The 71,585-nt window shown below is 45.5% G+C and overlaps 3 protein-coding genes across 7 annotated transcripts; 2 read left to right on the forward strand and 1 right to left on the reverse strand.

Moving 5' to 3' along the window:
- The first annotated feature begins 7,119 nt into the window (after positions 1–7,119).
- On the forward strand, positions 7,120–10,531 carry LOC123104473 (ribosomal RNA processing protein 36 homolog). Of its 3 annotated transcripts, none has more exons than XM_044526330.1 (9): positions 7,120–7,348; positions 7,433–7,632; positions 7,732–7,798; positions 8,497–8,549; positions 8,806–8,860; positions 8,959–9,033; positions 9,768–9,885; positions 9,966–10,012; positions 10,103–10,531. In XM_044526330.1, exons 1-9 carry the CDS (start codon positions 7,229–7,231, stop codon positions 10,202–10,204), a joined length of 837 nt encoding a protein of 278 aa, XP_044382265.1. In that variant the 5' UTR covers positions 7,120–7,228; the 3' UTR covers positions 10,205–10,531. The 3 variants fall into 3 exon arrangements, with proteins under 3 accessions (XP_044382265.1, XP_044382264.1, XP_044382263.1); XM_044526329.1 differs by having other exon boundaries at positions 7,131–7,348; positions 7,430–7,632; XM_044526328.1 differs by having other exon boundaries at positions 7,140–7,632.
- Positions 10,532–28,351: 17,820 nt separating this feature from the next.
- On the forward strand, positions 28,352–30,911 carry LOC123104474 (F-box protein PP2-A13). Its single transcript, XM_044526331.1, has 3 exons — positions 28,352–29,109; positions 29,508–29,626; positions 30,260–30,911. The coding sequence occupies exons 1-3, from the start codon at positions 28,795–28,797 to the stop codon at positions 30,687–30,689; spliced, it is 864 nt and encodes a 287-aa protein (XP_044382266.1). The 5' UTR covers positions 28,352–28,794; the 3' UTR covers positions 30,690–30,911.
- Positions 30,912–32,671: 1,760 nt separating this feature from the next.
- Positions 32,672–35,480, reverse strand: LOC123104476 (E3 ubiquitin-protein ligase BIG BROTHER). 3 transcript variants are annotated; one of them, XM_044526334.1, is made up of 7 exons: positions 35,244–35,439; positions 34,493–34,648; positions 34,303–34,367; positions 34,113–34,157; positions 33,715–33,839; positions 33,522–33,630; positions 32,672–33,163 (listed from the first exon to the last, which is right to left on the reverse strand). In XM_044526334.1, exons 2-7 carry the CDS (start codon positions 34,626–34,628, stop codon positions 33,128–33,130), a joined length of 516 nt encoding a protein of 171 aa, XP_044382269.1. In that variant the 5' UTR covers positions 34,629–34,648; positions 35,244–35,439; the 3' UTR covers positions 32,672–33,127. The 3 variants fall into 3 exon arrangements, with proteins under 3 accessions (XP_044382269.1, XP_044382268.1, XP_044382267.1); XM_044526333.1 differs by having other exon boundaries at positions 33,522–33,839; positions 34,493–34,664; positions 35,244–35,480; XM_044526332.1 differs by having other exon boundaries at positions 33,522–33,839; positions 35,244–35,440.
- Positions 35,481–71,585: the final 36,105 nt, after the last annotated feature.

The following is a 71,585-nucleotide window of genomic DNA, read 5'->3' on the forward strand; positions in this document are numbered from 1 at the left end:
GAGAAGGGGATATCACTCTCTAATAAGTGCCAATTTTCCATGTCTCTTCCCAAATAAAGCTGGGGTTGCACTTGCACCATTTGATCTGTCGGTTGCCTGCGCCACTCTCTCCCTGGCATCTTCGTTTCTTCTTCTTCTTTTTGATTGTACCACCATCTTGCCTTTCCACACACCCATGATAGATCGACTCTTTGTCCGTTTCACCCATAACCCCTCCTCGGAAAGAAGCATTCGACCTGTTCAGTGACGTGAGGGTTCACCCAATGGAAATCTAAATCTGTCCGTTAGTATTCGGAGATGGTGATCAGGACAAGGAGATGAGTTAAGGTCACTTGCATGGCACTTGGTCCGCCAAGAAATTAAGAGAGCTAACGAACAAGCTTCAGCCTTTGCACCAGCACGCTTAATTAAAGGGGGGGAAAGAAATAAAACACCACCGGTAGTATCATCTTCCCTTTTCACATCCTCCCCATGATAATAGCTTAACTCTTTGTCCGTTTTCTCCAGAAAAAAAAAACTAGGAAATATACATTCAACTTTCCTCCATTTAAAAAAAAAATATATGTCCTTCAGTACTTGGAGACGATAATCAGGACAAAAAGATGAGTTATAAATGTCACTTGTGTTGGATTATGGATGGGCTTAGGCCCATATAAGACACTAATCCCTGGTTAATTTTGAGGCCCACGTATGAGATGGCAGGTGGTGGAAAGTTTAGTCTCACCTTGCTAGTTGAGAAGAGTTGAGACCCCTTTATAAGGGTTGCTCTACCATTTGCCATTGGGAGCTTGGGAAGAGGAGTGGTACACGCGGGCTCCTCCTCCGCCGCCGCCCGCCTCGCCACGACGCGCGCGCCGCGGGTTGCGGGAATGAGCCGAAGCTTATTTTTGCCGCTCAAAAATGAATTAATTAATCAGGGATTAATTAACGAGTCGCTAAAATGTGGGTCACTGTCCAAGACGTTGGACGGTGGGCTGACTTGCGTTGCCGGGATTCGTCGACTCCCTTGCCGGGAGTGCGACCCTTACCGGGAACAACGACTCCCTTGCCGGGAGTGGGCCGACTCGGTCGTGGGCCTCGTCAAGGCCCACGACTTTCTTCCTTACGGACTATATAAGAAGGCTCTGACCAGTGAAGTAACCTAGTTCGGTTCACTCGCTCCCTCTCGTGTGACCTAGCCGTCATCTACTGTTCCTCACTCTGTGCTGCCTCCGGCGATCCCATCCCGACGACCGCGTGCACGGCTGGTCGGGAGAGCAGGTGCCTCCGGAACCCTGTCGTTCGAGATCCTGCCCGGAAGAACGGCAATAAGGTTTTTGGGAAGCGTCTCGACGCGACTGCTCCCGATCTGTCCCCAACTCTGTTCGCTTCTGCTTCCACTACTTCCTCTGCATCGACACCATGACGGACGACGCCGCCGCTAAGAAGAAGGCCACGGACGACGCCGAAGTTGCTGCTGCAGCCGCCGCGTTGGCCTGGCCAACCGGAGGGTATGATTTGTTCATCCCTCGTTTACTCGTACTTATGCTAGCCGTATATGTGCTGCTCATAGAAGGTTCGATTCTATGTTCCGCACGTGCTAGTATGCTTAGGTATCGCTATAAGATGCATACATTTTATGCCATGCTTATTGTTAACTCGTGGATAAGTCTAATCGGAAAAGTGCTAATATTTCCAACATCTTTTGCATGGCGCTTGATCATGCTGCATCAGCCAAGAAACCAAGAGAGCTAACGAACAAGCTTCAGCCGTGTACCAACACGCTTAATTATTAAAATAAGAAAAGAAATACAGTTTTGCTAAAGCATATTTACATGTGCTCTAAGTATTGCACATTTAAGTCTTATATCATTAATCTTACGTCAAGATTCGTGCAAGCATTTTTTTTGTCTTTTTTCTTTTTTCTTTAAATTCGATTGAGTCACTCAGATGTGCAACAATTAGGCACACATAGATGTGCCCTAGACGACCAATGAAATAAAACACCACTAGCTAGTAGCTAGAATTGAATAGCACCACGCTGCAAACCCTTGTCGACAAGTATACAAGTATACACATGCTTGCAAGCTTGAGCAAACCTAGAGAGGCACACGAAAAAGATGCACGGATGACGGGCAGAGTACTTGACGGGCTTAATCGCCTGTCATTGTTAATCTGTTGGCAAGCACACGACTTGTCTCCGCACTTAAAGGAGGCCATCAAACGCCCATAAACAGGCTGTCAGCATTAACTGAGGTCTTGCAGGTTGGCATTCAAGCCGGCCTCCATTTAGCCGCCCAGGATCGTTCGGACAAGCCGATTAAGCCGTGCTGGATTGGATGGACCTGGCCACTCTGATGCAGACGCAGTGTCGTAGTGTCAGTGTGTGCCACTGCACGTATCGTCGAGTAGTTTTCAGCTGTCCGACGCGACATCTTCAACAGAAGTACGGAGCAAATGGAGGTTTCTGGGGAGGCAGAAGGAAACAGCCGGGTGATTAGCCGTTTGCTGGTGCCATCAGTCTCTTCAGTTGGCCCGTCGGTGGCAGCAAGCACGGCAACTTGGCCCTTGGTTGGAATCGCTCGGGCGCAGGGATGTGTCTGGTGCGACTGTCGTCGTCGCCGCGACGTGCGTGCCGTGTATCGACAAGATAGAGTCTCGGCGGTGTGCGTCGTGAGGAGAGCAACTGCTCAACTTCTTCTTCGGTCGAATCTCGCTTTCTGATGGCCGGTTATCGTCAAATCTTTTTCGGTCGGAGGTCAGCAAAACGACGCCGGGGGAGATTTCTGCGTGGTGATGACGCTTAAACAAGAACGACTAGGATTCAGATCACTCAACGGTATCTTTTTTCTTTTGCGAATGAAGCTCTTGATTTATATTAAAAACCTTCAACAATGCAAGACATGTCAGAAAACACAAGGAAATCAAAACCATGTTTTCAGAGAGGCAAACAATGGGCGGGGCAACATCACCCAGAATCCCCGATACCCAAGGGCCAGTCTTCCGTCGTTGAAGCTGTTGGTTGCCCGCAAGACCACCAGTCCACCACCACAAGTAGCAGGAAGAAGAACAACATTACGTGGTCCGCAACACGAAGACACACGAAGTGCACGCCCAGGACCAAAGGACCCGAGACAGCATAGACACTATTGTTTATGCTTTCCTCTATAGAAGTTTGTGAGCCCTGAAGAGCAAGGTTTTGCAGCATACGGTAAGTATTTTACTCTGTAGAAACCTATATATCAATCTGATGGTTCCCATGACTACATGCAATTATCACCCAATGCACACAATTAGAGAACTTCTTCTTAGTTTTTAACTTAGATAGTGAGATTGTCAGACTCACTAACCTTCCTAGTTATAATAATTAGCGAATAGTGTGGTTGGAGTTGATGATTGTAAGAAATTAAATAAAACGGTTCAGATTTTAAGAACAATAAAGGGTATGATTGAGGTTGTGATTATTCCTCCTATAAAAGGAGCTAGTCTACCGCCTTCCTGGATGATCTACCTCGCGTGGTGATTATTCATGGGCCTCGTTTGTCCACGAACTCGCCACGGCACGTAAGCTAGACACAGATGCAAAGAAGAAGGGATGGGGATGTCGTTTTAGCCTGTAGGGAACGACACGATCTCGAAGCACGGTGCTTCTGAGCGGAAGTTTTCTTCGTCTCGAAGATCACCGCCGCCTCGATTTGTCTGAGGGTTTGTGCCTTTCTGCCCAACACGAACCCGTGGAAGCAGGTAGATGACGGGTTCAGACGAGGACATGGAGATTCTCATCTTCGCCGATGTGTCGGGGAAGATCGTGTTAACCCCGCTGCCCCCGTCCATGAGAACCCGGGGGAGGTGATGCGTCTCCAACATATCTATAATTTATAAAGTATTCATGCCATGTTTACAACAATTTTATATGGTTTTGGTATGATTTGAATGGAAATAATCCGGACTGACGCTGTTTTCAGCAGAACTACTGTGGTGTTGTTTTTTGTGCAGAAATCAAAATTCTCCAAATGCAGCGATTTTTTTATGATTTTGTTGGAAGAAAAGAGGCACTAGAAACTTTGTGGGAGGGCCAGAAGAGCCACGAGGGCCCCACAAGACACCAGGGCGCGCCAGGGGGGTCTGGCTCGTCCTGATGGGTTGTGGTCACCTCGAGGCCCATCTTAGCGTGAGACACAGGCAAAAAATCCTATAAATACAGGAACCCCCAAAAATGACCCTAAATCAGAAGTTCGGCCGCTGCAAGCCTCTATAGCCACGAAAAACCAATCTAGACCCCGTTCCGGCACCCTGCCGAAGGGGAAATCGTCACTGGTGGCCATCTTCATCATTCCGGCGGCCACCACGATGAGGAGGGAGTAGTCCACCCTCGGGGCTGAGGGTTTGTACCAGTAGCTATGTGTTTAATCTCCCCTTTCTCTCTCTCTCTCTCTCTCTCGTGTTCTTAATTTGACATGATCTTAATGTATCATGAGCTTTGTTAATATAGTTGAATCATATGTTGTTTTCTCCTCTCTATCTTGTTGTGATGAATTGAGTTTCCCTTTAAAATTTTGTTCTTATCGGATTGAATACTTTATAGATTTGAGAACAGTTAATGTATGTCTTATTATGAATACCCGTGGTGACAATGGGGTATCATATGTGTGTTTTGACACTCAACTCACGCATTCCCGAGGTGACATTGGGGCAATCTATGCATAGGGTTGATGCACGTTCTCGTCCTTGTTTCTCCGGTAGAAATCTTGGGGCATTCTTTGAGATTCTTTGTGTTGGTTGAGTATTATGAATCTAAAATTGTTTGAAGCATACGGTATAATCAACTCACGGATAATCGCGGTGACATTGGAGTATCTAATGACATTAGAGTTGGTTGATGTGTATCATATGGTGTTATTTTAGTACGAACTCTTAAATAGATTGACCGGAAAGGATAACTTGGTGTTATTTTAGTACGAACTCTTGGATCAAAAATGATAACTTTGAGGTGTTTTCGTACCCTACAAACAATTTCTTCTTATTTTCTGCGCTAGATAAAAACTTTGGGGTGATTCTTCATGGTACGTTGAGGGTGGTTATATGATTCAATTATATTAGCATTGTTGAGAGATTGCACTAGCAAAAGTACAGACCCTATGCCTCATTTTCAAGCATTGCAATACTGTTTGTGCTCCGTTTTGTTAATTGCTACCTTGCTGTTTTTATTGCTCCTATTACAAAAATCAATATCTACTATCATTACTACACTTGTACTACCATCTCTTCGCCAAACTAGTCCACCTATACAATTTAATATTGTATTTGTTGTGTTGGCGACACATGAGACTTTTTGTTATTTGGTTGCAAGGTTGTTTGAGAGTGACCATCTTCATCATACGCCTCCCACGGATTAATAAAACTTAGTTCATCCACTTGAGGGGAATTTGCTAGTGTCCTACAAAACTTTGCGCGTGGAGGCCCAACATGAGTTTACAAGAACAAGTTGTGTAGTAGACATCAGGAGGCGGAAGCAGTCGACGATCAAATCTACAATCGGGGTGAAGTTCCCTAGATGAGAGACATGGGTCGGGTGGTCGGTGCGCTCGAATATGATGGAGTCGAACCAATCCAAGAATTCCATAGACTCGGGCGCAGTCGCATAGACCGCATGACGCGTGAGATTCTGGGCCTGAGTATGGCATAATATATGAAGTCATGCTTGGGTCCTTTGAATTATCTTGGCTTTATGGGATTTTTTGTCTTGGCATGAGTGCTTTGTTGATGATGAAGGCTCTTGTCGAGGAGAACCGCACCCTTGCTGCTCAGGTTGCTGCCCTGCAGAAGCAACTTGATGGCCAACATTAAGATGCCTAGGGATTGCAACATGTTCGTGATGGCGCCATTTGTAACTGTTATCCTAATTCTTGCACTTTTATGCATGTCTCAGGTAATTGGGGTTCTTGTTCCTAAATCTGTTGTCCTTTCCTTATAGCCCCCAAGCAGGCCAACGCAATTCATCATGACCTGGATGAGGCCACAAAGCCGCCCACAGAAGCGGAGGAGGCCATGCGCATTACCAAGGGCGAGCTGGGTAGCTTGGTGGTTGCAAAGCATGAGCTCGAGACCTTCCTGCTAAAGGATTAGGAGGAATGTCTCACCCTTTGCGGCAAACTATAAGGGAGCAAAGAGCGGCAAAGTGTCCTTGGTAACGAGCTCCAGACTCTGAAGAAGAAGCTCGATCAGCAGACCTCCTTGCTCGGGAGCACAAAGGGAAGGTCTGCTGCCTCCAGAAGGCGAATAATGATGTGTCCTTGCAGCTGAGTGGGGCGCGGTAGTACTACCGGGAGAAGGAGCATGATGTGTCCTTTTCATCCCTCCTAGCAGGCGCATGACGCTATGCGGAACATGTTGTCGGATTTTTTTAGCAGTAGCAATGTAGCATACACAAATGGATCAGGAGAAACCCGAGACCTCATTTACAACGCCTTTGGCACCCATTAGCGTCTTAGCCGTCACGCATGTGGCTACTTGGTCTTGACCTTTGTCTTTGACAATTCATCGTTAATTATTGATTGTTTCCCCGTTTAAATAACCCACGATTTTCTTTAAAGGGAATCACGGATTTGAATAAAGATTATGAATTTGAGAAATGTTCATGAATTTGGAAAAATTTCACGAGATTCGAAAAAAATCATGAATTGGGAAAAAGTGCACAAATTTTTATAAAGTTCATGAATTTGAAAATAACTTCATGAATTTAAAAAAACCCATAAATTTGAATTGTTTTAAAAATATTCGAAGCATTTAGGAAGTTCCCGAATTTTTAAAAAATATTTGCGGATTTTTAAAATGTTCACAAATTGGGGGGAAAGTACCGATTTAGAAATTGCTTGCAAATTTGGAAAAAGTTCGTGGTTTGATAATGTTCACATAATTGATTTTTTTTTCTGTTTTACAAAAAATCCATGAGGAAATAAAATAAAAATTCATACAATTTAAAATTTTAAGAAGTAAACGAAAAACGAAAAAACCCAGACAAAAACCATCTAAAAAACCAGAGGAAAACCACCACATGGAAAACCAGTGGGAAAGCCTACATGCGCCGGCCCATATAGCAATATTTGGGTTGCAGTGGCGCGTGAAGCGTGAAACCCAACAACAATATTTGGGCTGCTTGGACGGGTACTCGTGTTCCGGCCAGACCCTAAAACACGTTAGACGAACACTGAGACCTGCCGCCGCCGCCGAAGCCACGCCGGCCGCCTCCATGAAAGGCCGCAGCAGCCACCGCGGGACCGCTCCCACCTCCGCCGCGGCCTCGACTTCCAGCAAGCGCGACCCCGAAGACGAGCCCGTCTCAGACTCCGAGGAATCGGTCGACGAGGAGGTAAAAGCCCAAGCCCTCGCGTTTTCCTTAACCGCCGCGCGGATCCGCGGAACCCTCACCGGCGGTGCGTTTGATCCGCAGCAGGATGTCTCCTCGTCGTTGGGGTCGGAGTCGGAGTCGGAGAACGACCAGTTAGCGGAGCGGGAGCGGAAGCTGGAGCGCGTGCTCGCCGACGTGCCCTTCGGCGAGCTGCAGCGCGCGCGTGCTGACGGGTCGCTCGCGGCGCGGGGTGTTTCTGCTGCCGCCGCGGCCCAGAAGAAGGCTCGCAGGGAGAGCAGGAAGAGGTCCGGTTCCACGCCGTGCCAGTTCCTGGTTAGGATTATTAGCCAATTTGGGGAATTGAATGAATGCTTGTGCTGATGTGTTCATGTGGTTTTCAACAGGCCCATGGAGATTAGCACGAATGTGCGGCCGCCTAGACTCAGGGAGGTGATTCAGGTTCCCAAGAAGGTCAGTTGCTTGTGACATTCAGTTCATATTTAGCGTGTTGCCGGGAGGGATAGAGTTTGATTCTATTGGATTGGTAGTATTTGGTATATTCGTAGTGCACAAGTATAGGATAAGAACACCCATAGTTCAATTAGAGCCTTTGTGAGTTCAGTCTGTCCATGTTATTGTCACATATTGACATTGGGCATGTCTTGCTGCTTCAGTTACATACGCTATTCTCCTCAATTAAATAGCTTGAGAATGCTGATTTAAGTTTCCGTGAATCGATTGACATTATGCGCAGCGAGGTTTACTTTTGTTCGACTTGACTTCTGTCCCAGTTTTGTTGTTTGACCCTCTGGTACATTGTTGGAAAATGGAATCATATTCCACAGGGTTCCTTCCCTGTTGCTTAATCCAACTAAATGTTCTTTAGATCAATAATAATAATAATCTAGACAAAAACTACTTTAAATCTGTCGTTAGGTATCTTAATCTATTTTCATTTTTTGTTGATTTGCTTGGGTTTTAAATCTAGTTTAACCATACTGAAAGTGATTCAATACGCAAACTTTCCCTATCATATTGAGCTTATCTTGAGGATGTTTATTTACACACTGCACTGTTGGGTGTAACTGTAGTATACCTTGATCTTTAGTGAGACAGTGACTGTACCATGTAATATATCTCGTTGTATTTACTGCATTACTTTTCTGTAGGTTGTAAGGGATCCAAGATTTGAACCTGTATATGGAGCTGTTGATAAAGAAGGGTAAGAGTTTAACATACTTGTATCATCCATTGCATGCCATTATTTGTCTTGTACCATTTCTAAACACATGATTGTGTGCCCTTTAGATAAACATGTTCTATTTTAATCCTGCCAAAATAAGGTGGGCAAACTTTCATTCATTTCCATTCTCATGTCTCTTAAATCCTCTATCGTTTCTCAATCTGCATTAAGTAGTTTAGATACCGTTTTTGACTGTACCGTGTTTGACAGTTTGTTCTAATTTGTTGGCATTCAGGTTCAGGAAAAGATACAATTTCTTATTCGATCATGATCTGCCTGCAGAAAAAGAGGTATTTTTATGCCTCTGCCTGTGCAATCCCATCTCATGGATCATTATTTTGAAAAAAATTAAATGTGTATCCTGCACTGTCTTAATGTGCCTCTCCAGAAACTCCAAAAGTCGATTAAGAAATTGAAGGATCCTAATGCCATTGAAGAAGCAAAGAATCAAATCACCTGGATTGTAAGTATTTTATACTTGCTCACAAGTTGACATTTTGTAATAGGTTTTGACATGTTTTGCTATTAATGTTATTTTGTTGTGCTTGGCGTTGAATCTTTCAAATATCTAGGCAGGTCATTCTGCTGAGTGCTATTATCATAAAAATATGTACAGAATTGTATTTGAACTTTTTAATATTTGACGACATTGAACTTCAGCCTCTTTGTGAAACATAACAGCAACTAAGTAGACATGGCACGCTATGTGCGTGATTTAGATTTATTTTTCAAGCTGTCACATGTCAACTATTTATATTTTATACACAAACTCACGAAGGATGAGCACATATCAAATTCGGACGTTTCCAGTCGGAGATGAGGCATGGGCATTGTATTATCAGAAATAGTATTACCTCCGTCCCAAATTAGTTGTCTTAGATTTGTCTAGATATGGATTTACCTAACACTAAAACATGTCTAGATACATCTGTATCTAGACAAATCTAAGACAACTAATTCGGGACAGAGGGAGTACAAAACTAGATGTATTTATCCAATAACACATGGTTGCTGCAATTTGATATTATGCTAGAGGGCATACAGTAGGAGATGCTTCTTTAATCTTATTTGACTGTTACACTTGTATTTTTTAGAACAAATATAAGTTGTTTGATGGTTTCAGAACTGGGTTCCTCGTATTGAGCAAGTTATCAGGTCTTTGTTGGTTGGTTGATGGAACATGTTCTTATTCTGCAGGATAAGCAGTTGAGGTCTAATCCTCAGAAGAACGTTGAATCAGAAATTCTGCGTGGACATATTAAGAAAGAGAGGGAAGCAGCAAAGGCCGGAAAACGACCATATTATCTGAAGAAATGTTTGTTCCCCACTCCCCTTCCCTCCTCTCTCACACGTCTATCTACATATCTAAAGATTTTTCTTTTGTTTCTTGACCAGCTGAAATTCGTGAAAGGAAGTTGATGGACAAGTACAATGAGCTCAAGGTAAGGTACCCAGGGTTCAATTGACTGCTAATTTTCCACACTTATGAGCATCCCTGGCCTTACACTTCAATTTACGCTGACCATTTACAGGAGACGGGAAAGCTTGATTCCTTTATGGAGAAGCGACGCAAGAAGAATGCATCCAAAGATCATCGCTTCATGCCATACCGAAGGGATGGGGGTGGTGCATAACAATGCCCCTACAGCCGCTTTTGGGGTGATTCTGGCTAGCCTATCCTCTGCTCACAGAGTTGTTGTAGCAGCGCTCTCTACTATCCTGTTGTTGCCCTAGTGTCCCAGATATTTATCAGCAACCGCGAGTTGAAGCTAACCCATGGACCATATATTTATTGTTGAGCTCTGGTTGCTGGCAGCAACAAGCAATTGTAAACCCAAACCATGGAGATAATATTTTGTTTCATCTACTGCTTCAATTGATGCCAGTCTTTCTGTGTAATCAAGGAGTAAAGTACACTTGCTTGTTGCAACTGAACAATATATTCCTTTTGTTAGTTTCCTTGATTGATGACATACAGCTGGAAGCACCAACTGTCAAACACTTTGGCAGTGATAATTGCCGCCACGACGCCCCGTTGCAGATTGCCCAACACATGGATACAGATAACTTTATCTATGGGAGAACTCAACTCATTTTATATCATGATGATATGCTGACTAGCAACAGTTGGCTGAACTCCCATTACCTTCTGATCATAATGAATCCGTCCGGCCAATATGGATCAAGCTGACGGACAATTGAGATGGATAACTAGAAGCTGCTTAATCATTCAGGCTAGCTACTGTGCTAGATTTGGTCTGGTTGGAAATGCGCTGCATAGATGGACGTTGCTATATCAGACTACCGGACGCATGCTCCATGGTAAGTACGGTGGCTGTTGTCTCTTATGACACTACTCCATCTGTTCATAAATATAATTCTTTTTAGAGATTTTAATATGGACTATATACAGATGTACATAAACGTAGTTTAGAGTGTAGATTCGCTCATTTTGCTCTGTATGTAGTCCATATTAAAATCTTTAAAAAGACTTGTACAATATTTAAGAACGGAGGGAGTAGATCCTATCCAGCATCTATGCATCCATGCCAAACCTGATTGCATTATTCAGAAAGCAACCCATTCACTAGAACGACACACAAAATTGATAGGTCAAAGTGATGATTTGCAGTTAGGAGTCTAGTAGGAGGTAAGAAGGAAAACATCCACCAAATTCCTTCTGTTTTCATGCATGTATAGAGGTAAGAAAAAAGGAGGGGTTCCTTCATTTTCCACGGGACCTAGTTGCGCGACGGCGACGTGTCCTGGATCCTCGCGGAAAGTTCCATGAACGCTTCAATCATCCACGTCGCTATCCTCTTTCATCGTTTGATGCAGTGCGTGTACCACGAGCTTAGTGCAGACGTTGATGGCTTTGGTCGGAGAGCGACATGGTTTCTTCAGTGTAGGTCACTTGAAGGCGAGGAAAGGCCAAAGTAAAAACACGATTGGTTGGATGGAACGTAACCACACCTGGTTCTGGTTGCTTGATAGCTTCTTCACGGGGCCGGCCAACAGAGGATCGTAAAGCTAACAATTCTATCGCCGTGACAGATAATAAGAATAAAAACCTCCCTCTTGGTGTCCCTTTGTTAGCTAGGCCGGGCATCTTTCAAATTAATATTGTGAAATTCTGCAATCCACAAACCACCCCAACCGACAGTCAGAATTTTTTTGAATATGCCCGTAAGTTTATTGGAGACTTGAGCAAAACTCAGATCGGAGAAGAATATGGTCCTGTCGATTTTGTTTCTGACGGAAGGCGTGGCACGATTGTGTGTCACGTGTACTTTCGGCGCCTTTCTTCTTTTTCTCGAGTCCCGTGTTAGGATCCTGGAAATAGAGGGAATGATGATAGCTCGAAAAGTGTTTGCTACGTTGAGTTGTGCAACGCTGGAAAGTTCGGCTCCATGTGACAGCTTGGTTTATCCAGGGAAAACAACAGTGAATCTACTCTTTAACTTAGCGAAATTCATATTTCTTGAGTTCTTAAAAATTGCGAGAAAAGGGATAGAAACACCATCCATCATAGTAAAGTGCAGGAAACAAAAAGGTACAATATAGCTACGATCTAATGGGCTCACAACATGATAAGACACAACGATAAATTGAAATAACATGTCACTAGGTGATCGCAAATAGCCTACACCTAAGGAATGGGTGGCTAACCTCAAGGCAACAACCAAATGTTGTAGTGTCCTAGGGTTCCAATGTGAGTTCTCACTCCATGTTATATACTCTGTTCACCCCTATTGGAGAGAATTGACCACATGGGCCAGGAGATGTTCGAATACTGAAGCCCAATTACTGTCCAACACTCCGCTTTAAGATGTGTGATAAATATCTACCGTTCCCATTTTGACACAAGCTCGATTGCAATCCTTGACAGCCAAACCCTTTGTTGGATAATCATCAACCTTTTGCCATGCACTCACATAGTTGACCTTGATGATTCTAGCATCCAACTTCTCTTTAATAAAAAAATTTATCGATCTCAATGTGCTTTGTCCTATCATGTTGGACTAGATTATTTGCTATGCAAATTGTTGACTTGTTATGACACCATAAGTTCAAGTGTCTTGCCTTTAACACCTCCAGCTCACTCAAAAAGTTTCTTACCCATAGCATCCCACTTAATCCTTAACACGTGGCTTTATACTCCCCTTCTGTAGTTGACCTTGATACTATTATTTTTTTCGCTTCTCCATGATACCAAGTTCCCTCCAACGAATACACAATAACATGAAGTTGACCTTCTATCATCCAAACAACTTGCCCAATCAACATCACTATAACTGTCAACTGTTAGATCCATTTGCTTTAAACCATAGCCCTTTTTTTTGGAGTTCCTTTTATATTTTTGTGATAAAATTTCAATATATTCATGTTCAATCAAGGCGGTACAAAGAATAACAGAGGTAATAAAAATTACAATCATGTTCGTGGACCACCTAGCGACGACTACAAGCACTAAAACGAGCCGAAGGCGCGCCCCATCATCGCCTCTCCCTCACTGGAACCGGGCAATCCTTATTGTAGTAGACAGTCGGGAAGTCATCGTAATAAGGCCCCATAGGACCAGTGCACCAGAGCAGCAGCCATCGCCGATGAAGAAAGTCGTAGATCAGAAGGGTCAAACCTATAAACACTCAAATGAAGACGAACGAAGACCAGATCCAAACAGATCCGCCGAAGGCCAGTACCGACGGAATCCCGCGAGATCCGACAGAGACACATCTCCACACGCCCTACGACGATGCTAGATGCACCATCGGGACGGGGATAGAACGTGAGAGACATTATCCCTACTAGGGACATCGCCACCGCCACACAACCCAACCAAGACGTTGAGTCTAACAAGAACGAGAACATCGTCCCTCCCGCCGGTGGTGGGCCAAGATCCTCTACACCTCCATGGCCGAGAGACCATCGGAAATGAGGCGGACCCGGTCAGCATCACTATTACTGACAACTGTTAGATCCATTTGCTTTAACCCATAGCCCTTTTTCTGGAGTTCCTTTTAAACATCTTAGGATTTGGGACATCATCCATATGTACACTTCTTGGTTCATGCATGTATATGCTTAGAGCATTACTAGTAGAGCCCTCAAACCCTCAAACCCCTAAAAACAACTGCTTTTTTACAGTTTTCGTCGAAAAAAAGCCGTAGACTAGAACCCCTTAACCCTCAAACCCTCAAATTTTTTTAAAGGTCCAACCCTCAAACCCTCTCCCAATCCTCAAAAGTAAGGGTTGGGGAGCAAAACCTACCCCAACCCTCATTTGGCGGTTATCCTCGCGCGGGAGGGAAAAATCCCCCCAACTCCCGCGCCCACGCCCTCGACCGCCGCTGCTAGTCGCCCCCGTCGCCTGCGGCCGCCCCGTCGACCTCCCGTCATGGGGAATATTCCGTTATAAGGGTTGGGTTTGAGGGTTCTAATCTTTGCCCCTGTTTTTCAACCCGTAAAAGTGCACAAAAAGATCATTTTTGGACCCTTAAAACGCTAGTGAGGGTTTGAGGGTTTGAGGGTTCTACTAGTAATGCTCTTACTATCCTAAATTGAGCTCTTATTTTGTGATCCTGGTCAATGGGTGTTGGAGCTGCATGGCATTCCATCATCCCATATCACTGAGGAGGTCTAAGTTATACTTGCGTTGTGATAGAACTATTCCCTTCTTTGATCTTTTCACCTCTATCCCAAGAAAGTATCTAAGTTGACCAATATTTTTTACTTCAAATGCTTTGCTTAAACAACTCTTAACCTTTGTTATTTCTACTGTATCATATCCTGTGATTATTATAGCATCCATGTAGACTGCTAGAATCGTGATCTTCTGATTTGAGTATCTATTGAATATAGTGTGGTCTCCACTACACTGGCCATATCCTATTTCACACACAGCTCTTCTAAATTTGTCAAACCAAGCTCTAGGGGGACTGTTTTAAGCCCCATGGATACAATATTTTGTTTCATCTACTGCTTTAATTTAATCAATGTCACTCTTTCAGTGTGACCAAGGAGTAAAGTACACTTGCTTGTTGCAACTGAACTGCCCATTTCCACAGTAATTAAGAAACGAGTGTCCTCATCTCATGTCTGTCTTAATTAGACTAACATCTCTTTTGTTCCTTTCGCTGCTGACATACAGCTGGAAGCACCAACTGTCAAACACTTGGCGATGGCCCTGATACTCGCCACCACGACACCCGTTGCTGATCGTTCCGGCACGTGGAAACAGATAATTTTGACAATCGCTCCGAAGAACTCATTCATTCATATGATGAAATGCTGAGTGGAGTAGTAACTTAACAGTTGGCCGAACTCCCTTTTGGTTTTAACGAATCAGTCCGGCCAGCAAGCTGACGCAGACAACTCAGATAACTAGTAGTAGAACTCTAGAAGTGGCCCAATCATGCAGGCTAGATCATTCAGTCTACTGGAGTTTTCTGATAGTGTAGTACTTACAGTACTACATAGATGTCAGATCAGGTCTCACCAGACGCATGCTTGAAGCATAGGCGTTACAGTAGATAGGTAGGTGGCTGTTGTCTGCATGACACTAGATCCTATCCAGAATCTATGCAAAACCGCTGCTTGACTTGATTGCATTAGTTGGAAACCAAGCTCACCCGCTATAATAACACAAAAAAGATGATAGGTTAATGTGAGGATTTGCAGCTGGGGGCATCAAGAACTAGCCTTGTTTCCTGTAGCGGAAAATGAGATGAGATCCATCTACTAGTGGTTTCCACGAGACGTAATTGCGCGACGGCGAGATAGTTGGGCTTGCTACCATGTACGTCGTCATCGGCTTTATTGTTTGATGCGATGTTACGTATGTTCCACGAGATTAAGCAAACGCTGCTGACTTTGGGTCGCAAAGCGAGATGTTTTCTATGTGCTCTGCCTCCGTCACTTGAAGGCAAGAGGCACCGCGCGATTAGGTTGGGACGTAGTACGAATACGTGCACCTGTTCTTGAGGCAAGGTTTCTCAACCTTTTTCCTAGTAAAACTTTCCAGATGGTCATCAGGTTCTTGCTGTCGCTTTGCCAGGTAGGCAGGCATATGTAGATTGTTTCTGGCATCATGGAAGGTGGAAACACAGGGAATGGAATGATGATGTTTATGGCTATTTAGCTTCACTGTATCTCAGTTGAGTAGACGTGAACTATATACGCTTGGTAGTTGCAACAGAACTACACTTTAGTGATTTAAACGTTCGTATATTTCTGTACAGAGGGAGTACTAATTAATAGCAAGGGTTGTGCGCATCACAATGATGTAGAGTCCGGGGCTCCAACCTGTTTCTTGAAAAGGAAAAAGAAATCAGTGTATGTCTTGAACTAACATCTCTCTTGTTCATTTCATTGCTGACATACAACTGGAAGGGAAGCACTACCAAGTGTCAAAACACTCGGCGAGAGCCCGCCCAACCACGCCCCTTGCAGACCACTGCAACACATTGAAACGGATAGCCTTAAGCCCGTTCATTTTTTATCATGAAACGTCGAGTAGCAACAGCCGGTGCAAATTGACGCGGACAGCTCAGATATGAACGCAGCACACCAATGAGTAACCAAGCAGTTGCCAATCATGCACGCAGACTAGTAGAGTAGTGGTACTAGATTCGTGCAGCCGAACTTGGATGTCAGATCCGATCACCAGATGCCTGCCTGAAGCACAGATGTCCTTGGAGTAGTAGGTAAGGTGGCTGTTGCCATGTCTGCATGACACTAGCTAGTTCTTATCCAGAACTGCAGAATCTGTGTGCCGAAACCGCTGCTGGATTGCACTGTTTAGAAGTTAAGCAACTCGTCCACTAGGACGGCTATTAATCCATTCCATGGCATAGTCAAACAACTTGCAGTCAGCATCATGATAAACAATGACATGAGAGGGAAAAACTGGCATTAATTCCTCCATACAGAGGGAAAAGGATGGCCATCTAGAGGCAAAATATCCTGGTTTCTCATGCAACTTTTCATGAACGCTTTTAACGTGCGTCGATATCGGATTTATTATCTGATGCAAGCTGCCCCCAAAAGTAACAGTATATACGCGAGTACCACGCATACCCTATTCACTTTTGTTGGAAAGGGAAATATGTTTCTTTTCATTTTTTTTATATATTAGATGTTCCATGAACTAGTAAGCGACGGGTACCCACCCCAAGTCGCTCGCGTCGCCTCCAGGGGGCCACTCGAGCGAACCCTAGCCGCCGCTGCCCCTACCCTCCTTCCCCTACATCCCTGCCGTCGCCGGAGGAGGCCGGCGGGCGAAGCTCGCTCGACGGACAGCATATGACAGGCTTTCCTCCTCTCTCCGTGAGGGGGGGGGGGGGGGTCTTTGGACGAGACGCGACGGGGCGCCCGGCATGGAGGCGGAGTTGGCAGGATGGGGCGGCGGACCGATGGGATTTCGGCAGCGGCTGAACCACCACGGCTGCGGGGCAGCATGGGGGTGGCTATGACGGCTGGCGGCGGCGGATCTGGGGTTCAGATCGGTTCTTCTCCGGGTGGTGCGGGCTCGGGCGCCGGCCGGGGGCCCTGAGCGATGGTGGGTGCGTGCCTAGGTTTCCCTCCTTCATCGGTGTGGTTGGGGGCGGCCGGAGGTGTCCGTGTGGTGCCGACAACTTTTGGAGTCGGCTCTGTCCGACGGCCGGCATGCGCGGGAGTGGAAAATCTGGCAGGCCACGGCCCGCTGTGAATCCCGGAAGCGTCATCTCAGACTTGATCTGCTCTAGCTCGTGCTAGCTCCAATACCTGGCAACTACATTTTCTCGGTGCTGGCTAGATGGATCTAGAGGGTGAGCATGGATCCACAGAAACTCCAGGCCGGCGACGGCCTCACTAAAGTCGACGCCCCGCAGCGCCGATTACCTTCCTGGAGCCTTTGGTGCGGATCATGTACCTCTCACCTCCTTCATGAGCGCAGGCGAAAACCTCTGTTCCTCTGCTATGGGCGATGACATCACCTGGATGTTGTGTCCCTTCCTGATGGCGTCGACCGAGGACTGCTCATGGTGGTGGAGTTGTTGGTAGTGCGGAGTCGGTGCGAGATGGCCTGTAGGTGGAGCGGCGTAGCATCTACCGTATCGACGACAGTGGGTTTGGGCGGCATGGTGCAGCAGAGTCTCGGCGTCGCATGTGTCTAGATGGACGGGCGCAGGGTGATGGCGCTGTTTGATATCATGGTAACATCGACGACAGATGGGCCTGGCAAGATATTTGCAATGATCACTCCTGAAAATGGGACAGTGGAAGTTGGCGGCGGCGTATCCTAGAGCGTGTGCATGCAGTGCACGTTGTGAGGCGCCTAGACCGGTTGGTACTCTCGGCTTGCAAGGCGGGCGGCTTCTTAAGGCCACTGGATTTGATGGTGTCTATTGATGCGATCAGTGCACATCTTTATATGTGTAGTTTTTTTTGCAAGTGATATACATATAGGTATAGCGATCTTGTTCACCTTGAAGGTGGATTTGGGTTAATCTTTGTACTACTTACTTTTATCAGCTTTTAATGAATAAATTAATAAAGATGATTGCACACATTATTTTGAAGCAGAGGCTGGGGTAATTTTTCTTTTATTGTTTATATACCCTACGTTACTTGAAGGAAATGAGAGGCCAAGGGCATGATTGCTTTGTTGGAAATACACCTGGTCGCTCGATTGCTTCTCGGGCGGCGCTTCCGAGCCTTTTTCTAGAACCCTACACACGATGTTGATGATGGAAGCCACCAGAGGATCTTAAAACTGACAATTCTGTCGCTGTTGGATATAAAGACACCAACTTTTTTCTTAGACAAACAAGATACCAACTTTTTTGCCGTGGCTTTGCCAGCTAGGCGGGCATATATCTGTAGATTGTTTCTGACGGAAGGCATAGAAAAATTGTGTGTGCCATGTACTTTCGGCGCCGTCCTCCTTTTCTCTTCTTTTTCGCCTGAAAGTCCCGTGTGAAGTATCCAGGAAGTAGAGGGAATGATAACTGCAAAAGAACGGATCTGCAGCTGCAAAAGAATGATAACTGCCCAACTCTGAAAACTTTCAGCTCCAAGACCAAGAGACATCAGACTTAGCCAAGGAAAATGCTCAACGGGAACTAGGTTCATGTGAATCTACGTTTTCAAATTTAGCGAGAATCATAATTTTAAGTTTTGAAAATATGTTAAAGAAAAACCCAACAAATGTAGGTATCAAGTAAAAACTTACCGTGTATTTTTTCTTTCAAAAACGAGGATAAGCATGCGGTCTTTGCATTATCCATTGCACACAACTAAATTTATCGTACCACAAATTTTGAAATGTAATACGCACTCGTATCTTTTATTATCAACAATATGACTTTATTAACTAAGCGAAGATTTTACATCAATTTGGAGAAAATGAAAAGGAAATGATCAGCAAACAACAATCCTACCCCCGGTCATTCCTTTCCTCTGCCCCCGCGACCTAGGCAAAGTGGCGGCCGATCTATTGCTTCCCTAGCGAGACTACGCCACCCTCTCCCTTTGCCTGTCGCTCCAACAAGAGGGGGTGCAGGGACCCTAGTGCTTCCGAAAGGACATCTAGCCCCTAATGAGGGTTTTGATGTTAATGGCCCTATGTATAGATGACCAACTATTTTCCAGAGTGCTTACACAGGATACACACCCTTCAAAATGAAACATAAAGTTGATCGAAGCCCCCCCCCAATGAAAGAATAAAATAAGTCGTGATGTGATTTTTCTACCGGTGATTTCTCGTTTTGAGGCATAGGCATACCAAATTATTAAGAGGGGATACACCATTGATCGAACTGTGGGAATGGATGAACCAACTCAAAGCCAAAATCACCCACACCCTACGCGAGAGAAAGCCCCTTAAATATGCCCATCACTTTACTCTATGGCGAGCGTCGGAGGTGCCTTAGACACCCCGAGCGGCCTTTGAGCCTACATGTTTGTTTCTGTCCCCGTGTCGGACACTCCGAAGTGTCTCAGAGCCTCTGGCCTCTCGACCCTCCAAGTGACCTCCGGGGTACCTTTGACCGAAAACATAACTCTCTATTTTCACTCGGACGTACATCAGAACCGGGTCGGAACCTCCGAAAGGCCGACCCTTCTAAGCGTCTCGGAGCCTCTGAGATTTCTAGGTAGTGGCATAACGTGTAGATTTAAGCAAGACATATATATATAGGCTCCTTCTTCCCCCCGAGGAAGGTGACGACTCCAACACTCTCTCCACCATTTTTTAACATAAAAAATCTTGAGATATCCATCCCTGGCCTTCCATTCAACCAATAATTTTAGGGAGAGGAAGACACGACCTTGATCTACAATCCCATAAAAGAAAAAGTCAAGTTCATTGTTCCCCACAAGATCTTTCGCGAGTTTTGTTACTCTTGTGTTTGGCACATGTGGAAGGATCAGGAGGTCAACTAGAGGGGGGGGGGGTGAATAAGAGTACAAAGTTGTAGCTTTAACTTCCAATTTTAGGGGTAATGTAGATAAAGTAAGTTATCTAGATATGAAATCTACGGTGAGAACAACATATATGACAAGCAAGCTCATAAACTAGATAAGCAAGAGCAACATGCTAGCTAGCCATCAAACACAATTGAAGGTGCAAAAAAGGATTAATCACGCAAGTCGGAGATGCGGATGTATCCCGAAGTTCACACTCTTGGGGGAGTGCCAATCCCGGTTGGAAAGGTGTGAAATACAAAGCTCCTAAATGCTATCAAGTGGCTCACCTAGTCTCCCTTCTGAAAGAATCGAGAGGTCGACAAAAGGGGGGTGAATAGGAGACTACAAAATTTATGCTTAACTTCGGGATGAAGTAAGTTCTCTAGATATGCAACTAGGTGAGAACAACCTATATGGAAATCAAGCTCAAGGCAACATATGCTAGGCAATAATCCAATTAGCAAGCCAACAAGCATATAAAGCAAGTGAAGGTACGAGAAAGGATTAACACAAATGACTTGAGGACTCGGATTTTATCCAGAAGTTCACACTCTTTGGGGAGTGTTAATCTCCGTTGGAGCGATACCAAAACCAAAGATCCGGAGAGCCACCAAGTGGTCACTGTATTCTCCCTTTGAGTCACCCCAAAGGATGAGCCTCAAATCACTTGTGGTTGGTCTTGAATGCGACCACCACACCTTTACAAACTTTCTGGCGCACACATAAGCAAGGAAGTTTTCGGGGATGACCTCTACCACATAGGACCCAAGCTCCAAGAGTAACAAGTGTTGATGAAGAAATCGAGAGGGGAACACAAATTGGTTTGGTGAAAGTGTACATAAGATCTTACTCTCTCTATCCCCAAGTAATCGACAAATCTGGGTGGAGGAATAGAGAGTATTGAGAAAATTAAGGTGTAGCAATGGTGATAGGCTCACAAGACATTAGTGTTAGGGATGGAGGTAGAAGGAGACTTATATAGTCTTACCAAAGATCTAGCCGATAGCTACTTGGAGACCACATGCACACATGCTTAAGGCCTTGTGTGAACGGTACAAGCCCATGTGCAGGGGTTACAACAACAACAACAACAACAACAACAAGTTGGGGTAGGCTAGAGGTGAAACCCATAAGATCTCGCAACCAACTCATGGATTTGGCACATGGATAGCAAGCTTCCACGCACCCCTGTCCGTAGCTAGCTCTTTGGTGATACTCCAATCCTTCAGGTCTCTCTTAACGGACTCCTCCCATGTCAAATTCGGTCTACCCCGCCCTCTCTTGACATTCTCCGCACGCTTTAGCCGTCCTCTATGCACTGAAGCTTCTGGAGGCCTGCGCCTAATATGCCCAAATCATCTCAGACGATGTTGGACAAGCTTCTCTTCAATTGGTGCTACCCCAACTCTATCTCGTATATCATCATTCCGGACTCGACCCTTCCTCGTGTGGCCACACATCCATCTCAACATACGCATCTCCGTCACACCTAACTGTTGAACATGTCGCTTTTTAGTCGGCCAACACTCAGCGCCATACAACATTGCGGGTCGAACGCCGTCTTATAGAACTTGCCTTTTAGCTTTTGTGGCACTCTCTTGTCACAGAGAATGCCAGAAGCTTGGCGCCACTTCATCCATCCGGCTTTGATTTGATGGTTCACATCTTCATCAATACCCCCATCCTCCTGCAGCATTGACCCCAAATACCGATAGGTGTCCTTCTGAGGTACCACCTGGCCATCAAGGCTAACCTCCTCCTCACACCTAGTAGTACTGAAACCGCACATCATGTACTCGGTTTTAGTCCTACCAAGCCTAAACCCTTTCGATTCCAAGGTTTGTCTCCATAACTCTAACTTCCTATTTACCCCCGTCCGACTATCGTCAACTAGCACCACATCATCCGCAAAGAGCATACACCATGGGATATCTCCTTGTATATCCCTTGTGACCTCATCCATCACCAATGCAAAAAGATAAGGGCTCAAAGCTGACCCGTGATGCAGTCCTATCTTAATCGGGAAGTCATCAGTGTCGTCATCACTTGTTCGAACACTTGTCACAACATTATCGTACATGTCCTTGATGAGGGTAATGTACTTTGCTAGGACTTTGTGTTTCTCCAAGGCCCGCCACATGACATTCCGCGATATATTATCATAGGCCTTCTCCAAGTCAATGAACACCATATGTAAGTCCTTCTTTTGCTCCCTATATCTCTCCATAAGTTGTCGTACCAAGAAAATGGCTTCCATGGTCGACCTACCAGGCATGAAACCAAACCGTTTTTTGGTCACGCTTGTCATTCTTCTTAAGCGGTGCTCAATAACTCTCTCCCATAGCTTCATTGTATGGCTCATCAACTTAATTCCACGGTAATTAGTACAGAACTGAACATCCCCCTTGTTCTTGAAGATTGCTACTAATATACTCCGTCTCCATTCTTCTGGCATCTTGTTTGCCCGAAAAATGAGGTTGAAAAGCTTAGTTAGCCATACTATCGCTATGTCCCCGAGACCTTTCCACACATCAATGGGGATACAATCTGGGCCCATCGCCTTGCCTCCCTTCATCCTTTTTAAAGCCTCCTTGACCTCAGACTCCTGGATTCACCGCACAAAACGCATGCTGGTCTCATCAAAGGAGTCATCCAGTTCAATGGTAGAACTCTCATTCTCCCCATTGAACAACTTGTCAAAGTACTCCCGCCATCTATGCTTAATCTCCTCGTCCTTCACCAAGAGTTGGCCTGCCCCGTCCTTGATGCATTTGACTTGGCCAATATCCCTCGTCTTCCTCTCTCGGATCTTGGCCATCTTATAGATCTTCCTTTCGCCTTCCTTTGTGCCTAACCGTTGGTAGAGGTCCTCATACGCCCGACCCCTTGCTTCACCAACAGCTCGCTTTGCGGCCTTCTTCGCCATCTTGTACTTCTCTATGTTGTCTGCACTCCTATCCAGGTATAGGCGTCTGAAGCAATCTTTCTTCTCTCTAATCGCCTTCTGGACTGTTGGAAATATGCCCTAGAGGCAATAATAAATTGATTATTATTATATTTCCTTGTTCATGATAATCGTTTATTATCCATGCTAGAATTGTATTGATAGGAAACTCAGATACATGTGTGGATACATAGACAACACCATGTCCCTAGTAAGCCTCTAGTTGACTAGCTCGTTGATCAATAGATGGTTACGGTTTCCTGACCATGGACATTGGATGTCGTTGATAACGGGATCACATCATTGGGAGAATGATGTGATGGACAAGACCCAATCCTAAGCCTAGCACAAAGATCGTGTAGTTCGTATGCTAAAGCTTTTCTAATGTCAAGTATCATTTCCTTAGACCATGAGATTGTGCAACTCCCGGATACCGTAGGAATACTTTGGGTGTGCCAAATGTCACAAGGTAACTGGGTGGCTATAAAGGTACACTACAGGTATCTCCGAAAGTGTCTGTTGGGTTGGCACGAATCGAGACTGGGATTTGTCACTCCGTGTAAACGGAGAGGTATCTCTGGGCCCACTCGGTAGGACATCATCATAATGTGCACAATGTGATCAAGGAGTTGATCACGGGATGATGTGTTACGGAACGAGTACAAGAGACTTGCCGGTAACGAGATTGAACAAGGTATCGGGATACCGACGATCGAATCTCGGGCAAGTACAATCCGATAGACAAAGGGAATTGTATACGGGATTGATCGAATCCTCGACATCGTGGTTCATCCGATGAGATCATCGTGGAACATGTGGGAACCAACATGGGTATCCAGATCCCGCTATTGGTTATTGACCGGAGAACGTCTCGGTCATGTCTGCATGGTTCCCGAACCCGTAGGGTCTACACACTTAAGGTTCGATGACGCTAGGATTATAAGGAATAGATATACGTGGTTATAGAATGTTGTTCGGAGTCTTGGATGAGATCCCGGACGTCACGAGGAGTTTCGGAATGGCCCAGAGGTAAATATTTATATATGGGAAGTCCTGTTTTGGTCACCGGAAAAGTTTTGGGTTTTACCGGTAGTGTACCGGGACCACCGGAGGGGTCCGGGGGTCCACCAAGTGGGGCCACCAGCCCCGGAGGGCTGCATGGGCCAAGTGTGGGAGGGGACCAGCCCCAGGTGGGCTGGTGCGCCCCCCCACCAAGGCCCAAGGCGCCTCCAAGAGGGAAGGGGGGCAAACCCTAGGGCAGATGGGCCCTAAGGCCCACCCCAGGTGCGCCTCCCCCTCTCCCCCTTGTGGCCGCCACCCAGATGGGATCTGGGGGGCTTCCGCCACCCCTAGGGAGGGAACCCTAGGTGGGGGCGATCCCCTCCCCTCCCCCTATATATACTTGAGGTTTGGGCTGCCCAAGACACACGAGTTCCTCTCCTTCTTGGTGCAGCCCTACCCCTCTCCCTCCTCGTCTCTTGCGATGCTTGGCGAAGCCCTGCTGGAGTACCATGCTCCTCCACCACCACCACGCCGTTGTGCTGCTGCTGGATGGAGTCTTCCTCAACCTCTCCCTCTCTCCTTGCTGGATCAAGGCATGGGAGACGTCGTCGGGCTGTACGTGTGTTGAACGCGGAGGTGCCGTCCGTTCGGCACTAGGATCTCCGGTGATTTGGATCACGACGAGTACGACTCCTTCAACCCTGTTCTCTTGAACGCTTCTGCATAGTGATCTACAAGGGTATGTAGATGCACTCTCCTTCCCCTCGTTGATGGTTTCTCCATAGATAGATCTTGGTGACACGTAGGAAAATTTTGAATTTCTGCTATGTTCCCCAACATGGACATCATCATTCCACCATCAGGTATCCTTATCTTCGCTTCTCCTTCCCCTGGACACTCCAAACTCCACCAAGGCCACCTTATGAATGCAAGTCACCATTTTCATCCACACATTGTTCGCATCCCCTCCTTCCTCCCAAGGGCCCTCCTTAATGACCCTCTCCTTGAACGCTTGAGCTACCTCCCCCTTGAGCTTCCACCACTTCGTTCTAGCGACTTTGGCACGCTTATCCCGCTGGACACGAATCCGAAAGCGGAAGTCAACAACCACCAGCTTATGTTGGGGTACAACACTCTCTCCAGGTATCACCTTACATTCTAGGCACGCACACCTATCTTCTCTTCTCGAGAGGATGAAATCAATCTGGCTAGAGTGTTGGCCACTACTAAAAGTTACTAGATGTGATTCTCTCTTTCTAAAGAGGGTGTTAGCTACAATCATGTTGTAGGCTAGAGCAAAGCTTAAGACATCTTCTCCTTCTTGATTCCTGATGCCATATCCAAAACCCCCATGCGCCCCTTCAAAACCTGTGTTAGATGTACCCACGTGGCCATTGAGGTCTCCTCCTAAGAAGAGCTTCTCACCAATCGGTACACTCCTAACCATGTCTTCCAGGCCTTTCCAGAACTCCCTCTTGGTGTTCTCATTGTGGCCTACTTACGGGGATACGCGCTGATAACATTGAGAACCAAGTCCTCAACTACCAGCTTGACCAGGATAATCCGGTCCCCACGTCTCTTGACGTCTACCACTCCATACTTGAGGCTCTTGTTGATCAAGATGCCTACGACATTTCTGTTTGCAGCCGTCCCCGTGTACCATAGCTTGAAGCCGGTATCCTCCACCTCCTTCGCCTTCTGTCCTCTCCATTTGGTTTCTTGGACGCAAAGGATATCAACACCTCTCCTCACCGCTGCATCAACTATCTCCCGGAGCTTCCCTGTCAGAGACCCTACGTTCCAGCTACTTAAGCGAATCCTCCTAGGCTCGGCTAGCTTCCTTACCCTTCGCACTCGTCGAGTCAAATGCGAAGACCCTTGCTCATTTTCCTCTACATCCGGGCGCCGATGTAGCGCGCCACTAAGGATGCGACGACCCGATCCTCGCTCACTTGCCACCGTATCCGGATCAAGATACGATGCACCACCTGGGGGGTGACGGCCCGGCCCTTGCCCATTTTCCACCACACCCGGATTCCGACATGGCGCGTCGCTGGGAGGGTTACGCCCCAACGAATATCTTTTGGGTTTCATCTCCATAAGAGTGGCTGAGTTTTTACGTTGGCTTGCCAAGCCTATGACAACCCTCCTCCTTTACCCGGGCTTGGGACCGGCTATGTTGAGACAACATAGGCGGAGTTAAGCCCATGTGCAGGGGTTGTCCAGAAGATTTTCCACCTACCCCATGTGCACTAGGGTCAGAAGGCCCGTGTACATACGGTGTCTAGAGAGTTTTGCCTAGACCTCATGTGCACGGGGTAGCCAGCCAAGGGCCACATCTTAGGTTGGACTTGGCAATTTGGCGGTGGATAAACTTAGGTACACTAGTGTATATGGTTTGCAAGTTCCTCATATCTCATCCAAGTATCTTGACCCTCTTTAGAATGTGGTTAGTGACACTAATGACTTAAAGAAACCAAAAATAAATTTCAAGTTGTCGGAGAACCAGACAATTTCTTTTTAGAAGTGAGGTGGGGGGAAACCATCCTCTTTAAAATAACCCTCGAGGGACCAATCGCCTGAGATAAATTGTAGCAACCGTCATTAGTGTCACTAACCACATTATTATCACACCAAAACATCATTTAAGGATAAATGCACTTTCAACCTCCTCTTTTTTGCTGAACTGTTGACAATACGGCTAGAGCATGGCAAAAGATATAAACAATGAATAAGGCCATGCAACTATATTTATATAAGGAGCTCCCCCTCCATCTGTGCATGTATAGATATTGCTTGAAATGCAATACACACACAACAAGATGCCCCCTATATCAATATACAAATGCAATGAATACGAGTTAAGATCATGGTCTAATAAACTCATTGCATAAAGGCTTGACATGTGGTCAACAACACAACAAGGCGGTGCAAGGATGACATGCAAGAGGTGTAGCGAGAGAGCATAATAAGTGAGACAATGAGCATAGAGATATGACATGATATGAGCACACAGATAAATAACTGAGCATAGCATATCCAGTCACAACATAACAATAGCAATACCACATAGTCTTACACAAACATAAATAGTATCTCTCACACCACAATATAAATAAATAAAAGTAAGTAGCACAAGTCACATAAATACCAATAAAGAAGAGCAAGGCTTGAGATCTCCCAAATGCAGACGCTCCTAAATATAACAACCCCTAGCATCAAAACGCCAAATATGAAAAAAGTGATGCTAGAGTAATCCTAGACACATGAAGGGTCACTCACAACATCATCCTAATCATCGTCAAGGCGCCAACACGCCAAAGGATTATCAAACTATGTGGGAACACATCCTTTGATCATGGAGAACCTTCATGCACTGTACCAAATATGCCTTCTTAATGTGTTTATAGAACTTGACCCTATTGGTATCCTCATTTTGACTCCTAGGATAGGTTAGCACATCTTGAACAAACTGTCGACGATCTTGAACAAAGACTTCTTCTCATGCCTGGTGAAGCTAGCTGGAGCAGACACTTCTGGAGCATTAGGAGTACGGGCAGCCAAGGAGCAACCTATGTGTAGGTGGCCATATCCTTTGGTATATGGGGTTGTGCCCCTTCTTGGGAGGAGAACCCTCGAGTTGACATGATACATGAGGACTGGAGGAACGATTGTGCTTGGACAACGAGGTGCGGTAAGACGCAATAGCAGCCCGTGGACAGATAATCTCGATCAATGCGTGAATAAATGATGCATAGATGCATGAGTGCCGCATAAGCACACATTGTGGAATCTCATGAAATATGAAGTAAAGCACATCCACCTTCTTCTTGTCTTGTGCATAGACAAAGAAATCGATAGTGGTACTTCTCGTCAGATGAGAATCTCCAGCTTTAAAAGCTAGAGTGTACAAGAGATGAAGCATAAAGTGGCATACACATGTATCAAGTCGGTCCAAATATGCGGGATTGGCCTTAGTTTTGGTTGAGTTCAGGATGTCGGGGCTGTTGTCCGGACATCCGTAAACCTTCCCAACTTTGCTTTTGGATTACGAAAATCGAGACATGTAGAGCAGCCTGCGGCCGTTTGATGCACGGCGTTGGACGTCACAAAATGTTCAGATCGCGAGGCCCGGATATTTAACGGACGGTGGTAGAGATACCCCGAGAAAGTAGACCTTTTGCTTTGCTCGACAGTAACAATTCAGGCACACGATAGCAGTCAGTCGATTTCAACGGTCAGTAGGCGACGGACAGCGACTCGCACCGAGGGCGCGAGGGGCGGCAGGCAAGCACGGAACCACCTCGCGACACGCGGCTCCCACCACAGAGAGAGCACCGAGAGCCAAAGCGGAAAAAAGGGAGAAATCTTGTGCACCGCCCCCCTCCCCCTCCCCCCATGGGCAAGAACAAAACCAACTTTCCTTTGCGGCTGCCCACGGTCGTCTTCCACAACCTCCACTCCCTTCGCGCAGCCGCTACCCAGCTTCCGCTCCCTGCCTCAGCACCAGCCTAACCCGGCAGACGCCAAGGTCAAGCAACCGAGCGCATAAAGCAAGCTCAGGAGCCAGAACCTTCCTCGATCGACCAGCCACAGTCGGGCGGAACAAGAATCAGGGCGACGACGCCGGGGGTTCTCCGCTTTCCGACGGCAAGCGAGGTGGCAGTGGCACCGGAGGGATGGGCCTTTCGGCGGTGAGGCGTAACACGCCGCTCTTCTCCAAGTCGCCGGCGTCCCTGCTGCTGCTCTCCAAGCTGCTCACCCTCTACTGTTGAGCTCCCGGCGGGCGGCTGTTCCCTTCTTCTCGGTCGAGCGAGTCATCCATCCATGGGCGCCGTGGGGTCGTCCGCGAGCCGGGGCGGGGGCACGGCGCTGGGGGACCTGCCGGAGAACTGCGTCGCCGAGGTGATGCTCAGGCTGAACCCGACGGAGATCTGCGGGATGGCGCGGCTCAGCCGCACCTTCCGCGCCGCCGCGTCCGGGGACGCCGTCTGGGAGGCCAAGCTGCCGCGCAACTACGCGCGCCTCCTCGCCGCCGCCGCCGGAGACGAGGAGGCCGCCGCGTTGGAGGCGGAGGCCATCCCCAAGAAGGAGGTGTACGCGCGGCTCTCCCGCCGCAACTCCCTCGACGGCGGCACCAAGGTGTGTACTTTGTCCCATCTTTGCGGTGAACATCGCCACTGTATCTGTTAAAAATATTGAAAATTTCCCCGCAATTTCTTTTAAAAATTTATGACAAAACCTTGTGCAAATCAGTATGCCTGCAAATTAATAGAACTGCGGGGATTTGAGTTTTGTTTGGGGGTATTGTTTGTGTTAATAAAGGTGCAGCAATATGAGTTTATTTTGGGGTGAAGTTTGTGTTACTAAAGTGCAGGAATTTGAGTTTAAAATAAGGTTTACGGAGAAGTCTGATTAGTTTCAACGCCGATTTTGAAGATGAACTTGTTTGATTAATTTGTTCTGTTTTCCTTGAATTACTGTTTGCTAATTTGTTATTGCTACTGCAAATGAAATTCAGTATCTGGTTCATTGTGCAGGAGTTCTGGCTCGACAAGGCTGGTGGAGGCACCTGCATGACAATTTATTCGAGGGCGCTTTCGATAACAGGCATCGATGACAGGAGATACTGGAACTTCATTCCAAATGATGAATCAAGGTGCTTTCATCAAAACCAAATACAACAGCTTATAATGGGCCTCATTAATAGAAACTTCATGCCATGACTTCTTTCTTTTTTGTTTGTGGATGAGTATCTGAAGTTCTGAACTCCGGGTGCGTATCGCCGAAGCTGAGCAGCACTTCCCGCTATTCGTAGTGCTCACTTGTCGTATGTTATAGCCACTTAATAAGAACACCAAATAGTGCAAACTACATCAACTCTCCCTGTGTTCAACTCGTGTTACAAGTTGCAACTGACAGTTAGTTAGCTTGTCTTGATAATAAAAGCGAAAAGAAGGCGGGATTGTGAACAACACACTACTTCCACATGTCACCAACTAGGGGTGTGATTATCTGCAGTGGCCTCTGAAATGTATGCCAGTTGGGACATGATAAGCAGTAGTGGTTTCTGATGATGCATTGGTGCCTTTCATGTGAGATAATTGAGCATGTTTGCTTTGTTAATCATGCCTTTCATGTGAGATAATTGAGCATGTTTGCTTTACTGGCATACAACGACAACGCATATCCATTTCAAATACGGTACAAGTGTGTGTGGTTATAGAGCCACAATGTTCCAAACATTTGGCAGATAAGAGAAGTCCTGATAAGCATGTTGCTTTTTCTGCAGGTTCCGTTCGGTTGCTTATCTGTCGCAAATCTGGTGGTTTGAAGTCAGAGGGGAGGTTGAGTTCTGCTTCCCAGAAGGTACATACAGCCTGTTTTTCCGAATTCATCTAGGCAGGCCTTTCAAGCGGCTCGGTCGCCGGGTTTACAGTGCCGAGCACATCCATGGGTGGGACGTCAAGCCGGTGCGCTTCCAGCTATCGACTTCGGACGGGCAGCAGGCCCAGTCCAAGTGTTACCTAACTGATCCAGGTGTCTGGATCTATCATCATGTCGGCGATTTCGTCGTGAAGGACTCGAACGAGCCACTGAATATCCAGTTTGCAATGGTTCAGATAGATTGCACACACACAAAAGGAGGCCTGTGTATGGATTCAGTGGTTATAAAACCCAAATGCCTTGCGCGGAAAAAGGGAACTGGAAGTTATGAGTAGATTTAGTGAGCACATTAAGCTCGATATCTATAGAAACTATATGGTTTTGCTTACTTCCTCCGTCGTGTGCTTGCGGCTGTCGGTATTTTTTCAATCCTGTAATGTAAATGTAATTGGAGGGGTGAGTGATCTTTTATTTCCTCTTGTCCCTATAGGAGCATCAAGCATGTCACACCTTGTAAATTGTGAGTTTGTGACAGATCTACATGTTTGCCTTTGCTATGTTCTGTGGCACCTGATCCTTGTGTTCCAAACCTTGGTTGAATCAAATTCCCCTCAACTTCCTTTCTGGTCCAACAAATCAAACAACAATACAAGAAATGTTTCAAGGATTTGAAACTATACAAATCCTATATACTTAAATAGTTTATCTTCACTAACTCAATTATCTTAACATGCAATTATGTCAACTCAGTATGCCACCATGTATGTCCCATAAAATTTAATCCTGTTAACATGTAACTATGTCAACCCACCATGAGACTATGCAGGGAAAGGACCACCTTAGCATGCACCTTGCATGCTATTTATATTCGATTTTTTGTACAACAATAAAAATAATCAAATATAATAAACTATATGCACTTTTGTTTTAGTCCTCATACTAAAGTTTTGTACCGCCAATTTTCATAGAAATAACTGCATCGAATTCAAAGCAAAGAGGCCCTGAATAGCAAAACAAAAACACCGGTGGAAAATTGTTTGTTGGGGACATGTCATTCCTTTGGGGCGTGTGGGTGGGGATGGGGTGTGCTCATGACAACATAGCCATTGCACAAAGGACGGCCTGTTCTGGTGCTAAACACCTGTTGCTGACACTGAGGATGAGATCATGCGTGACAGCGAACCCAGATAAGATTTGTGATGTTGGTTGCATGACACCACACCCACACTTTACAACTTTATACAACCAACCAGAGAATGATTATTAATCAGGGAAAGAACACCTTAAACTTTCTAAAAGATGAGATGCCAACAAGAACATCTATCAGCACAGGAATCTACACCGGATTGGAGTGGATCAGTGTCAGCACTGGATCATGCTCCATGATTCATTATTAACTATTAATCAGTACCATTTGCAGTCGATCACCATTGTTTAAGCAACCAATGACACTGAGATCCAATGCTAATTCCAGGATCCAAGGATATTAATATGCAGTGGCGGACCAAGAAATAAAATGGAGGATGTGCACACGTTAAGAAAACTGAAGTCTATTGCAATTAGCTTGCATGGGCATTAAAAATAAGCTAATTTTTACATGGTGAAAAAATATCTTCCAAAAATCTGGGTGTGCCATGGCACACCTGGCACACCCCCTGGGTACGCCACTGTTAATATGGGTGTGCAGCCTTTGCTGTGCCCAAGCTGCAACATCACTCAGAGAAGAGAAGGATGGCAAATAAAATGTCCACTGAGAAGATGCAGAGATCCAGATTCCACTAAAGCTCTCCTTGCTGAACAAAAGAACTAACTGATACAGTATTAATTACTCTCCCTCCGTTCGGAAATAAGTGATCCAAATTCCACTAGAATTCAGAAATTGAACTAAAACAACGTCACTTCTGGCGGAAGTAATAGTAGGAATGAGTTCCTACTCTAGATTGGGATCTGTGTGTTTCAGTTTCATCTAGCATCTGCTAATAAAATAGGTCATTGCCTAGCTTCTGATTCAGAAAATCATGCCCAATTTTTTGCTGAAATAATTAAACATAAAAGAATAGTGTTACACGACATGGATATATTGTAGGCGATTCGGGCTCACACATACTCTACTAATTTCCTTTTGTGCTTCCAGAAAATTTCTAAAAAAAAAGTATCCCGAATGGAGATAGTTATATGGTGAAATGGTCATGCTTCATGAAAAAGCTCGCCTTTTTGTGGCCTGGGTGAAGAAAAAAGGACATCACATATAGTTATTTTTGACACTTCATGCTTATCATCGTAACGCAGACCACAAATGAACTCATATTCGCAGAACTTTGCGAAAAACACAGTTCATTCCATTATAATTTTTACATGCAAGATTTGTTCCCAAAATTTTGGAAACCTCAGAACACACTTGTCTGAACCTTTCAAAGTCAAAAAGAGACGTCCTATATAAACATTTACAAATCTTGCTTCGGACTTTACACAGTGGGCTGATGTAAAGACTGTGCAAGACATAGCAAACCACATCATCTACTTAGCTGCTCCTGCTCGGTTGCATTCTCGGAAAATTGCGAACTATATAACCCACTGCCCGCACATATTTATCATTACCTTAATGACAAAACAAAGTTGGGGGACATCAAACATGGCATGATCCGAAATACATTTGTTCTTAAAGCACGGTAGACCATCAAGTATTTTATAGTATAATAGGCTATAGGAGAGCAAGATTGTCCATTATCATGATGCGGCGAGGAGGCCACAACGTCTCCACTAACATCGCAAGTTAACCGAATACCTCCTCATTGCAGACTGGGCATGCCTGAATGAAAACAAAGGTGCATATATCGGAAAAAGAATCAGATAATCCTCTGAATATCAAACAACAGAGGATTGTACACCAAGATATCAGACAACAGAGAATTTTGATATGGAGTCCAGACAATGTCTGCTTTTGTCCAGCGACATGGCAGGTTAATATCAACATTCAGCATCTATTCATTGAGGACGAAAAACTTATACTCCCTCCGTCCCAAAATAAGTGTCTCAAGCTTAGTACAACTTTACATTAAAGTTAGTACAAAGTTGAGTCACTTATTTTGGGATGGAGGGAGTATTTGAATTGTAGCATACCAAAATAAAATCGAATACTTAGAGAAGAAAAAAAAACTGAGTTTTACCTTGTTAATCTTAAGCCAGCGAGTTATGCAATTTGCATGGTAACAATGGCTGCAGGGCAATCTTATCAACTTCTGTAGGCTTTTATAGCTCGATTTGCAGATCACACATCTGCATGGGGGTATCACACGATTATTGTTCATCATAGGGTTACAAAATGATGATCGATTCAGAGTAAAACTAACTGTCACGTACTCATCGGTATTCTTTTTGCAGGAGAAGAAGTTACATTTGTTCCTAAAAGGCTCCAGGTAGCTGATCAGGTCATCAGATAATCCTCTGGACTGAGTTCCTACTTCTTCACCGATTGCTTGCAGTTGCTACGAATCACCAAAACAATAGTGAAAAGTTGCTCAGAAATGAGATTTTTCATGTGCTACAAGATGTCAATCAAAGTGTGTCTCTTTATGCCCAATTGTTTTTGATGTCAAATCAAGGGAACAAAGTAGTAGTATAACACAACCTTAAACCTTTTGTATGGGAGCAGGTAGTATATATAAGTGAACTACATTGGCACAATATGTGTTCAGAAAATTGTTTGTTCTCTCAAAACCGTCAAAGAACGTTTACTCGGCAAAAGCAAAACAGCATACCTCGTATGACATATTATCCGGATCGACATTATCTTCTGTCGCCACCTGCATATGCAGATTGTCATCAACTCATCATTCCGTGACCCCTTCAAAAAATTCAGTGCACACATTTGGAATCCCTTTCCAAGGAATGTGCTGATGATCCCAATGAGGCAACCAAAGGAAACAAAAGAGTAGAGAAGCAACAAACCTGAGCTGCATTATTGGCAGGCCTATACTCAACAGCTGGTGATGATGGTTCCAAGGACACGCTGCCTAAAAACAATGCACCATCAACATGTAGCACGCGTGAGCATCAGTTGATTACAGCTAATGAATCCACCTCAAACAACGCAAAAGATGCTCGGAGATTGGGAGTAGTAGCACCACTATATTATTACCGGCAAATTCCCTTGTAGCGAGCGAATCCTCCTCCTCCTGCAGTTGCTTAGCCAAAGCCTCGTCCGATTCGCACCAGGCCTCGATCTTGTGGGTCTCCGAGGAGAGATGGACGGCGTAGGTATTCGGAGCTGCCATTGCTGAACCGTGACGCTCCCCTGCAGCAATTTGCAGCTGATGAACACTGTGATTAATCAATCAATGCAACACTGCAGATAGAAACCCTGTTCTGATTATCAATTTATCATCTTAACTGAAGGAGCATTCAGAATTGCGTTCCGACTAAATTACTATAGAAGCTGATGATTGCAGTGCATTATTCCTCCTTGTATTTCTAGACTGACTAAGAACAAATTTTCATCAATTACTGGTGCTCTGGAAGAAATAGAACAGCACACTCTCCAAATAAATACAGCTAAATTATACTACACTTGAAAAGATCAGGCAGGGCTTTTCTAAAACCTAAAAGAGCTCGAATTTCTAAAGAAGAAGAAGAAGAAGAAGAAGAAAATCCAATCTTGATATTCTTCTTATCATCGCCGAATAGGCAGACGACATGTTGGACACGCCGCTCCAAGAAGAAAAAGGGAAAAGGGGGGCAGAATCGCAGAGTATATCCGGGCAATCTTCGGCTGGCCGGAGAAGGGGAGGAAAGGGATGGAGAGAGAGAGGCGATTGCCCCCGATCAAGCGCGCGCAATTCACCCAACAAATCTCGGAGGAACCCGACGGGGGTCGAGGAATCGATGTGTACCTTCCTCTGGAGATGAGCGCAAGAACAGAGTGACGGCGCCGCCTCTGCCGCCCAGCCTCCGCCCCCTCCGCCTTCCCTGTCTCTCTCACCCGAGCCAGCCGTGCGCTGTTGCGCTACGGGCGAAAGCTTTATGCTACCGACGTGGTCGCGGTTGCTCCGAAGTCAAAGTGATGGAGACTACCTACTGGCTACTGGTATGTATGCTGCCCCCTTCTATTCTCTTCTTTTTTGGCTTGTCTTGATTTGCATTCCCTCCTTCCTTTGTGTCCCTTGCTCTTGCCTTGGCTTTTCATTCTTGTTTCCATTCAATCGAATTGCAGTTGCCAGATTTTTGTTGAGGGTAAACTTGATTTCCATAATAATCCGACAAAATGACGTGGCGCAAATAGAACGTAAGATTACAATGTCATATCCATATGGATTATGTATGGTTGAATCTACTACCAAGAAAAAAATGCCGGTGAGATAGGATGATCTCTGGTGAATGCCCGAGTCATGGTTCGAGATGCAACGCTTGCGTGAGCACTTATGTTTCCTTTCGAGTAATATATCCTTTCGAGTAAGTTGTAAAAGCAATTATAACATAGTCATCATATCACGTGGATAGCCATAATAACCGCCGGATGATGGTCGCAAGTCAAAATGGGCGGTCTAGCAGAGTCGTTGTCGGCATAATAAAAACCGAACCGACAGATGGAGCCCAAATGCCCCGTCCATATACGGAAAAGGCACATCGGAATTTCATTCCCCTAAAGAATACTACAACATCCAGAAGGATATTATTCCAGTACATACCCATGGCCGCGTACAGATCCTTGTGAAGACTTGCCCTAAGTAAATCCCACCCCGGTTAAACTGAGTCCAAAAACATCAGCCGTGACGCCCAGAGTGAGTGATCGGTGTCCTGAGCATCGGCACCATGTGTCGTGTATGCGAACGGATCCCATGGCCATGGTGTGCCACATCCCCGACTGTGCATTTAATGCGGGTATAATGACAGATGGGACCCACATGACATGACAGACTGTCGGGTGCACTTGAGTACCTAACGACTACATCACCAGGTTATCCCCTGCAAAACCGAAGACAAAGAAGACTATGCAAGGCGGGCGCTCACCATTCTTTGTAATGTCCAGACGTACAAGTGTGCCATTGTGGTACCCCGGGCCTATATAAGGGGAGGGTCATGGCCATTTATAGAGGATCGAACAAGAAAGCCACATCACAAGCAACACGAGATCCAAGATCACTAGCTAGAGGAGATAGGAAGAAGAACTGGTGCTCAGGCAACATGAGTCTATACCCCGAGCGCCCCATTTAGCCACCATGAGCACCGTATTGCATCTCATATACATATCAAGCCAACCAAGAACAGGAGTAGGGTGTTACGCTATCGCTAGCAGTCTAAACCTGTAGAAATCTTTGTGTCTCTCTTATAGCTTACTCGAAGAAACACAGAGCATTTTATCACTTGGCCGAACACACAAAAACAAAGTATCCTCAATCCCGGACGTCTTGAGTATACACTCCGACAGTCGCCCCATACGCCCCCAGCTTACATAATCTATGGAGGCCACTCCAAATCGAGCCCTCTAGCCTCTATATTTGAAGGCTAGGTTCGTTGACATGGAACAGCCTCCAAAAGTAACCTCTGGCGCAGGGGGAAGTTTCAGCCCAGCCTCTTCCTCCCGCCCGGAGCCCGGTCATTGGTGCTTTCGTATGCTTGGCGCTTCCACCCTTACTAATGACGCGACCATTTTCCCATCGGGACGAGCGTCAATAAATGGCCACCACCTTGTTTCACACTCGTTTTCCACCCCCGTGCATGTCAAATATGGCTTTGTTTCCCGCCGAAGCACGCCCATTCGCAGGTATATAAAACGGACCACTTCACTCGACGACGCCACTCAACCATCTGCCATCTTTGACAACACCGGTCTGCCCCTCTATATTCCCCTTCCACGACGTCGTCACACTCATCCCCATCTACCATATCATGGCAGTTGCGCCCTCTTTTGGACTTTTCCCTGGCGAGACCGAAGAGGACTAGATCAAAGAGAGTCCTGTGAGTGGGCGTGTAACTACTCCCAATGGGTCGAGGAGGACACATCCATAAGGTTGAATCAGCTGTCGGTTTGGGGCGCCTCCCCGCCGCTCTCTGCTACTTTGTCTGAATGTTAGCAGCCTGATAACCCACAAGTATAGGGGATCGCAACAGTTTTCGAGGGTAGAGTATTCAACCCAAATTTATTGATTCGGCACAATGGGAGCCAAAGAATATTCTCAAGTATTAGCAGCTGAGTTGTCAATTCAACCACACCTGGAAACGTAATATCTACAGCAAGGTATTTAGTAGCAAAATAATATGATAGTAGTGGTAACGATAACAGAAGTAACGGTAGCAAAAGTAATATTTTTGGTGTTTTATAGTGATTGTAACAATAGCAACAGAAAAGTAAATAAGCGAAGAGCAATATATGGAAATCTCATAGGCAATGGATCGGTGATAGATAATTATGTCGGATGTGATCGATCATGTAATAGTCATAACCTAGGGTGACACAGAACTAGCTCTAGTTCATCAATATAATGTAGGCATGTATTCCGAATATAGTCATACGTTCTTATGGAAAAGAACTTGCATGACATCTTTTGTCCTACCCTCCCATGGCAGCGGGGTCCTATTGGAAACTAGGGGATATTAAGGCCTCCTTTTAATAGAGTATCAGACCAAAGCATTAACACATAGTGAATATATGAACTCCTCAAACTACGGTCATCACTGGGAGTGGTCCCGACTACTGTCACTTCGGGCTTGCCGGATCATAACACATAGTAGGTGACTATAGACTTGCAAGATAGGATCAAGAACTCTCATATATTGATGAAAACATAATAGGTTCAGATCTTAAATTATGGCACTCGGGCCCTAGTGAAAAGCATTAAGCATAGCAAATGCATAGCAACATCAATCTCAGAACATAGTGGATACTAGGGATCAAACCGTAACAAAACTAACTCGATTACATGATAAATCTCATCCAACCCATCACCGTCCAGCAAGCCTACGATGGAATTACTCACGCACGGCGGTGAGCATCATGAAATTGGTGATGGAGGAAGGTTGATGATGACGATGGCGACGGATTCCCCTCTCTGGAGCCTCGAACGGACTCCAGATCAGCCCTCTCGAGAGAGTTTAGGGCTTGGCGGCGGCTCCGTATCGTAAAACGCGATGAATCCTTCTCTCTGGTTTTTTCTCCCTGAAAGTGAATATATGGAGTCAAGGTTGAGTTCGGTGGAGCGTCAGGGGGCCCACGAGGCAGGGGGCAGGCGCCCCCCCACCCTCGTGGACAGGTGGAGCCCCCCTAACGTGGATTCTTCTTCCAGTATTTTTTATATATTCCAAAATAATTCTCCGTTGATTCTCAGGTCATTCCGAGAACTTTTATTTCTGCACAAAAATAACACCATGACAATTCTGCTGAAAACAGCGTCAGTCCGGGTTAGTTCCATTCAAATCATGCAAGTTAGAGTCCAAAACAAGGGCAAAAGTGTTTAGAAAAGTAGATACGATGGAGACGTATCACAACCACCTTGGCAGAAATGGACGTTGCGCTCATGCTTGGCTTAAAAAATATGACCGCGTATGTGTCCATCAACCACATGTTGCGAAAGTCGCCACAGCCGAAGCCTCCCCGCCAGTGAGGTCACTTCCAAATGGAGGAAGAGCCCACAGTCCAAATTATAGAAAAGAATAGTAGTTTAAATGGTTGTTCAAATCTTTGTCATTGTTGTTGGATTCAATGTTGATCCATCAGAAACAACGTCCATTGTTGAGATGAGGTAGCAAGAGGTCTTATATCCAATGGCAAACATGTCTCACATGGATTTTTTTTAAGTTGATTTATGTAGATTTTGCATTTATGCATCACCTCGGCAGTCTGTATAGTATTATGAAACACACTCCAATACGTGTGATTGAGGATGCGAACATAGTGACTCTACTAGAGTTGCTCTTGCTCCAATACTTTTTTGAAAGGAGGCAAAAGACTTGCCTCATTCATTAATTAAGAGGGGGAAAAGGAGTTTAAAGTTTGTGTTACAACACCACTACAACAGGCCTACTCTCACGGCATTATAGATCCCAATTTCTTTGCACCCGCGGTGACCCAAGTTTGAGCCTCAATCTTGATGTTAGCTAGTAGAACCGTCGGTGGGGCACTCTTGAGTTGGAAGATGCGAGCGCTCCTTTCATTCCAGATTGTCCAAGAGGTGAGCATAGAGAGGGTAGCCATGGCCTTCCTATTAGGTATGGTAGAGTCGTGAGCCCGATCCACCACTCTTTGGTTGACCGTGCCAAGTGCCAAGTGGAAGTGTTGATGCTTTCGAGCTGGAGCCAATCTTTTATCATTTACTAAAGTCTAGTAGTGTACCGACATTTGAAGAGGAGGTGATCGATGGACTCTTGCATGAGCTTGCAAAAAGGACAAAGCCCACAATTGGGCCACCCCCGGTTGGCCAACCAGTCAGCAGTCCATACCCTATTTTTGCATGGACAACCATGCGAAAAATTTGACCTTGGGCAGGGCCCAGGCCTTCCACACTGCAAGCTCCATGGGTGAGCGGATGTTCCCAAAAAACTGGGCCAAGTAGGCGGACTCGGCACTGTAAATCCCGCTCTTTGTGTGTTTCCACACAATGTCGTCTTCGGCGTGAACCTCAAGAGGGAAGTCGCGGATGGTGGACCAAAGCTCAATAAATTGTCGAAGATGTTTGGAGGTGAAGTTGGGAGTGACCTTGATCTTGCGAATCCAAGCATCATCTTGGAGGGCTTCCCGAAGTTTCCATGTCTTCCGAGAGGAAGCGGCGTAGATAAGCGGTGTGATGTCTCTTGGCTTGCGGTCCCGCACCCAAGGGGAGTCCCAGAAGGGCGTGCGCTCACCGTTGCCAATGGTTATGGTCGTTGAAGCATAGAAAAGATTTTTGTCCATCTCATCGCATGGATTGCTGATCCCAACCCATAGCTTGGTGAGTTCCTTCCATTCAAACCAAAGCCAACATAAGCGAAGTGCCCTTGCAAATTTCTCTGTGTTTAGCACCCCAAGACCTCCATATTCGACCGGTCGACATACAGATTCCTAATTAACTTTGCACTTCATGCCGGTAGTCTTATCTGTTCCCGCCCAAAGGAAAGCTCTCTCAAGCTTGTTGACATTGTGGAGGATGCTTGGTGGAACGATCAATGGGGTGATGAAGTAGATGGCTTGTGAGGATAGCACAGACTTGACAAGGGCAGCCCGACCAATGGTTGTGATATTTTTCCCATCCCAAGGAACAAGTTTGGAATTGTCCACAAGGAATTGGAAATCCTGAATTTTTAGTTGCCAGACTGAGAGAGGTAGCCCTAGATATTTTATTGGGAATGAAGCCCAGGCAGCAGGAAAATTCTGGAGGATGGTGTCGAGGTGTAGGTGCCTGCACCGAATCGGGACCATCGAGCTCTTTTGGAAGTTAGTGCATAGTCCCGTGATGTCACCAAACGCATCGAGCAACACAGAGAGGTTGTCAATATCTTTCTTGATGGGTGCAATGAAAACGACCGCGTCATCAGCATAGAGGGGTGTTCTCATGATGGGCCCACGCCCATGGATTTTGTGGAGCAACCCCTTCCTAGTAGCCAGCCCGAGGATCTTTTGAAGGGGATCAATGGCAATGACAAATAGTAGGGGCGAAAGAGGATCCCCTTGCCGGAAGCCGCTTCCATGGGCAATGGGGCTGCCGGGGATGCCGTTGAGGAGAACTCGCAAGGAGGAGGTGCATAAGAGGGCAGTGATCCAATTCCGAAAGGTGCTCGGGAACCCCCTCTATTGGAGGATGTCAATGATATACTCCCATCTCACAGAGTCAAAAGCCTTTCGCATATCAAGCTTGAAAAGGAGGGATCGAGTTTGCTCTTGTGAAGGCAACACGCGAGATTTTTCACATACATGAAATTGTCATGGATACTCCTAGTCTTGACAAAAGCACTTTGCGTGTTGGAGACAAGCTTGTTCATGTGAGGGGCTAGCCGAATTGGTAAATTTTTTGCCACAATCTTTGCAATCGCGTGGATGAGGCTAATAGGCCGGAAGTCAGTGATCCCCTCAGCACCCTCCTTCTTAGGAATTAGTACAATGTTTGCAGAGTTAAACCAGTGGAGGTTTGCCGTGTGCAGGTTTCCAAAAAGAGAGACTACCCTCATGATGTCATCCTTGATAATGTCCCAACAACTCTTGAAGAACAAACATGTGAAACGGTCTGGCCCGGGGGCTTTGTCGGTTGGCATTTGCTTAATGGCCTCGTGCACCTCCTCCGCGGTGATGGGGTCCGCGAGGGAGTCCAAGTCGTGTACCTCTAAGCCGAGCTCTTCCCAATTGAAGTCATGATACTTCCATTTTGCATCATACTTTTATATCAATATTTATTGCATTATGGGCTGTTAACACATTATGTCACAATACTTATGCCTATTCTGTCTTATTTTACAAGGTTTCCATAAAGAGGGAGAATGCCGGCAGCTGGGATTCTGGGCTGGAAAAGGAGCAAATATTAGATACCTATTCTGCACAGCTCCAAAAGTCCTGAAACTTCACAGAAGACGTTTTCCAAATATATAAAAAATACTTAGAGCAAGAACTTCACCAGGGGGCCACACCCTGCCCACGAGGGTGGGGCGCGCCCTACCCCCCTGGGCGTGCCCCCTACCTCGTGGGCCCCCTGTTGGCCCTCCGGTGGCCATCTTCTGCTATATGAAGTCTTTCGATGGGAAAAAATCATAAGCCATCTTCTCGGACGAAACTCCGCCGCCACGAGGCGGAACCTTGGCGGAACCAATCTAGGGCTCTAGCAGAGCTGTTCTGCCGGGGAAACTTCCCTCCCGGAGGGGAAATCATCGCCATCATCATCACCAACGCTCCTCTCATCGGGAGAGGGAAATCTCCATCAACATCTTCATCAGCACCATCTCATCTCAAAACCCTAGTTCATATCTTGTATCCAATTCTTGTCTCCAAGTCTGGGATTGATGCTAGTAGGTTGCTAGTAGTGTTAATTACTCCTTGTAGTTGATGCTAGTTGGTTTAATTGGTGGAAGATCATATGTTCAGAGCCTATATGCATATTAATACCCCTCTGATTATGAACATGTTTATGCTTTGTGAGTAGTTACTTTTGTTCCTGAGGACATGGGAGAAGTCTTGCTATTAGTAGTCATGTGAATTTGGTATTCGTTCGATATTTTGATGAGGTGTATGTTGTCTCTCCTCTAGTGGTGTTATGTGAACGTCGACTACATGACACTTCACCATTATTTGGGCCTAGAGGAAGGCATTGGGAAGTAATAAGTAGATGATGGGTTGCTAGAGTGACAGAAGCTTAAACCATAGTTTATGCGTTGCTTCATAAGGGGCTGATTTGGATCCATATGTTTCATGCTATGGTTAGGTTTACCTTAATACTTTTGTTGTAGTGGCGGATGCTTGTAATAGAGGTTAATCATAAGTGGGATGCTTGTCCAAGTAAGGACAATACCCAAGCACCGGTCCACCCACATACCAAATTATCAAAGTACCGAACGCGAATCATATGAGCGTGATGAAAACTAGCTTGACGATATTCCCATGTGTCCTCGGGAGCGCTTTACATCATATAAGAGTTTGTCCAGGCTTGTCCTTTGCTACAAAAAGGATTGGTGTTGGAAATATGCCCTAGAGGCAATAATAAAAGTATTATTATATTTCATTGTTCATGATAATTGTCTTTTATTCATGCTATAACTGTATTATCCGGAAATCGTAATACACGTGTGAATACTTAGACCACACTATGTCCCTGGTAAGCCTCTAGTTGACCAGCTCGTTGTGATCAACAGATAGTCATGGTTTCCTGACTATGGACATTGGATGTCGTTGATAACGGGATCACATCATTAGGAGAATGATGTGATGGACAAGACCCAATCCTAAGCATAGCATAAAAGATCGTGTAGTTCGTTTTGCTAGAGCTTTGCAAGTGTCAAGTATCTCTTCCTACGACCATGAGATCGTGTAACTCCCGGATACCGTAAGAGTGCCTTGGGTGTATCAAACGTCACAACGTAACTGGGTGACTATAAAGGTGCATTACAGGTATCTCCGAAAGTAGCTGTTGGGTTGACACGGATCGAGACTGGGATTTGTCACTCCGTATGACGGAGAGGTATCTCTGGGCCCACTCGGTAATGCATCATCATAATGAGCTCAATGTGACCAAGGTGTTGGACACGGGATCATGCATTACGGTACGAGTAAAGTGACTTGCCGGTAACGAGACTGAACAAGGTATTGGGATACCGACGATCGAGTCTCGGGCAAGTAACGTACCGATTGACAAAGGGAATTGAATACAGGGTTTGATCGAATCCTCGACATCGTGGTTCATCCGATGACAACATCGAGGAGCATGTGGGAGCCATCATGGGTATCCAGATCCCGCTGATGGTTATTGACTGAGAGCGTCTCGGTCATGTCTGCATGTCTCCCGAACCCGTAGGGTCTACACACTTAAGGTTCGGTGACGCTAGGGTTATGAAGATATGTATATGCAGAAACCCGAATGTTGTTCGGAGTCCCGGATGAGATCCCGGACGTCACGAGGAGTTCCGGAATGGTCCGGAGGTAAAGAATTATATATAGGAAGTGCTGTTTCGGGCACCGGGACAAGTTTCGGGGTTATCGGTATTGTACCGGGACCACCGGAAGGGTCCCGGGGGTCCACCGGGTGGGGCCACCTGTCCCGGGGGGCCACATGGGCTGTAGGGGGTGCGCCTTGGCCATCATGGGCCAAGGGCACCAGCCCCTATAGGCCCATGCACCTAGGGTTTCCCCCTAGGAGGAGTCCTAGTGGTGGAAGGCACCCCTAGGTGCCTTGGGGGGGAGGGAAACCTCCCCTAGGCCGCCGCCCCCCCTAGTAGATCTCATCTACTAGGGCCGGCGCCCCCCCTTGGCACCCCTATATATAGTGGGGGGGGGAGAGGAGGAGAACACACCAGCCCCTGGCGCCTCCACCTCCCCCCGTTACGTCTCTCCCTCGTAGTCTCGGCAAAGACCTGCTGCTGTGACGCCCTGCATCCACCACCACGCCGTCGTGCTGCTGGATCTTCATCAACCTCTCCTTCCCCCTTGCTGGATCAAGAAGGAGGAGACGTCTCCCGTCCCGTACGTGTGTTGAACGCGGAGGTGCCGTCCGTTCGGCGCTGGTCATCGGTGATTTGGATCACGTCGAGTACGACTACATCATCACCTTGCAAGCTTCCGCACGCGATCTACAAGTGGTATGTAGATGCAAACTCTCTCCCTAGACTCGTTGCTTAGATGAACTCATAGATGGATCTTGGTGAAACCGTAGGAAAAATTTTAATTTTCTGCAACGTTCCCCAACAGTGGCATCATGAGCTAGGTCTATGCGTAGTTCTCTTTGCACGAGTAGAACACAACTTTGTTGTGGGCGTGGATTCTGTCATCTTACTTGCCTCTACTAGTCTTTTCTTGCTCAACGGTATTGTGGGATGAAGCGGCCCGGACCAACCTTACACGTACACTTACGTGAGACCGGTTCCACCGACTGACATGCACAAGTTGCATAAGGTGGCTGGCGGGTGTCTGTCTCTCCAACCTTAGTTGGAGCGGAATCGATGAACAGGGCCCTTATGAAGGGTAAATAGAAGTTGACAAAATCACGTTGTGGTGATTCGTAGGTAAGAAAACGTTCTTGCTAGAACCCAATTGCAGCCACGTAAAAGATGCAACAACAATTAGAGGACGTCTAACTTGTTTTTGCAGCGATTGATCATGTGATGTGATATGGCCAGAAGTTGTGATGAATGATGAATTGTGATGTATGAGATCATGTTCTTTGTAATAGGATTCACGACTTGCATGTCGATGAGTATGACAACCGGCAGGAGCCATAGGAGTTGTCATTATTTTTGTATGACCTGCGTGTCATTGAATAACGTCATGTAAACTACTTTACTTTATTGCTAAACGTTAGTCATAGAAGTAGAAGTAGTCGTTGGCGTGACAACTTCATGAAGACACGATGATGGAGATCATGATGATGGAGATCATGGTGTCAAGCCGGTGACAAGATGATCATGGAGCCCCGAAGATGAAGATCAATGGAGCTATATGATATTGGCCATATCATGTCACAACTATATAATTGCATGTGATGTTTATTATGTATTATGCATCTTGTTTACTTAGGACGACGGTAGTAAATAAGATGATCCCTTATAAAATTTCAAGAAGTGTTCTCCCCTAACTGTGCACCGTTGCTACAGTTCGTCGTTTCTAAGCACCACATGATGATCGGGTGTGATGGATTCTTACGTTCACATACAACGGGTGTAAGACAGTTTTACACAGCGAAAACACTTAGGGTTAACTTGACGAGCCTAGCATGTGCAGACATGGCCTCGGAACACGGAGACCGAAAGGTCGAACACGAATCGTATAGAAGATACGATCAACATGAAAATGTTCACCGACGATGACTAGTCCGTCTCACGTGATGATCGGACACGGGCTAGTCGACTCGGATCGTGTAACACTTAGATGACTAAAGGGATGTCTAAATCTAAGTGGGAGTTCATAATTTGATTAGAACTTTATTATCATGAACTTAGTCTAAAACCTTTGCAAATATGTCTTGTAGATCAATGGCCAACGCTAATGTCAACATGAACTTCAACGTGTTCCTAGAGAAAACCAAGCTGAAAGATGATGGCAGCAACTATACGGACTGGGTCCGGAACCTGAGGATCATCCTCATAGCTGCCAGGAAACAATATGTCCTAGAAGGACCGCTAGGTGACGCTCCCGTCCCAGAGAACCAAGACATTATGAATGCTTGGCAGTCTCGCGCTGATGATTACTCCCTCGTTCAGTGCGGCATGCTTTACAGCTTAGAACCGGGGCTCCAAAAGCGTTTTGAGCATCACAGAGCATATGAGATGTTCGAAGAGCTGAAACTAGTTTTCCAAGCTCATGCCCGGGTCGAGAGATATGATGTATCCGACAAGTTCTACAGTTGTAAGATGGAGGAGAACAGTTCTGTCAGTGAGCACATCCTGAAGATGTCTGGGTTGCACAACCGTATGACCCAGCTGAACATTAACCTCCCAGATGAGGCGGTCATTGACAGAATCCTCCAGTCGCTCCCACCAAGCTACAAGAGCTTTGTGATGAACTACAACATGCAGGGAATGGAAAAGACCATTCCTGAAGTGTTCTCGATGTTGAAGTCAGCAGAGGCTGAAATCAAGAAAGAACATCAAGTGTTGATGGTCAATAAGACCACTAAGTTCAAGAAGGGCAAGGGTAAGAAGAACTTCAAGAAGGACGGCAAAGATGTTGCCGCGCCTGGTAAGCCAGTTACCGGGAAGAAGTCAAAGAATGGACCCAAGCCTGAGACTGAGTGCTTTTATTGCAAGGGGAAGGGTCACTGGAAGCGGAACTGCCCCAAATACTTAGCGGATAAGAAGGCCGGCAACACCAAAGGTATATTTGATATACATGTGATTGATGTGTACCTTACCAGTAATCGTAGTAACTCCTGGGTATTTGATACCGGTGCCGTTGCTCATATTTGTAACTCACAGCAGGAGCTGCGGAATAAACGGAGACTGGCAAAGGACGAGGTGACGATGCGCGTCGGGAATGGTTCCAGAGTCGATGTGATCGCCGTCGGCACGCTGCCTCTACATTTACCTACGGGATTAGTTTTGAACCTCAATAATTGTTATTTAGTGCCAAGTTTGAGCATGAACATTGTATCTGGATCTCGTTTAATACGAGATGGCTACTCATTTAAGTCTGAGAATAATGGTTGTTCGATTTATATGAGAGATATGTTTTATGGTCATGCTCCGATGGTCAATGGTTTATTCTTAATGAATCTCGAGCGTAATATTACACATGTTCATAGTGTAGATACCAAAAGATTTAAAGTTGATAACGATAGTCCCACATACTTGTGGCACTGCCGCCTTGGTCACATTGGTGTCAAGCGCATGAAGAAGCTCCATACCGATGGACTTTTAGAGTCTCTTGATTATGAATCGTTTGACACGTGCGAACCATGCCTCTTGGGCAAAATGACCAAGACTCCGTTCTCCGGAACAATGGAGCGAGCAACCAACTTGTTGGAAATCATACATACCGATGTGTGCGGTCCAATGAGCGTTGAGGCTCGCGGAGGATATCGTTATGTTCTCACTCTCACAGATGACTTGAGTAGATATGGGTATGTCTACTTAATGAAACACAAGTCTGAGACCTTTGAAAAGTTCAAGGAATTTCAGAATGAGGTGGAGAATCAACGTGACCGAAAGATAAAATTCTTACGATCAGATCGTGGAGGAGAATACTTAAGTCACGAATTTGGTACACACTTAAAGAAATGTGGAATCGTTTCACAGCTCACGCCGCCTGGAACACCTCAGCGAAACGGTGTGTCCGAACGTCGTAATCGCACTCTATTGGATATGGTGCAGTCTATGATGTCTCTTACCGATTTACCGCTATCATTTTGGGGATACGCTCTAGAGACAGCTACATTCACTTTAAATAGGGCACCGTCTAAATCCGTTGAGACGACACCGTATGAACTATGGTTTGGAAAGAAACCTAAGCTGTCGTTTCTAAAAGTTTGGGGATGCGAAGCTTATGTCAAGAAACTTCAACCTGAAAAGCTCGAACCCAAGTCGGAAAAATGCGTATTCATAGGATACCCTAAGGAAACTGTAGGGTATACCTTCTACTTAAGATCCGAAGGCAAGATCTTTGTTGCCAAGAACGGATGCTTTCTGGAAAAAGAGTTTCTCTCGAAAGAAGTAAGTGGGAGGAAAGTAGAACTCGATGAAGTACTACCTCTTGAGCGGGATAGTGACGCAGCACAGGAAACCGTTCCTGTGATGCCCATACCAACTGAAGAGGAAAACCATGATAATGATCAAGGTACTTCGGATCAAGTTACTGCTGAACTTCGTAGGTCCACAAGGACACGTTCCGCACCAGAGTGGTACGGCAACCCTGTCCTGGAAATCATGTTGTTAGACAACAATGAACCTTCGAACTATGAAGAAGCAATGGCGGGCCCGGATTCCAACAAATGGCTTGAAGCCATGAAATCCGAGATAGAATCCATGTATGAAAACAAAGTATGGACTTTGACAGACTTGCCCGATGATCGGCGAGCGATAGAAAACAAATGGATCTTTAAGAAGAAGACGGACGCGGATGGTAATGTTACCATCTATAAAGCTCGACTTGTCGCTAAGGGTTATCGACAAGTTCAAGGGATTGACTACGACGAGACATTCTCTCCCGTAGCGAAGCTAAAGTCCGTCCGAATCATGTTAGCAATTGCCGCATACTATGATTATGAGATATGGCAGATGGACGTCAAAACAGCATTCCTTAACGGGCATCTTAAGGAAGAACTGTATATGATGCAGCCGGAAGGTTTTGTCGATCCTCGGAACGCTAACAAAGTATGCAAGCTCCAGCGATCCATTTATGGACTGGTGCAAGCATCTCGGAGTTGGAACATTCGCTTTGATGAGATGATCAAAGCGTTTGGGTTTATGCAGACTTATGGAGAAGCCTGCGTTTACAAGAAAGTGAGTGGGAGCTCTGTAGCATTTCTCATATTATATGTAGATGACATACTCCTGATGGGAAATAATATAGAATTTCTGGACAGCATTAAGGCCTACTTGAATAAGTGTTTTTCGATGAAGGACCTTGGAGAAGCTGCTTATATATTAGGCATCAAGATCTATAGAGATAGATCGAGACGCCTCATAGGTCTTTCACAAAGCACATACCTTGATAAGATTTTGAAGAGATTCAGAATGGATCAGTCCAAGAAGGGGTTCTTGCCTATGTTACAAGGTATGAGACTGAGCTCAGCTCAGTCACCGACCACGGCAAAAGATAAAGAAGAGATGAGTGTCATCCCCTATGCTTCAGCCATAGGATCTATTATGTATGCCATGCTGTGTACCAGACCCGATGTAAACCTTGCCGTAAGTTTGGTAGCAAGATACCAAAGTAATCCCGGCAAGGAACACTGGACAGCGGTCAAGAATATCCTGAAGTACCTGAAAAGGACAAAGGACATGTTTCTCGTTTATGGAGGAGACGAAGAGCTCGTCGTAAAGGGTTATGTCGACGCTAGCTTCGACTCAGATCTGGATGACTCTAAGTCACAAACCGGATACGTGTATATGTTGAATGGTGGAGCAGTAAGCTGGTGCAGCTGCAAGCAGAGCGTCGTGGCGGGATCTACGTGTGAAGCAGAGTACATGGCAGCCTCGGAGGCAGCACATGAAGCGATTTGGGTGAAGGAGTTCATCACCGACCTAGGAGTCATACCCAATGCGTCGGGGCCGATCAAACTCTTCTGTGACAACACTGGAGCTATTGCCCTCGCAAAGGAGCCCAGGTTTCACAAGAAGACCAGGCACATCAAGCGTCGTTTCAACTCCATCCGTGAAAATGTTCAAGATGGAGACATAGAGATTTGCAAAGTGCATACGGATCTGAATGTCGCAGATCCGCTGACTAAACCTCTCTCGCGTGCAAAACATGATCAACACCAGAACTCTATGGGTGTTCGATTCATCACAATGTAACTAGATTGGTGACTCTAGTGCAAGTGGGAGACTGTTGGAAATATGCCCTAGAGGCAATAATAAAAGTATTATTATATTTCATTGTTCATGATAATTGTCTTTTATTCATGCTATAACTGTATTATCCGGAAATCGTAATACACGTGTGAATACTTAGACCACACTATGTCCCTGGTAAGCCTCTAGTTGACCAGCTCGTTGTGATCAACAGATAGTCATGGTTTCCTGACTATGGACATTGGATGTCGTTGATAACGGGATCACATCATTAGGAGAATGATGTGATGGACAAGACCCAATCCTAAGCATAGCATAAAAGATCGTGTAGTTCGTTTTGCTAGAGCTTTGCAAGTGTCAAGTATCTCTTCCTACGACCATGAGATCGTGTAACTCCCGGATACCGTAAGAGTGCCTTGGGTGTATCAAACGTCACAACGTAACTGGGTGACTATAAAGGTGCATTACAGGTATCTCCGAAAGTAGCTGTTGGGTTGACACGGATCGAGACTGGGATTTGTCACTCCGTATGACGGAGAGGTATCTCTGGGCCCACTCGGTAATGCATCATCATAATGAGCTCAATGTGACCAAGGTGTTGGACATGGGATCATGCATTACGGTATGAGTAAAGTGACTTGCCGGTAACGAGACTGAACAAGGTATTGGGATACCGACGATCGAGTCTCGGGCAAGTAACGTACCGATTGACAAAGGGAATTGAATACAGGGTTTGATCGAATCCTCGACATCGTGGTTCATCCGATGACAACATCGAGGAGCATGTGGGAGCCATCATGGGTATCTAGATCCCGCTGATGGTTATTGACTGAGAGCGTCTCGGTCATGTCTGCATGTCTCCCGAACCCGTAGGGTCTACACACTTAAGGTTCGGTGACGCTAGGGTTATGAAGATATGTATATGCAGAAACCCGAATGTTGTTCGGAGTCCCGGATGAGATCCCGGACGTCACGAGGAGTTCCGGAATGGTCCGGAGGTAAAGAATTATATATAGGAAGTGCTGTTTCGGGCACCGGGACAAGTTTCGGGGTTATCGGTATTGTACCGGGACCACCGGAAGGGTCCCGGGGGTCCACCGGGTGGGGCCACCTGTCCCGGGGGGCCACATGGGCTGTAGGGGGTGCGCCTTGGCCATCATGGGCCAAGGGCACCAGCCCCTATAGGCCCATGCGCCTAGGGTTTCCCCCTAGGAGGAGTCCTAGTGGTGGAAGGCACCCCTAGGTGCCTTGGGGGGGAGGGAAACCTCCCCTAGGCCGCCGCCCCCCCTAGTAGATCTCATCTACTAGGGCCGGCGCCCCCCCTTGGCACCCCTATATATAGTGGGGGGGAGAGGAGGAGAACACACCAGCCCCTGGCGCCTCCACCTCCCCCCGTTACGTCTCTCCCTCGTAGTCTCGGCGAAGCCCTGCTGCTGTGACGCCCTGCATCCACCACCACGCCGTCGTGCTGCTGGATCTTCATCAACCTCTCCTTCCCCCTTGCTGGATCAAGAAGGAGGAGACGTCTCCCGTCCCGTACGTGTGTTGAACGCGGAGGTGCCGTCCGTTCGGCGCTGGTCATCGGTGATTTGGATCACGTCGAGTACGACTACATCATCACCTTGCAAGCTTCCGCACGCGATCTACAAGTGGTATGTAGATGCAAACTCTCTCCCTAGACTCGTTGCTTAGATGAACTCATAGATGGATCTTGGTGAAACCGTAGGAAAAATTTTAATTTTCTGCAACGTTCCCCAACAATTGGGCCACCTTGCTGCACCTTATTTACTTTTGTTACTTGTTGCTTGTTACAAATTATTTATCACAAAACAATCTGTTACCACTTATATCAGTACTTGCAGAGAATACCTTGCTGGAAACAGCTTATCATTTCCTTCTGTTCCTCGTTGGGTTCGACACTCTTACTTATCGAAAGGACTACGATAGTTCCCCTATACTTGTAGGTCATCAAGACTCTTTTCTGGTGTCATTGCTGGGGAGTGAAGCGCCTTTGGTAGGTGGAATTTGGTAAGGAAAAATTTATATAGTGTGCTAAAATTTACTGTCACTTGTTACAATGGAAGGTAATCCTCTGAGGGGCTTGTTCGGGGTATCTTCACCCCGACCAGTAGAGAAAAGAGTTGCTCCTCAACCTACTAAACCTACTGAAAATGAAAATGAAAATGCTTGCTTTGAAGTTCCTTCGGGTATGATAGAAAAACTGCTAGCTAATCCTTTTCTAGGAGATGGAACAAAACATCCTGATGAACATCTGATATATGTGGATGAAGTTTGTGGATTATTTAAGCTCGCAGGTGTACCCGGAGATGTTGTTAAGAAGAAGGTCTTCCCCTTATCTTTGAGGGGAAATGCGTCGACATGGTATAAGCTATGTGATGATATGAGGTCTTGTGTAACGACCCGACCCAAAATCGGTCAAGTCTTTGTGTAGCTGTACCATCCCAAGATCATGCTGGCACACATAGTACCTTGATGAAAAGATTCAAAGTTCAATCACACCTGAATTTATTACACGATTCTCATATCGAGTCTTTATTACATCATAATAGATTCGGCCGAAGGCCAACTCATGAGAAATAAATTAAATAAAGCTGCGGAAGCGTAGACGAATAAGCGAGTCCATCCAACTCCATAGGGTAATCACCGAGCATAGATCGTAGCCTCACTCCTAGTCGGAAAACTCCTCTACAACATGAGACGTTGCAGCCATGTAGGTCAGCATTTTGAATATGCCGGCAAGTCATAGAGAGAAACAACAATAATAATGCTAACACTATATGCAATTTGGCTGTGGGGCTCTAAGTTTTATGTTTTTGCGAGAAAGCCAATTTTTTCCTACAACAAAAGACTTGCTTACAATTACTACAAAATGTTGGCAGTTATTGAGATGGTTCCGCCAACTAATGTCTCATTCCCAATTATTAATTAACCCCCAATTAATTTATTTGTTCGGTGTTGAGATTTCTGAAATACTCTAGTTTCCAGAGGCTCATTTGTCCGTAACCGGGGACACGGCTAATTGATTAGGTTGTTCCTCTGCAGAGTCTTGTGCACTTTACCCACAAGAATCGTTCCCTCCTTTATGTCCTCGCACTACCTGGTGTTTGAAGACGGGATAAACGAAACAGGGTCTTCCGTAGAGTTTCTCTGGGCACTGCCGGTGCCCATCCATGTCCTACCGTTCTTCTACATCTGCTGGCACCATCCGTCCAGAGTCACGCCTAAGGTCAACCCAGCCAGAGCCCATAATGGCTTGCGGCTGCACAGGTAAGCTTCCGGTCAAGGGGTATCCATTCGTCTCTTCGTGGCTGGGTGAAGCTTTCCGCAAGATGTCATGGCGCTTCTCCATGCATCTCGGCCATCCGCTAGTTCCTCCAAGGTGCCCGTCAACCATACTCCACCCAGTAGTGAATTTGAAGTCCATCTTGAGCTTGGAGTCATGGGGTTGTCATCATCTTGACTCTCACATCTCCCTTATGAATCTCTCAACCAACCCCGTCTACGAGCATAGCAAGATAAACTACATCGTCCCGGGCAATAGTAGCAAGGGGAACCGGGTTCATCCTACCTCATGATACTACTCAAGACATAACTTAAAATTCTCCTACTGCATGCATGGTGGGGAGGAAAAATTCTAATGCAACAAAATCATAGGTACTGTAAAACATGATCAAATGACTTGCCTGGCTGACGGTCTTCAAACGCTAGTGACTCGAGATAGCAAGCTTCGCACTCCGGAAATTCTATCGAGTCAAACAATAGCACAAATAAGTATTACACTAAATAGCATAACAGCAAGCTAAAGGAAATCACACAAGCACTCAAACCAAAACCAAAGAAAACTCGAGGAAAACAAAATCAAGGTTTTCATCACTTCAAGCAACAACTAAGAAATAGTTTTATCCTACTAACACTTTTCTTAACATAACCAAAACAAGGGTTTTGCTAACTAACATAAAGGACAACATCATATAAACTAGGTGCAAAAAGAATCACATCAATATCTATTATAGAACTCCTGTTATAACTAAAACAAAACTAATAAGAAAATAAAATAAAAATTTTATTTTGCTGTAAATAAATGTTCACCCTGTGTAACTACAGAAACTAATCTAAAATAAATTATAACAGGGGTAAATTAAAATTCTATAATAACTAGAACAGCAGAAAGCAGCAACAAGCTAAATAAAACTAGAAAAACTTGATTTCGACTAAAACAAATTTTAATACAATCTACAAATACCCCAACAAGTTCCTAATGCTAGGCTAGGTCAAAACTAAGTAGTGGCAAAAAGAATCACCTAGAAATATTAATTCTAGCTCAAATTATAGTAGAAATACTAATCTAACTAAAACTAATATAAAACTATTTTTATAAGCTTAAACATGGCCAAATCTATTTTCTACAGAAACTATAGGAAATTTGTAAACTAACAAAAAAAGAATCAACTAAAAATATTAAACAACCCAAAAGATATAGACTTTACAAGAACAGAACTATTCTATTCTAAAAACAGAAACTAAAAATAACTAAAAAAACAAGCGCTACTGAGCCTATCTAACGCTCAGGCGAACACTAACTAAAATGCGCCCGCGGCTAAACAGAAATAAACCGTGCAGCCGGTCTAACAAAACCGCAACTTAAAATAAACCAACCTAACCGGAAAAAAACCCGAAACTAAACCAATTTACTAAAAAACAAACTCTTCGTGTGATCTAATCTAGGCCATGGATAGCAGATCGGACGGCGGGGAGCGGCTCCGGCGACTCACCACGGTTGCGACAATGGTGACAGGCGACGGCGGCTCGGGCGTGGATGGCGCGGCGGCTCCGGGGGCCGGGAAGGTCGGCGAAGATGTCGGGGTGAGGCGGCGGAGTGTTGCGGAGGCGGTGGTGATGTCGAGGTGGCTCGGGGACGACGGAAACGGCCGGGGCACCGACGACGGGGTCCTGGTGAGCTGCAGCTCCGGCGAAGAGCGGTGGTGCTCGGGCGGCTTCCTGTAGGCGTCGAGGAAGATCAAAAAGATGTCAGGGGGTTGTGGGAGGATGACGCGGTTCGCGGGGTGGAGCTTGGAGTCAAGGGGGGTGCTCACCGGTGTCAGAAGCGGTGGCGAACCGAGGCAGCGACGGCGAGATGCGTTTGGCGACGGCGGTGGCTGTGGTGGGCTTTGGGAGTAGGGTTTTAGGGGGATCGAGAGAGGAAGGGCGTAGGTATTTATAGGACATCAACTTGGAGCAGGGGGCGACTCGGGATCGTGTAACATCCCAAATTTTCAATTTGGAAGGTTATACATTAGATCATCAATGCATACCATATTTTATTTTGCATTTTGGTTGATCCTAAAAATTCTACGCAACTCAAGGACCCGCGGAGAGAGTTGGGGATTTCGTTATTTTCATATTTGAGTTCTCTCAAATTTTGAGAATAGGATCATTTGATTTTATTTATTTTATCATCAATTATTTCTATTACAAAAATGTGAGAGAGGGAATAAAATGACTTTCCCAAAATAAAGAAATATTGAGGATTTAATAATAAAATCAAATAAGATTTTATTTCGGAGTTTTTCGGTGTTTTATTTGAATTTAGGAAAAAAGTGCGTTTTTCAAAATTGCATTTAGGGCCCAAATAAATGTTCACCTTGTGCGGCTTGATTTTAGAAGCCCGTGAAAATTTATTTCAGAATTTTTGGAGTCCGTTTAGTATTTCTTTTTATTTTCCTTCCGAGCAGAATAATTAAAAAAACGAACCGACTTCGGGCCGTACCCGAGCGGGACACCGCCCGGGGGCAACCTTTAAATAGCGCCGCCCCGAGCCGCCCCAGCCCATCAGTCCCGCCTCGATCCGGAGTGCGCCGCCTGTTACTTCGAATCGTTAGGTTTCACGGATCATCAGCAAGACAAGTAACACTTTGATCACACCTTTTCTACTACCCAGTTTTATTGCATTAGATCAAACCTCACACATTGCATGATTAGGATCTAATTAAATTGTGGGATGGGAAGTAGATGAGGTAGTACCTATTACCTGTTTATTATCAAACCTTTGGGAGTTACTTCTACGTTTGCTTATTATGCCATGCTATGCTAGTAGACGTGGATTGGGTGAGTGATATACATGACAGATGTGAGTTTTGTTAAGCAATGGTTTATCTAAGGTGGCAACTTAAACACACATCTGGGTGGATTGAGGCACCTGGGTATTCCAGGACTTGCCTGTTTTCTTTTGGACCGCCACCCAGGCTCAAAGGGATCATGAGACTATTCATACTAGAAACTTCCGTGTGCAGCCACAAGCTATTATGGGCTCTAGCATAGTTGACTAAGTTGTGCGAACTCTTACGGTGGTAGACTAGTAGATGTAGGGGATGTAGGTGGTACGGTCTACCCGATCGTAAGGTGCTAGCGCTTCTGAAAGACTATGTCTTGGTCATCCGTCTTCTCAAACACCATGTAGTGCGAGAAACCAAACGGAGGCGATCGAGTCTTGTGGGGAAAAGTGTGCAAACCTCTGCAGAGTGTAATAAACTAATCATGGTTAGCTGTGTCCCTGGTTATGGACATCTTGAGTATCTAGTACTTGGATTATCATGTGAATCTCAACATGTTACTCTAAATAAATTTTGTTGGGTTATGTTTAATGATGATGCTTAATTGGGATTGAGGATGCTGTCAACCATTCTCAATGTTTAACAACCACCATGATAGTAATTAAATTTTATTCCTTTGAAGTAGGGAAAAATTGGCTTTACGCAAAACTATAACCATAGAGCTTTCCACCAGCCAAATATGCATATAGTATAGCTGCTTCATTCCATTACTCTCAATGTGTTACATTGCTAGCATATTCCATGTGCTGACCCGTTTTCGGGCTGCAACGTTAATGTTGCAGACTTTTCAGACGATGATTAAGGAGTTTTTAGGTCATGGTCCTATACTCAGTTTTGCCGTTGGAGTTGATGGACTCACTTATCTTCCAAGCCTTCCGCTGTTATCGTTATTAGATGGCCTTAAGCCATATTTATTGTAATAAGTTCTCGTTTGAGACATTCGATGTAATAAGTGTGTGATTGCTACTCTGCTATAAATCCTCCGAGTACTGTGTGGTGTCAGCATTACTGATCCAGGGATGACACTGGAGCATAGAGATCAGACTGTTTGAGGTCTGGTTGCTACAGAGATGGTATCAGAGCACACGCTGACTGTAGAACACGACCATAAGCTAAAGACCTAGATCACTCTCTTCTCTTCTGACTCCTCATCTTTTCTACTCTTTAGGATGGCGGATGCAAGGAACAAGTTCACGCAACCGGATGAAGATACACCCTTTGGACGTCACTTGAAGGAAGTCACTAGATACCTGAACATAGGAGTACCAAGCTTCACGGGAACCTACAACGCCACTTTACCTAAAGAAGATCGCTGGATGATTCAAGTTCAAGTTCCAGGAAGGACGTTCATGCCAGTCACTGAGCCCATAGAGTTTTCTTTTGATGCACCAACTTGGAATCTAGGAAAGAGCATGGCAGCTCACATCGCCATGGGACGCATTGGAGAAGCCTACCGCAAGGATCTCAAGGACACCATCTACCAGATTTGTGGGCGCCGAGATGAACACTGCGAGATGATCAGCACCAGGAAGGATAGATCAATCGCAGCTTTTATCCAGGAGTTAAACCAGCACATTCAATGACAGGAGAACCAGATGTGCGCCGACATGATAGATCTAAAGAAGGCTAAGACTAGAATCAAGGAACTGGAGGAAGAACTCAAGGCTACACGTGAAGATTATGAAGAGGAAATTGAAGTATTGGTGGAGAAGAATGACGACCTGATCAAGAAGATTGGAATATTTATGGGAGGCCCTACGCCAGTAGATGAAGACGAAGAACCCAAGGAGATTAGCTCGGAAGACTACATCATCATCGACAGCACCGACTCGGAAGCATATAGTAGCAATGATGACTATGTTGATGAAGCTGGAGCAGATATTATGGAGTCCACGACCGTAGAATATTTCTAATAGACCACCTCATCAGTAGTAGTAGTCCACCATGTAAATATAGTAGTCCGAGCACTTTTGCGATAGTTAGATCGATTGTATGCCTTGTCTGATTGATTGAAGTGAATTGTTTGCTTTTTCCTCATGTGCATATGGGTAGTGTTTTCTCTTTAGACCCCCTCTATTCTTATATCTCATCTTTTCTAAAATCCTTAGATGCCTCCGAGATGTGACCCCGGATTTGCCTTTCCACCGGAGCTCACCCAGTTGATCCAGCAGCAGAACACATTGATGCAGTTGCTAGTCCAGAATCAGAATCAGGGGAACAACAACAACAATCCACCACCACCACCACCACCTGTTGACCACTTAGCCCGTTTTCTTAGGCTAAATCCGCTGGTGTTTTCCAGTAGCACCGAGCCGATAGTAGCAGATGATTGGCTCTGTAAGGCAGCTAGAGAGTTGACCACAGCAGGATGCACAGATGCGGAGAAAGTGAAGTTTGCCGCACATCAGCTTGAAGGACCCGCATCATCATGGTGGGAGAATTTCACAGCCACTTTCCCAGTCGACACTGTCACATGGGACCAGTTTCAGCAGGCTTTTCGTACTGCCCATGTTTCAGTAGGAGCTATGGCCATGAAGAAGCGTGAGTTTCGCAACTTGCGCCAAGGAGGACGGACAGTTGGCCAATACGTGGAGGAGTTTAGTAAGTTAGCACGTTGTGCCCCAGATGACGTAGCTACGGGTGCAGCTAAGCAGGAGAAGTTTCTAGAAGGACTGAATGATGAGTTGAGCATGCAGTTGATGGTAGCCACCTTCAACAACTACAAGGAGTTGGTAGATCATGCTCTTATGATTGAAGGGAAGTAGCAGCAAATTAAGAACCGCAAGAGGAAGTATGGACAAGGAAAGTACAATTCAGGAGCTCAGCAGAAGCCACGTTTTACCCCTAGACTGGGAGGACATTTTCAGCATACCCATGGAGGAGGTAGCTCGCACAATCACAATGGCACCAAGAATGGTAATGGCAATGGAGGAAGCAAGGCCAGAATCGCACCAACCCATCCACCCCAGCCAAGAAGGACCTGAGCCAAGTCACTTGTTTTAAGTGTCAGAAAACCGGACATTATGCCAATGAATGTCCTGAAGGCCAAAATGGCAATGGAAGTTCTGGGAAGAAGCCGAACCCTGTCAATAGGGGACAGGTGAACCACGTTAATGTGGAGGAGGTTGAAGCTCAGCCCGATGCAGTAATAGGTAAGTTTTTGGTTAAGTCATTTACTGCACTCGTTCTTTTTGATACTGGTGCATCGCATTCATACATCTGAAGGGGATTTGTGGATAAGTATAACCTACCAACCCAAGCCCTTAGGTCATCCATGTTAGTAACCTCGCCCGGAGCAGAGTATGTGGCTAGTCTATGGTGTGATCGGTTACCATTAAGGATTGGTAACTATGTTTTTCCCTCAGACCTAATAGTATTGGAATCTCAAGGATTGGATGTGATATTAGGCATGGATTGGTTATCAAAGTATGAAGGGAATATTGAATGTGCTAGTAAGTCAATTTGGCTTACCACCCTGGAAGGGAGAAGGATCAAATATGTATCCCGACATGTGCCAAAGAGGACCCAAGTAAATTGCTTAACAGGAGTTGTGCAGGAGGAAGTACCAGTGGTAAGGGATTTTCCCGATGTATTTCCAGAAGAGTTGCCAGGCAATGCCACCGGATAGAGATATTGAGTTTTTGATTGAGCTATTGCCAGGCACAGGGCCAATATCAAAGAGACCATATAGGATGCCAGCAAAGGATTTGGTGGAAATTAAGAAGCAGATTAAGGAGTTACTGGATAAAGGATATATTCGCCCAAGTTCTTCGCCTTGGGGATCGCCAGTAGTACTAGTGGAGAAGAAGGATGGATCGTTAAGGATGGTTGTTGATTATCGAGGATTGAATGAAGTAACAATCAAAAACAAGTACCCACTACCAATGATCAACGATCTGTTTGATCGATTGCAAGGAGCTAAGGTATTTTCCAAGATCGATCTGCGATCAGGATACCACCAGTTGAAGATTTGAGAACAGGATATTCCGAAGACAGCTTTTACCACCAGGTATGGGCTGTACGAGTATACCGTTATGTCATTTGGTCTGACTAACGCACCTGCCTATTTTATGAACATGATGAACAAAGTGTTTATGGAGTTTTTTGATAAGTTTGTCGTAGTGTTCATTGATGATATCCTGGTTTACTCGAAGAATGAAGAGGAGCATAAGGAGCATTTGCGTTTGGCACTTGGAAAGCTCAGGGAACATCAATTATATGCCAAGTTTAGCAAATGTGAGTTTTGGTTGAAGGAAGTAGGATTCCTTGGACACGTTATATCTGGAGAAGGTATAGCAGTAGATCCCGCTAAAGTTGAAACCGTGACCAAGTGGGTATCCCCAACAACAGTTGGAGAGATCCAGAGTTTTCTTGGACTCGCAGGATACTACCGGAGAGTTATTGAGAATTTCTCAAAGATTGCGAAGCCTATGACTGAGTTGTTGAAGAAGGAAATCAAGTTCATATGGACAGAGGAGTGTGAGGCTAGTTTCCAGGAGTTGAAGAAACGTTTGGTTACCTCACCAGTATTGATTTTGCCAGACCAGACCAAGTATTATGAGGTGTATTGCGACGCTTCACGTTGAGGACTTGGAGCATTGCTTATGCAGGAACGGAGAGTTGTTTCATATGCCTCAAGACAACTGAAGCCTCATGAGTTGAATTATGCTACACATGATTTGGAGTTAGCAGCTGTAGTGCATGCACTGAAGACATGGAGACATTTCCTCATTGGAAATCATTGTGAGGTGTAAACGGATCATAAGAGTTTGAAGTACATTTTCACCCAGAAGGAGTTGAATCTCAGACAAAGGAGATGGTTGGAGCTTATCAAGGATTATGATATGAAATTGCATTATCACCTCGGAAAGGCTAATGTAGTAGCTGACGCATTAAGCCGTAAGATCCATGTCAATACATTAACGACGGGAGAAATACCCAAGGAGTTAGCAGAAAATCTTCATGAACTATGTTTGGAAATAGTTCCGAGAGGCTATGTAGCAGCATTGGAGATTCAGTCAACTTTGATGGATAGAATCAGGGAAGCTCAGAAAACTGACAAAGAGATTGCTGCTATAAAGGAGAAACTGAGCAAAGGAAAAGCTAAAGGATTTCGTGAGGATGAGCACGACACCCTATGGTTTTAAGACCGTGTTTACATGCCCAATGACCCGGAGATCAGGAAGTTGATACTGCAAGAGGCACACGATTCACCATATTCGATTCACCCAGGTAATACCAAGATGTATTTGGATTTGAAGGATATTTTCTGGTGGACCGGAATGAAGAAGGATATTGCGGAGTATGTAGCAGTTTGTGATGTATGTCAGAGAGTAAAGGCAGAACATCAGAAGCCAGCAGGATTGTTACAACCATTGCCGATACCCGAATGGAAGTGGGATAAGTTAGGCATGGATTTTATCACGGGATTGCCCAGGACTCGTTCAGGCTATGACTCAATTTGGGTTGTAGTTGATCGATTGACAAAAGTAGCTCATTTCATCCCAGTAAAGACCACTTACAACAGTGCTAAGTTGGCCAAGATATACATGACCAGGATCGTATGTTTGCATGGAGTTCCAAGGAGTATCGTATCGGATAGAGGAACCCAGTTTACCTCAAAGTTCTGGAAGCAGTTGCACGAAACTTTGGGAACCAGGCTAGAATTCAGTACAACTTTTCATCCACAGACAGATGGACAGACCGAGAGAGTCAATCAGATTTTGGAGGATATGCTGAGAGCTTGTGCACTAGATTATGGATCTAGTTGGGACGATAATCTGCCATATGCAGAGTTCTCTTACATCAATAGTTACCAAACCAGTTTAAAGATGGCCCCTTTCGAAGCCTTGTACGGAAGGAGGTGCAGGACACCGTTGTCATGGGACGAAGTTGGAGACCGCCAGTTGTTTGGACCTGACTTGATTAAAGAGTCTGAACAGAAGGTGAAGTTGATTCGTGATAGGCTCAAGATAGCCCAGTCCAGGCAGAAAAGTTATGCAGATTCTAAACGCAAGGAGACAGTTTATGAAGTCGGAGATAGAGCTTATCTTCAAGTATCTCCACTTCGGGGAAAAAGCGTTTTGGAGTTAAAGGGAGGTTAGCGCCACAATTTGTAGGACCATATCGAGTTTTGGAGCGTATGGGAGAAGTGGCCTACAAGTTGGAATTGCCCGAAGGATTGTCAGGAGTACATGATGTGTTCCACGTTTCTCAGTTAAAGAAATGTCATGCGGAGATGGCTGACATACCGTTGAGAGACACAGTGCCTTTGGAAACTATTCAGTTGGATAACGATTTGACCTACAAGGAGAAACCAGTTAAGATCCTCGACTTTGCCAGCCGAGTTACCCACAGCAAGGTTATCAAGTTTTGCAAAGTTCAGTGGAGCCACCACACGGAGGATGAAGCCACCTGGGAGTGAGAGGAAGATTTGCTCAAAGACCACCCTCACCTATTTTCTAGCCAACCCGAATCTCGAGGGCGAGATTCATCTTAAGGGGGGTAAGTTTGTAACATCCCCAATTTTCAATTTGGAAGGTTATACATTAGATCATCAATGCATATCATATTTTATTTTGCATTTTGGTTGATCCTAGAAATTCTACGCAACTCAAGGACCCGCGGAGAGAGTTGGGGATTTCGTTATTTTCATATTTGAGTTCTCTCAAATTTTGAGAATAGGATCATTTGATTTTATTTATTTTATCGTCAATTATTTCTATTACAAAAATATGAGAGAGGGAATAAAATGACTTTCCCAAAATAAAGAAATATTGAGGATTTAATAATAAAATCAAATAAGATTTTATTTCGGAGTTTTTCGGTGTTTTATTTGAATTTAGGAAAAAAGTGCGTTTTTCAAAATTGCATTTAGGGCTCAAATAAATGTTCACCTTGTGCGGCTTGATTTTAGAAGCCCATGAGAATTTATTTCGGAATTTTTGGAGTTCATTTAGTATTTCTTTTTATTTTTCTTCCGAGCGGAATAATTAAAAAAAACGAACCGACTTCGGGCCGTACCCGAGCGGGACACCGCCCGGGGGCAGCCTTTAAATAGTGCCACCCCGAGCCGCCCGAGCCCATCAGTCCCGCCTCGATCCGGAGTGCGCCGCCTGTTACTTCGAATCGTTAGGTTTCGCGGATCATCAGCAAGGCAAGTAACACTTTGATCATACCTTTTCTACCACCCAGTTTTATTGCATTAGATCAAACCTCACACATTGCATGATTAGGATCTAATTAAATTGTGGGATGGGAAGTAGATGAGGTAGTACCTATTACCTGTTTATTATCAAACCTTTGGGAGTTACTTCTACGTTTGCTTATTATGCCATGCTATGCTAGTAGACGTGGATTGGGTGAGTGATATCCATGACAGATGTGAGTTTTGTTAATTAATGGTTTTTATCTAAGGTGGCAACTTAAACACACATCTGGGTGGATTGAGGCACCTGGCTATTCCAGGACTTGCCTGTTTTCTTTTGGACCGCCACCCAGGCTCAAAGGGATCATGAGACTATTCATACTAGAAACTTCTGTGTGCAGCCAGAAGCTATTATGGGCTCTAGCATAGTTGACTAAGTTGTGCGAACTCTTACGGTGGTAGACTAGCAGATGTAGGGGATGTAGGTGGTACGGTCTACCCGATCGTAAGGTGCTAGCGCTTCTGAAAGACTATGTCTCGGTCATCCGTCTTCTCAAACACCATGTAGTGCGAGAAACCAAACGGAGGCGATTGAGTCTTGTGGGGAAAAGTGCACAAACCTCTGCAGAGTATAATAAACTAATCATGGTTAGCCGTGTCCCCGGTTATGGACATCTTGAGTATCTAGTACTTGGATTATCATGTGAATCTCAACATGTTACTCTAAATAAATTTTGTTGGGTTATGTTTAATGATGATGCTTAATTGGGATTGAGGATGCTGTCAACCATTCTCAATGTTTAACAACCACCATGATAGTAATTAAATTTTATTCCTTTGAAGTAGGGAAAAATTGGCTTTACGCAAAACTGTAACCAGAGAGCTTTCCACCAGCCAAATATGCATATAGTATAGCCGTTTCATTCCATTACTCTCTATGTGTTGCATTGCCAGCATATTCCATGTGCTGACCCGTTTTTGGGCTGCAACGTTAATGTTGCAGACTTTTCAGACGACGATTAAGGAGTTTTTAGGTCGTGGTCCTATACTCAGTGATGCCGTTGGAGTTGATGGACTCACTTATCTTCCAAGCCTTCCACTGTTATCGTTATTAGATGGCCTTAAGCCATATTTATTGTAATAAGTTCTCGTTTGAGACATTCGATGTAATAAGTGTGTGATTGTTACTCTGCTATAAATCCTCCGAGTACTGTGTGGTGTCAGCATTACTGATCCAGGGATGACACCGGAGCACAGAGATCAGACTGTTTGAGGTCTGGTCGCTACAGATCGTGATCCCGTGGAATTCGGACGTGAAGGCGGTGTCGAACGCGCTCTGGCGCGGCATAGCGTGGGCGAGGGGAAAGAGATAAGGGCGGGCCCCCGCGGTCAGTGAGAGGGAGAGAGGAGGAGGCGAGCGGGCGACCGATCGGGAGAGGATTCGGGTGCGAGCGCTATGCTGGGCTGGCGGCTCGGCGCTGGCTGGGCTGCGGCCTCGCTGGCTGGGCCGAGCTTGGCCAGCTCGGGGGGGGGGGGGCTTTTCCTTTTTTTTGAATGAAGGCAGAGAGAAAAAACTAAACTAAGAGAAAACTACAATATTTTTATATAAGACATATATATATCAAAATTCTCAGGGGAAATAATCCTACAACGTGGACATTTTTCCAGGGGCAAAACAGAAACTAAAAAAAACATTTCTGCAAATTCCAAATAAAATCAAATTTGAATTCAAACCTTTTGGCATTAATTTTTCTTCTGAAATTTTTGGAGTGTCATGTTTACTCCTCTCTTACTTTTTCTCAAGTATTCTGTGAGGCATTTCTTTTTGAAATAAATTTCAATTGCCAAGTTGAATCCAATTCAAACAACAACTCAAATGCCTCTGAAAATTTCCAAATGCCACACAATTCAAACAAAATGCATAGATGCTTAACTAATAATTGTAAAACATTCCAAATTGAAAATTTGGGATGTTACAAACCTACCCACCTTAAGATGAATCTCTCCCTCAAGATTCAGGTTGGCTAGCAAATAGGTGCGGGTGGTCTCGGCGGAGATCTTCTTCTCGCTCCCAGGTGGCTTCCTCCTTGGAGTGGTGGCTCCACAGAACCTTGCAAAACTTGATGATCTTGCGGCGGGTAATTCTGTTCGCAGTCTCGAGAATTCTGACGGGTTTCTCCTCATAAGTCAGATCACTGTCAGGCTGTATGGCCTCTAGAGGCACTGTGTCTCTCAAAGGAACATCGGCCATCTCGGCATGGCATTTCTTCAGCTGGGATACTTGAAAGACATCGTGAACTCCTGACAAGCCTTCTGGCAATTCCAGCTTATATGCAACTTCTCCTCTGCGTTCGAGGATTTTGTAGGGGCCAATGAACCTGGGTGCTAATTTTCCTTTAACCCCAAATCTCTTGATTCCATGAAGTGCGGACACACGGAGATATGCTCGGTCTCCAACTTCATATGTTATCTCCTTGCGTTTACTATCGGCATAACTCTTCTGTCTTGATTGGGCTATCTTGAGTCTATCTCGAATCAGCTTGACTTTCTCTTCGAAGTCTCTGATAAGATCGGGACCAAAAAGTTTTCGGTCTCCAACACCATCCCACAGCAATGGTGTTCTGCACCTCCTTCCGTATAGAGCTTCGAAAGGGGTCATCTTCAGACTGGTCTGATAGCTATTGTTGTACAAGAACTCTGCATATGGCAAATTGTCATCCCAGCTAAACCCGTAGTCTAGCGCACAGGCTCTCAACATGTCCTCTAGAATCTGGTTGACTCTCTTGGTCTGTCCATCTGTCCGTGGATGAAAAGTTGTACTGAACTCCAGCCCCGTACCCAAAGTTTCATGCAACTCATTCCAAAACTTTGAGGTAAACGGTGTTCCTCTATCTGACACGATACTCCTCGGAACTCCATGCAGACATACCATCCTGGTCATGTATATCTTGGCTAACTTAGCGCTGGCATATGTAGTCTTCACGGGAATGAAATGAGCTACCTTGGTCAAGCGATCAACTAGTACCCAGATAGAATCATAACCTGAACGGGTCCGGGGTAATCCTGTGATAAAATCCATTCCATGTTTTTCCCATTTCAACTCGGGAATTAGTAGTGGTTGAAGTAACCCTGCCGGCTTCTGATGTTCCGCCTTTACTCGCTGACAAACATCGCATACTGCTACATACTCGGCAATATCCTTCTTCATACCTGTCCACCAGAAACTTTCCTTCAAATCCAGATACATCTTGGTGTTGCCTGGGTGAATCGAGTACGGTGAATCATGGGCCTCCTGAAGAATTAACTTCCTGACCTCTGGGTCATTGGGCACATAGATACGATCCTCAAACCATAAAATTCCGTGTTCATCCTCATGAAAACCTTTAGCCTTTCCGTTACTCATATTTTCCTTTATCTCTGCAATTTCCTTGTCCGTCTTCTGCGCTTCACGGATCCTTTCGGTCAAAGTGGATTGAATATCCAAGGTGGCGAAAAATCCTCTTGGTACTATCTCCAATCGGAGATCTCTGAGATCGTCGGCTAATTTCTGAGGTAATCCTCCAGCTATGAGGGTGTTCACATGGCTTTTACGGCTCAAGGCATCTGCTACAACATTTGCTTTCCCTGGGTGATAATGCAATCTCACCTCATAGTCCTTGATCAATTCAAGCTATCTCCTTTGTCTGAGGTTCAACTCCTTCTGCGTGAAAATGTACTTCAAGCTCTTATGATCCGTGTAAACATCACAACTATTTCCGACAAGGAAATGTCTCCATGTCTTGAGTGTGTGCACTACGGCTGCTAACTCCAAATTGTGTGTGGCATAATTCATCTCGTGAGGTCGTAGCTGTCTGGAGGTATAAGCTACAACTTTTCCTTCCTGCATGAGCACTCCTCCGAGTCCTTGACGAGAAGCGTCACAATACACCTGGTAATCCTTGTGTATGTCCGGCAAAATGAGTACTGGGGCTGTAACCAGACGTTTCTTCAACTCCTGAAAACTGGCTTCACAATCCTCGGTCCAAATGTACTTGGTTTCCTTCTTCAACAGCTCGGTCATGGGTTTAGCAATCTTGGAGAAATTCTCAATAAATCTCTGATAATATCCTGCAAGTCAGAGAAAATTGCGGATCTCCTTGACTGAGGTGGGGGATTGCCAGTTGGTGACCGATTCAACCTTGGTGGGGTCGACTGCTATTCCTTCTCCTGAAATAACATGTCTGAGGAATCCGACTTCCTTCAACCAAAATTCACATTTGCTGAACTTGGCATATAACTAATGTTCTCGGAGTTTCTCGAGAACTAGACGCAGATGTTCCTTGTGCTCTTCCTCACTCTTGGAGAAAACCAATATGTCATCGATGAACACCACGACAAACTTGTCCAGATATTCCATAAATACCTTGTTCATCATGCTCATGAAATACGCAGGGGCATTAGTCAATCCGAATGACATGACGGTATACTCATATAAACCATACATGGTGGTGAAAGATGTTTTGGGTATATCCTGTTCACGAATCTTCAGCTGATGATACCCTGATCGAAGATCGATCTTGGAAAATACTTTGGCTCCGACTAGCTGATCAAATAAATCATTAATCATCGGCAGAGGGTACTTATTCTTGATGGTCACGTCATTCAATGAACGATAATCTACAACCATTCTCAGGGTTCCATCCTTCTTCTCTACCAAAAGAACCGGGGCTCCCCAAGGTGACGAACTTGGGCGAATATATCCTTTCTCCAATAATTCCTTGATCTGCTGCTTGATCTCTTCCAAATCATTCGGGGGCATCCGATAAGGTCTCTTGGATATTGGGGCTGTGCCAGGTAATAACTCAATCAGAAATTCTATTTCTCTGTCCAATGGCATTCCTAGTAATTCCTCCGGAAATACATCCGAAAAATCTTGTACTATAGGAACTTCCTCCTGAACCACTCCCGTGAGGGAATTCACCTGCTTCTTCATCGGTGTGTGTCTGGATACATACTTGGTCCTCTTCTGCTCCAGGGTGGTGAGCAAAATCGTCTTGCGGGCACAGTCGATGTTCCCTTCAAACTTCGTCAACCAGTCCATGCCTAGGATCACGTCCAATCCCTGGGATTCTAAGACTATGAGGTCTACGGGAAAATCATGATTTCGATGCTGAGGGTTGAATGACAATCTAAGCCTGCCATCATATCTCCTACTGGGGAAGTGACGAGGAGCGGGGTTCTAAGGGTCCTAGTGGGCAAACCGTACTTTTCCACAACTACCCTTGATATGAATGAATGTGTTTTATCGGAATCAAAAAGTACCAATACTAGACGTGAATTTAATAAAAACTTACCAACCATAGTGTCTGGCTGGTCATAGACGTCCTCCACGTCAATGTGATTCACCTGAGCAAGAGGAAAAGGGTTGGGCTTCTTTGCTGAGCTTCCATTGCCGTTGCCGTTTCCATTTCTCTGCTTGGCCTCCGGACAATCGGTGGCATAGTGTCCTGTCTTCTGGCACTTGAAACAGGTGATATGACTCAGATCCTTCTGAGTCAGAGTAGGACGGTGCTGGTTGCCGTTGCCTCCATTGCCTGACTTGGAGTTGTTGTCGTGGTTGCGATTGTTCCCATTCCCTCCATGGTTATGTCTTCCATGATTATGTCCTCCATGGGTGTGATGGGTATGTCCTCCCGAGTATGGGGCATAGCGGGGCTTCTGCTGAGCTCCGGAGTTGTACTTTCCTTGGCCATATTTCCGCTTGCGGCTTTCAATCTGTTGCTGCTTGCCTTCAAGTATAGTGGCCTTGTCTACCAGCTCCTGGTAGTTGTTGAAGGTAGCCACCATTAGCTGCATTCCCAGCTCATCATTGAGTCCCTCAAGAAACTTCTCCTGTTTTGCGGCTTCTGTGGCCACATCATCTGGGGCATAGCGAGATAATTTGTCGAACTCATCCACATATTGCCCCACAGTACGGTTTCCCTGGCGTAAGTTGCGGAACTCACGCTTCTTCAGACTCATGGCTCCAGCTGAGACATGAGCGGTGCGGAAAGCATGCTGGAACTGATCCCATGTCATGGTGGCGACCGGATAAGTAGCGGTGTAGTTCTCCCACCAAGAGGCTGCAGGTCCATTCAGTTGATGTGCGGCAAAACGCACCTTCTCAGCATCTGTGCATCCAGTAGTTGTTAGATCCCTTCCGATCTTGCGGAGCCAATCATCATCTACAATCGGCTCGGTGCTACTAGAGAACACCGACGGATTCAGCCTTAGGAACCGGGTCAGGTTATCAACGGGGAGTGGCGGTGGTGGGTTGTTGTTGTTGCCTTGGTTTTGGATGAGCATTTGCATTAAGGCATTCTGTTGTTGAATCAGCTAGGTGAGCTCTGGCGGGAAAGTGAAACCGGGATCACGTCTCGGAGGCATCTGGTGTTATGGAGTGGATGAGAAATTAGAATAGAACAAGGGTCTAATGAGAAAATAGCACTACCCAAATGAATGCACAAACATAATCACACCAATCATTTATTCATTCATCTCAAACAAGGTTCAATCTTGGATTACAAAATCTCACGACTAGTCGAAAATAATAGCCTAACTGATCAACGAAAATAAAATAACATGGCAGTCGACTAAATGTCTTCATCAATTATCCTTGCATCCTCTGGTGCGGCGTCCTCTGGTGCATCGTCCTCTGGTGCGGCGCCTCCTCTTGCGGCTTCCTTTGGTGGAGCTCTCTTCATAATCCTCGTCATTGCTCACGAGGGGTCCATCATCTCCACTCGGAAAAAGGTCTTCTCCCAGATCCATCTTCTCCTCTAGTGTGGCAATATATTTCTCCCGGTCCTCGAGTCTATCCATAAAATCCTTGACTTATTCTTCATGCTCATAGTGGGCTTCATGTGCTGCATCCTCCAGTTCCATTTCATGAAGATGCAACTTTTGGACCGTCTTCAAGCTCCTGCGCATCTGAATCTCTAGAGCCCTGATGTGAGCCTCCAAGTCTTGGGCATATGAGCGAACAGAGTCATCATCAATAGTGCAGATGAGCTCTCCATCTGCAGTCTTGCGAGAAATCATGGTGTGATCTGATCCAACGAGCTCGACCCTATATTCCTCCTGGATGCGTCCAAGTGCAGTATGAACTGCTATGTCTCTCCCGAGTATCCAAGTGGGAGCAGTGAACCTGAAGTCAACGGGCGCCGAGATACTTCCGAAAGTACTCCCTAGTATGTGTACCTTAATCCTATAGCGAGGCTCTTCTGGGAATGCCATGATAGGGGTCCCGATGATAGACAGCAGAGCAATCTTCTATTCCTTGATGATCTGGACCAGCCTCCTGCCGAAAAGCATTGTCTCATCTGGCTGGCAAAACTCCGGGAGCAGAATTGGCATGAACTTGACGGCCATCTAGAATGTTGAAATCGGAGAGAAATCAGAAATGAATAGGGGAGAATTACGGAATGATAAGGACATAAAATAAAATAGTTTCTTCCTATGGCTTTCCGATCCTAGGGGTTACGTCCTACGGTCAGCCTGTGCTCTGAATACCATCTCTGTAACGACCCGACCCAAAATCGGTCAAGTCTCTGTGTGGTTGTACCATCCCAAGATCATGCTGGCACACACAGTACATTGATGAAAAGATTCAAAGTTCAATCACACCTGAATTTATTACACGATTCTCATATCGAGTCTTTATTACATCATAATAAATTCGGCCGAAGGCCAACACATGAGAAATAAACTAAATAAAGTTGCGGAAGCGTAGACGAATAAGCGAGTCCATCCAACTCCATAGGGCAATCACCGAGCATAGATCATAGCCTCACTCCTGGTCAGAAAACTCCTTTGCAACATGAGACGTTGCAGCCGTGTAGGTCAGCATTTTGAATATGCCAGCAAGTCATAGAGAGAAAGAACAATAATAATGCTAACACTATATGCAATTTGGCTGTGGGGCTCTAAGTTTTATGTTTTTGCGAGAAAGCCAGTTTTTCCCTACAACAAAGGACTTGCTTACAATTACTACAAAATGTTGATAGTTATTGAGATGGTTCCGCGAACCAATGTCTCATTCCCAATTATTAATTAACCCCTCAATTAATTTATTTGTTCGGTGTTGAGATTTCCGAAATACTCCAGTTTCCAGAGGCTCATTTGTCCGTAACCGGGGACACGGCTAATCGATTAGGTTGTTACTCTGCAGAGTCTTGTGCACTTTACCCGCAAGAATCGTTCCCTCCTTTATGTCCTCACACTGCCTGGTGTTTGAAGATAGGATGAATGAAACAAGGTCTTCCGTAGAGTTTCTCTAGGCACTGTCGGTGCCCATCCATGTCCTACCGTTCTTCTACATCTGCTGG

Source organism: Triticum aestivum, chromosome 5A (genome assembly GCF_018294505.1).
Source record: "Triticum aestivum cultivar Chinese Spring chromosome 5A, IWGSC CS RefSeq v2.1, whole genome shotgun sequence".
Taxonomy (NCBI): Eukaryota; Viridiplantae; Streptophyta; class Magnoliopsida; order Poales; family Poaceae; genus Triticum; species Triticum aestivum.

What these genes read in the sequence shown, in the direction of transcription:
- LOC123104473 (XM_044526328.1), top strand. Translation starts at nt 7,229, where the DNA reads ATGAAAGGCCGCAGCAGCCACCGCGGGACCGCTCCCACCTCCGCCGCG. An exon ending in ATCTGCCTGCAGAAAAAGAG is followed by an intron (nt 8,861 to 8,958) that starts GTATTTTTATGC and finishes GTGCCTCTCCAG; the next exon opens with AAACTCCAAAAGTCGATTAA. An exon ending in ACAAGTACAATGAGCTCAAG is followed by an intron (nt 10,013 to 10,102) that starts GTAAGGTACCCA and finishes GACCATTTACAG; the next exon opens with GAGACGGGAAAGCTTGATTC.
- LOC123104474 (XM_044526331.1), top strand. Translation starts at nt 28,795, where the DNA reads ATGGGCGCCGTGGGGTCGTCCGCGAGCCGGGGCGGGGGCACGGCGCTG. An exon ending in CCCTCGACGGCGGCACCAAG is followed by an intron (nt 29,110 to 29,507) that starts GTGTGTACTTTG and finishes TTCATTGTGCAG; the next exon opens with GAGTTCTGGCTCGACAAGGC. An exon ending in ATTCCAAATGATGAATCAAG is followed by an intron (nt 29,627 to 30,259) that starts GTGCTTTCATCA and finishes CTTTTTCTGCAG; the next exon opens with GTTCCGTTCGGTTGCTTATC.
- LOC123104476 (XM_044526333.1), bottom strand. Translation starts at nt 34,628, where the DNA reads ATGGCAGCTCCGAATACCTACGCCGTCCATCTCTCCTCGGAGACCCAC. An exon ending in CTGCCAATAATGCAGCTCAG is followed by an intron (nt 34,158 to 34,302) that starts GTTTGTTGCTTC and finishes CTGCATATGCAG; the next exon opens with GTGGCGACAGAAGATAATGT. An exon ending in CGGATAATATGTCATACGAG is followed by an intron (nt 33,840 to 34,112) that starts GTATGCTGTTTT and finishes GGTGATTCGTAG; the next exon opens with CAACTGCAAGCAATCGGTGA.